This window comes from Lepidochelys olivacea (genome assembly GCF_965140295.1).
Source record: "Lepidochelys olivacea isolate rLepOli2 genome assembly, chromosome: 5".
NCBI lineage: Eukaryota > Metazoa > Chordata > Testudines > Cheloniidae > Lepidochelys > Lepidochelys olivacea.
The window spans coordinates 121,629,469-121,701,557 of NC_140415.1; the positions used below are offsets into that span (position 1 = coordinate 121,629,469).

The 72,089-nt window shown below is 47.2% G+C and overlaps 1 protein-coding gene across 1 annotated transcript; it reads left to right on the plus strand.

Annotated features, from left to right (window-relative positions):
• The first annotated feature begins 11,980 nt into the window (after nucleotides 1-11,980).
• UGCG (UDP-glucose ceramide glucosyltransferase) lies at nucleotides 11,981-51,567 on the plus strand. The gene is made up of 9 exons (XM_084629113.1): nucleotides 11,981-12,268; nucleotides 34,230-34,371; nucleotides 36,201-36,303; nucleotides 37,514-37,615; nucleotides 38,753-38,865; nucleotides 43,094-43,272; nucleotides 44,238-44,324; nucleotides 46,298-46,487; nucleotides 49,135-51,567. The coding sequence occupies exons 1-9, from the start codon at nucleotides 12,171-12,173 to the stop codon at nucleotides 49,303-49,305; spliced, it is 1,185 nt and encodes a 394-aa protein (XP_084485239.1). The 5' UTR covers nucleotides 11,981-12,170; the 3' UTR covers nucleotides 49,306-51,567.
• Nucleotides 51,568-72,089: the final 20,522 nt, after the last annotated feature.

Below are 72,089 nucleotides of genomic sequence, written 5' to 3' on the forward strand. Positions count from 1 at the left end.
TTTAGATTACTACGTGGAACTACCCGGCCCAACCTCTGTTTCACCTCTTTTCTCATTGTGCTGACTAATGAACAAGTTATGCTGGCAATAAAGTGAGGCTGCAGAAAGGTGTTCTGTTTTCTCCCAGGCTGGGTTTTGTGTGGGGCTCGTCATTTGCTGCAGAGGATGATGAAATGATTTAATAAGAACATTTGTTCCTTACATTGAGCTTAAGAGCAAAATGAAACTCATTTTATTTAGTCTATATCTTTGAGATGATAGTGAAGTAATTAATGCATCTGTCTGGGAAGGAAAACACTGATTTCTTTTCAGCTGTTCTTGGAAATGGGGAATAAAGTATGGTGATGTGTAGGTACAGCAGCTATTTATGGATGCTAACCTTCAGAGGGCAGTGTTTTAACAAAGGTCCTGCCTATCATGGAAAAATGACTCATAGGGCTGCTATTGTTCCCCCATCAACAGAGGTTGGAAGTAGCTTGACTGCTGTTGACAGAACTAAACCTTATAAGACCCTTTAATAACAGTAATAATAAATAATAATATACATGTTTGAAGTGCAAAAATGGTAGTGCTTCACATAAGTTTAAAAAGAAGCCATGGTCCCTGCCCTGAAGACCTTACAGATTTTATAAAAGCAAAGCAAAAGGAGTAGGGAAAGGTGAGATGAAGGTTAAATAGATGTGTACACACATCACCTTACATAGAACGCAAACCATAAACTTTGTGATGATTTTTTAAAGCAGAAACCTAGGGGCAAGAAGGGAGAAGACAGTACAAGAGGAGTAGTCAGCAGTGGGCAGCAAGCAAGGTGGAATTAGACTGTTTGGAGGAACGATTTCAAGAATGAGCATGCTTGGTACACAAGCCAAGGAATGTAGTACCAGGTATTGGGAGCACCATGATAACAGGCAGGGAGGGGAGAGTGGAAGGAAATACAGGGACCGAGACGATGTAAAGATTGGGCAAGCTGGAGAGTAATGGCAAGGGAGTTATAGGCAGGACCAAGCCATACAAAGCCTTACAAAAAACCCCCCCAACATTTAATTTCAAAGCAAAGACAAAGTTAATTCTGATGGATGTGTGGTATCTATATAACAAGATACAATACAGAGCAGCTTGAGAGTATAGTTTTGGGACTGGGGCAAGCACCAGTTATATTTAGGACAAAATTCTGCCTCTCTTTGCTTCCCCCTATCCCCTTCAAAAGGTAGAAATCAACATGACACAGTGCTAATTTATGTCTGTATTCTGGCTACCCACAACCCTATGCACAACTCCTACTGCACATTATTCCCACCACAAGAAGTAGTAATATATGGAAGCAGTTGTGGAAACACAAGGACTATGGTATGTTCCAACATGGCTGAATAGCACCCTGGAATGACCTTCTACAACCAGAGGTATGGAGAAGCTGTGGAGTGGTATTTCCCCAAGTGTGGAAGGGAGCCAAAATGGGGCAGGGGAATGTGGGGACCATTCTGCCCCACCCACAGTTCCTCGTGTGGCTGCAGATTTACAGACATATGTGAAACAGGAATATGATTCATTGTGATAGGTAAAGAGGAACCTGGAAGGACCAAGATTCTGAGCATCCCACAGAAAAGTTAGCCAGGGATGTCAGTCACCCAAGTCATTTAATATATGTGTATATTCATCTACACATACACGATCTTTTTGCAGTGTTCTAAGAATAGTTTTCTTATGAATTCAAAGTCCTACAAGCTTGTTCAGGGTCTATAATTTGCTTGCTCCCATATATGCACAATCCACCATTAGGGTGGCTGCATGGGGGACTTCCATCGGATTTAATATTTCTTTAGGCCCCAACAAAGCTATATTCTAACATTTCTGTATTTAATTAGGAATAGTTCACCTAAACAATATACAGGAGGGACAAGGTGGGGAGGTAATATATTTTATTGGCTCAACATCCGTTGGGGAGAGAGAGAGAGAAGCTTTTGTGCTTTCACAGACCTCTTCTTCAACAAAGATACAAGCCAGGAGTGGCAGCTGTGTCCAGAGAGCTGCTAACAAAATGGAATTAACATTCCATCACAAAGAACGAGGAGTATTTGTGGCACCTTAGAGACTAACAAATTTATTTGAGCATAAGCTTTCGTGAGCTAAAGCCCACTTCATTAGATGCATGCAGTGTAAAATACAGTAGGAAGATATATATATATATACAGAGAACATGAAAAAATGGGGGTTGCCATACCAACTCTAATGAGAGTAATCGATTAAGATGGGCTATTATCAGCAGGAGAAGAAAAAAACACATTTGTAGTGATAATCAGGATGGCCCATTTCAAACAGTTGACAAGAAGGTGTGAGTAACAGTATGGGGAAAATTAGCACGGGGAAATAGTTTTTAGTTTGTGTAATGACTCATACACTCCCAGTCTTTATTCAAGCTTAATTCCAGTTCTGCAGTTTCTTGTTGGAGTCTGTTTTTGAAGATTTTTGTTGAATAATTGCGACTTTTAGGTCTGCAATTGAGTGTCCAGGGAGGTTGAAGTGTTCTCTGACTGGTTTTTGAATGTTATAATTCTTGACATCTGATTTGTGTCCATTTATTCTTTTACGTAGAGACTGTCCGGTTTGGCCAATGTACATGGCAGAGGGGCATTGCTGGCACACGATGGCATATATCACATTGGTAGATGTGCAGGTGAACGAGCCTCTGATAGTGTGGCTGATGTGATTAGGCCCTTTGCTGGTGTCTCCTGAATAGATATGTGGACACAGCTGACAAAAGGCTTTGTTGCAAGGATAGGTTCCTAGGTTAGTGTTTTTGTTGAGTGGTGTGTGGTTGCTGGTGAGTATTTGCTTCAGGTTGGGGGGCTGTCTGTAAGTAAGTCCTTGCTGGGTTTCTGTAAGTAAGTCCTCGCTGGGTTTCTGAACATTAAACTGCCACCTTGACATGAGATACAATTACAGGATACTCTCAGTCATCCAAAACCCTATAATCCAAACCTCTGCATTATCCAAGTCCCTTCCTTGTCCCCCACCATGAGATACATGCCCTCTGCAGCATATATTTCATGCTGGAGGATAAGCAAGGGATTTGGATAATGCAGAGAATCGGATAATAGAGCAGAGAGCTCCAGCCAGGACGATAAGCAGAAGGGAAATGCTGCACCACTGCTGAATGGCTCCTGCTCCTTCAATTATCTGAACTCCCAATTATGCAAATAAAATCCCCCATTCTATTCAGATAATTGGAAGTATACTGTAGTGCTGTTGGCTCCATGAAGAACTGATTCTTCACCCATTCTTATGTCTGGAGTGAACAGCTTTTAATTCTTTTAAAAATAAATTCATCTAACCAACCTTTCTCCTGTCAACACCACATGAGATCCCTTTTTTATATATATATAATAACTGTGAAATCTCTGCTTCCTAGTTCTCATTAATTATGAGAACATCTTTAAGTTTCATTCGTGCTAAATTTCAAAGTGTTATGGTGCCTAGCTTGAAAAAAAACCCCTTTGAAATCAATATACTATATTCTTAAACCTAGCTGAGCTCTTATGCAGTATTTATAGGTACTCTTTAATCTAAATTAATAATTGAGGTCCCCAAGATGACAAAGGAAAAATATTCCTAGAGAAATGGAAGTAAAAAAAAAACTCATAACTTTTAGTTTGTGGTTCTGGGCCTGAGTGTATATTTTGTAAATACAACTCTCCTCGGGCTCAGATTGTAGAAATTTCAAACCTAAAGTTCTAATGGGTGGTTCTACTCTGACAAGTATCTCTGTACAAACAAGAGAAACAAGGTGGGTGAGGTAATAGCTTTTATTGGACCAACTCCTGTTGGTGAAAGAAACAAGCGATTGAGCTATGCAGAGCTCTTCTTCAGGTCACAAATAGGGTTGCCAACTTCCTAATTCCAGAAAACTGAACACCCTTGCCTGGTCCACTGCCTTCTCTGAGGCCCCGCCCCTTCCTGAGGCTCCACCCCTGCTCACTCCATCCCCCTTCCCTCTGTCGCTTGCTCGCCCCCACCCTCGCTCATGTGCTCATTTTCACTGCAAGGCCCAAACAGGCATATATATTGTTTTGACAGATGTATTATACTAAGTTCAGGTTTAATTTGTTACAGGACGTTAGAGCTGGCAGCAAAATAGTCAAAAAGGGTAATTTTAAAAAAAATGAAATTTCACAACGTTTTTCATGATTCTTTCCCTCCCCTCTTCCCATTTTTCGTAACCAGCTCCATGTTTTTTGTTCACTAAAGTTACTGTAATTTTGTGTGTGGAATTAGGAGCACACATTATCACAGCTACAATGGGTCCATTAAAGGCCCTCTCCTGAAGCCCAAATCCAAATCCATAGAGCACAACCACAGAAATGCACACCTGTCCAGATACCTATATAATTAAATCTGTAGAAACTGACTCTCACACCTACATGCAGATACACACGTGTATCTAACATGCACTAACACATGTACTTCCACATTATTTATTAATTACAATGGTTGTTTAGAGCCTAGAGACCCCAACTAAGCTCAGGGCTCCAGGGTGGTAGGTGCCGGACATACACATAAAAAGAAAGAGTTTATAACGTAGCTAGACAAAGCTGGGGAGAAATGTAGGATACATTGGCTCTTCTGCAATTACTAGTCAACAACATTCACTTTTTAAGAAATAATACATTTCTTTTGGAGTTCCCTTCTCTTTTAAAAACTTGTTATGAAATGAATACACACACATTTTATGTCATCAATTTTTTTTTTGCGCAAGCCAGCAAAAGGAATAAAAGTCAAAGAGGTAGGCTGCAAATTTTATTCACACAGGTATACACACATGTGGCAATACACGCACCTCCCGACACAAAGATACAGTCTCTTACACACATACAGTGCACACACTTGCCTACACTTTTCCAAGGGCTGCCTAAATCACCCAGCCAGGAAGGGAGGAGGGTGGGCTGGAGGGGAAAAGATGGGGGCTGGAGGTGGGGTGGAGGGAAGAGGCTGGGGAAGGAAAGAGGCCAAAGATGAGAGCAGGGTGGGGGGTGAGAGGGAGCAGTGAAGGAGAGAGGAGGGGCTGTGGGGGGGTATGTGGGGTGGATCGGGATGCAGGGGGAGGCAGAAGGCTATAGGTGCATGAGGATGTGGAGGGCACAGGAGTGTATAGGGACATAATGGGAGTGCAGCGGTGTATGGAGGTGAATGGGGTGCAGGGCTGTAGGGGGTGAGGGACATGGGGGTGGTGGCTCTGGGAGGTGGAGAGGATGGTGGGAGAGCGCTGTAAGGGGTACAGGGCTGGGATGTGGAGGATGGGACGGGACGCAGTGAGGGAGATGGGAGTGCAGGGGGGTTGGGATGGGAAGGGATGCAGTGACGGAGGATGGGGGTGTAGGGCGTGACAGGGAGGGATAGAATGACAGGGGATGGGAGTGGGGGGGTTGGGACAGGGAGGGATGCAGTGAGGGGGACGGGAGTGCGGTGGGGTTGGGGCGGGGAGGGATGCAGTGATGGGGGCGGGAGTGGGGGGGGTTGCGGCATGGAGAGATGCAGTGAGGGGGTGGGTTGGGACGGGGAGGGATGCAGTGAGGGGGATGGGCGTGCAGGGAAGTTGGGCGGGGATGGATGCAGTGAAGGAGGATGGGGGGTTGGGGTGGGGAGGGATGCAGTGACGGAGGGATGGAGGGGTGGGGAGGGGGGAACAGGGAGGGATGCAGTGACGAGGGTGAGGGGGTTGGGGCAGAAAGGGATGTAGTGAGGGGGATGGGGGCGCAGCCCCATTCTCAGCACTTGGAGATGGGTATGCACATACCTCGAACTCCTGGGTGCCGGCACTGGGGTGACAGACAGACTGTGGTTCGCCGCAGGGCACACGCCGCAGCTCGAGCCCAGCCGCGCGAGGAGAAGAGGGCTGGACAGCAGTGGGAGAGGCGCATGCCACACAACCTCTCAACATCCACCTGCTGCACACTTGTGAGTCGCGCTTATTCTTCCCCTACCCTGAGCCAGCCAAGGGGAGCTGTGCCTGTGGCCGCCCCTAAGGCTAGGAGCTGGACATCCTGGCTGCTTCCCAACCTGGGTGCCACACGGCACGGCAGCTAGCAGGGAGCCTGCCAGCCCTGCTGTGCGGTGCCGCCAATTGGACAGTCAACGGCCCTGGCTGCCAGGACCCCTTTTTGACTGGGTGTTCTGGTCACAAACCGGACACCTGATCACCGTAGTCACAAACGACGTAACAAACGATACCTTCTTAGTCAACGAACCTGTTCCCTTTATGTATCGCAGTCATTGATCAAGCATAGTGACAAAAATAAATATTTACTGCTTTTTACTTCTGTGAACCCTTTAGTACTAACACAGGTAAAGGAATGCAAACTGAAGTCTATTCCTATGTGTGCATCACGTTGATTTCATTTGAATCAGTTTGAAGACAATGAGGGTGAGATTCTGTGCTGCATCTCCAAAAAATGCTTGCAGACCCAGAGAAGGAAGTGTACCCTCCTGGTTCCAGACCGCTCTGGCAGCTGCAAAGGCCCCCTGTGTAAATTATGGCAGCCTGTATTGGATTGTAAATAAGCAGCACGGCTGGTACCACCCACAATCCTCATAGTGCTACTCACAACATGTCTCTGGGCCAGGGTTTGCAATGGAGCCTGTGAAGGACTGATAAGCCTGTGTCAGGAGAATTATTTCTGTTGACTGCAGGGCTTTTACAGCCCCTGTCTAATCCAGCACTAGTGTTCATGGGCTGTCACAGGACTCACAATCTCACCCTGGGATTCTACAGGTGCATGTGAATGCTTAGTTCAGCCTTAACTGTTATTACTGGTGATGATGTGTGGAAGGAAAGAATCCATCCTGAATCATTCTGAGTTTCCAGGGCTGGTAGGTAGAAAAAAAAGTTACTTTTAAATTGAGTATGTTTGATGTAGAAATAATTGAGAAACAATAACCAGGGAACCCAACACTAACGTTTTTACATTATTACTTTGCCGAGTAATACCACCTATTCATCTATATGGTCCTTACCACGATGGTAGCTGAGTGTCTCACCAAAATGAATTAATTTATCTTCACAATACTGTATCCATGTGACGCTGGGTTGTACTATTATCCCCATTTCATAGATAGATGGGGAACTGAGACAAAGGGAGACTCAGTGACTTGCCAAAAGTCAGAGAGGAAGTCTATGCCAGAACCAGAAATTAAACCCTAATTTCCTAACTCACAGTTCAAAAGACCATCCTTCCCCCTTTTGCATTTTCTAAGGTTTCAAGTTGCCGAAATTATACCAAATAGGGCTGTAGCTCTGCACCTGCTCATTCAGTGTGCCACGTTCAGTTTATCTCCAAAGGGCACTCTCCGACCTCAGGACCAGGAAGCGAATAAAGCTTCCATTGTCAAAAATAACATTCACTGTATCAATCATGTATAAATGTAAGTATATGATATAGATACTGATTAGCTGTTGGGTGCAGAATAAAGACCCCTTGAAAAAGATATAAATTACAACAAAAGAGGGAGCAAATATAAATACTGTCTAACAGGATGGGATGGGATGGAATGGATGGCCCCGAGGACCAGTATTGTGCTAAAGTGCCTTTTACCTACAGGGTACCAGTTCAAATCTAGCCTAGGCTGGTAACAGCCATATGTTGTGACTAGGCCTGCCAATTAATTGCAGTTAACACCTGCAATTAACTGAAAAGATAATTAACATGTTAATTTCATACCTCTGGGTGGAGAGGGAGGCATTGGTGGCAATGGGGTTGAAGAAGCCCAAGTCCACAGCTCTGCAGGGTGGGGGAGAAGGGGCCCAAACCTGCAGCTCAGCGGGTGGGGCTGGAGCCGTGTGGCCCAATGGAAACTGGAGTCCCGAGGGAGACTGGAGCCCCAGAGCGGCTGGAGCCCAGCCCCTTGGGCCCCAAGCCGTGTACCCTGAGGGGGGCTGGAGCCCCGAGCCCCACAGCGCACACCCCGGGGGGGCTGAAGCGCGGCGCCCTGAGCCTATATTTGAAACAATAGAAAATGTCCAAAAATATTTAAATAAATGGTATTCTGTTATTAACAGTGCGATTAAAACTGTGATTTTTAATCGCTTCACAACCTTAGTTGTGACTCTATAAATTAATAGTGTAAATAAAGTTCTTATTTGTCCACATTATAACTGACATCTATTTTCACCCTTGTTAGAAAAACCAGCATATCTGAAGACTTAAGTTACCCTTCAGAACCAGGATGAGACATACTGACAGGATGGCATAGGTTAGCGAATGTCTGGTTATTTCCAGGGGTATTTTGTTTGAATAATCTCATAAGCAGAGTTTAAAATTTGCTTTCAAATAAAAATCTGTCATGTGATCTGATGACATCAGCGATCATCCCATTCACTGAACAAACTCAAAACCCTGGTGCTTGCATAGCACCTGTTCTATGCGTACAAGCCTTTGCTCTCCCAGTTGCCAAGGCAGCACCTTCCGCTTGCAATAAATGTTGTTTTAGAACCTCCTATAAAGATTTTTAAAAGGTCACTTTACAAATGAGTAACATGCCGTAACTACCTGCTTGAATATCCTTCACAGTCACACCTACCCAGCTCTCTCTCTTTCTTTCTCTCCTTTCTCAATCTCTAGCTTCCCACAGCCTGTGTCCCCTGCCTCCCCCTTCCATTCCTCTATTTAATACTGGTTTGTTCACAGGTTTTGCCATCCCTGTCCCTCCCCATATTAGAGCACCAGTCTAGGGCCTCAGCTATACACCCCTCCCTCCCTCCAACCATCCCTTCCCAGCTCCCCCTTCTTTGCTTCCTCTGGCCCGCTCTCTTCCCAGCTTCCCCTACCCCTGCCTTCCCACGTCCACCTCCTCCGCTCACTCTGCTCCTTGCCTCTACCCCTCTTCCCAGTTCCCGTTCCTCTGTCCCTCCCTTCCCAGCTCTCCCTCTCTCAACTAGGGTTGCCAACTTTCTACTTGCACAAAACCGAACACCCTTGCTCTGCTCCCTGCCCTGGCCCTTCTCCAAGGCCCCACCATCTGCTTACTCCATCCCCCTTCCCCCCCCACCATCACTCACTCTCCCCACCCTCACTCACTTGCTCATTTTTACCAGGCTGTCTCAGGGGGTTGGGGTGTGTGTGTGTGTGGGGGGGGGGCGCGAGGGCTCCAGCTGGGGGTGTGGGCTCTGGGGTAGGGCTGGGGATGAGGGGTTTGGGATGCAGGAAGGTGCTCCGGTTCAGAGCGTAGGAGGGGGATCAGGTCTGGGGAAGGCAGTTGGGGCATGGGGGTGAGGGCTGCAGATGGGGGTGCAGGCTCTGGGGTGGAGCTGGGGATGAGGGATTTGGGGTGCAGGAGGGTGCTTTGGGCTGGGATCAAGGGGTTTGGAGCGTGGGAGGGGAATCAGGGCTGCAGGATGTTACAAGATTTGCCTGTTACTTTGGGGTACACTCATTTATTAGGGTTACTCTTCTGGGGGGGTCTGTAATTCTATCAATGTACTACTTGTGTCACTTGTGTTTTCATATGGAGCTCTACTTCTCCCTTCTGCAAGTCCCCTCCCAATGGAGCTATCCTGCAGGACCTAGGTTCCCCAGGACTGGGTTCCTCCCACCCCAGAATCAGAGGAACACAAACACACACATACACACACTAACAGAGCAAGCACTCTCAAGCTGACCCCTTATATGTCCCTGGACTCAACAGGCTGGGCCAAGCAGCACTTTCAAGCTGCCACCCTTATATGCCACAGGTACCACACTGGAATAGAGAAAGCCTGAGCAGACTGGGTCAAACAGCACTTCCAGGCTGCCACCCTTATATGTCCCAGGTTCAGCATGTCCCTATCCCCACTTCCACGTTATGATTGTTCTGGTAGTAACCCACTTGATGAGCAAACCCCACAGTATTTTGGGGCGCTATAGGGATCTTTAGCTTAGGTAAGAGGAGTGTTGCTGCAGAGTAAATGGAGAAGCCAAAAACACAAAAGACTAAAGTTCAGAGAGAGAGAGAAGGAAGGAAGCAACCAGCTTAACCATAAAAGTTATTTATTGAATAACAGTAATAACCACACAAGGGGAGCCAAACAAACATAACAGTTACATTATTACAGATTACAAAAGTCAGATATAGAAAACTATACCTGATCACACAAGTCAGGGTTAAAAAAAAAGTTATACCTGAGGTAGAAAAGAAAACAGAGAGAGAGAGAGAGCTGGGGTCTCACCACTCCACGAAGATTGAACTGGTCGGGGTTCCGGTGGTAGCTGAGGGCCCTGAGTGCTGGAGCCAGGCTGAGCCCCCAGCATGATCAGTCAGAAGATGAAGTCCCAGTGCAACTCATACAGAGTTTGGATCCAGGCATCAGAACACTTACTTGAGCGTGGGTAGGGGTTTTTGTAGGGAACAATGGTTCAAGGGAGAACACTAGATTTGTTTATGGATAAACGGATGACTCAAGGGTTTTCCTTAGGCTAGACAATAGGAATTGATCATTACTGGCTATGGGTAGTATTCCTTCAAGGGAGCTCACAATGTAATTAGGTAGCTTCCGTATTTGGATATCAACCAAGGATTCATTACTAGAATTGGTCTGATAACTGCTGAGCTGAGTTGGCGTAGGTTCACTAACATCTGGAGCAGAGATGCCCCATCATTCAATGCTTCCCTGCTTTTCTGGTCTCAGAGTTCAGCGAGGTTCTTGCCTTGGAATCTCTGTTCTCCATTCTGTATGCTAATAGAGATGCCTCCCTGTCCCATCTTTGATGCAGATGAAGCTAGGGGAGTTGCCTTAATCCTGTCACCCTTGTCAGGAGGCATTTAGGTGTGTCTCCCACCGCCTTTTCATTGCTTTCTGTAAATCTTTCTTCTGATCAGTTTTGGTTCAAGCAGAGGCTGGGGGCGTCCTTCAGGAGTCAGACAGGCTGGACACTGCACCTTGGTTCCCCAAGAACACAGAGCTGACTGCTATCAGGGAGGGGGTCAGGGCTGCAGGCCCTGTGCGCGCTTACCTCCGGCAGCTCCACGATTCCTGGCCAATAGGAGCAGTGAAGTTGGCACTTGGGGTGGTGGCAGCGCACAGAGCCTCCTGGCTGCCCCTGTGCATAGGAGCCAGAGGGGGGACATGCTGCTGCTTCCAGGAGCTGCAGCAGGCAGGGAGCCTGCCCTAGCCCCGTTGCGCTGCCGACTGGACTTTTAACAGCCCGGTCAGCAGCGCTGACCAGAGTCGCAAGGGTTCCTTTTCGACCAGGCGTTCTGGTCGAAAACCAAACACCTGGCAGCCTGACTCTCAACCTCTCCCTTCCCAGGTCCCCCTCCCAACTCTTCCTTCCCCAGTTCCCCCTCCTCTCCTTCCTCTGTCCCCTCCCAGCTCCCCCTGACCAAACCCTCCTCCCCCAGCTCCCCCCCTTCCTCTGTCCCCTCTCCCTTCCCAGCTCCCCCCTCCCAACCCTCCCCCAGCTCCCTCTCCTTCCTCTGTCCCCTCTCCCTTCCCAGCTCCCCTCTCCCAACCCTCCCCCAGCTCCCCCTCCTTCCTGTCCCCTCTCCCTTCCCAGCTCCCCTCTCCCAACCCTCCCCCAGCTCCCCCTCCTTCCTGTCCCCTCTCCCTTCCCAGCTCCCCCTCTCCCAACCCTCCCCCAGCTCCCTCTCCTTCCTGTCCCCTCTCCCTTCCCAGCTCCCCCCTCTCCCAACCTTCCTCTGTCGCCTCCCGTCCCAGCTCCCCTGCCCCCCTTCAGGGCTCCCAGCAGGGAGGAGCTTCTGCGAGCCAGTGCTCCTCGCGGGGCCGTGACATCACCGCCGCCCTCGCCGTGACGCCCGCCTCCCCCGCGGGGATCCTCGCCCCTCATTCCCGCCCCGCCCTCCTCAGACCAGACACCCCGCGGCAGCCTGCAGACAGGGAGAGGGGCAGGGCGGTGCGGGGCTGCCAAGCGGATGGCGTCACTGCGGGGGAGGGCGGGGCGACGAGCGGGGGCGTGGCCTTGGCGGGTGACAGAGGGGCGGGGCGGGGCGGCGCGGCGCGGCCCAGGGGTGCCCGCGGGAGGCGAGCCGTTTCGCTCAGTGCGCGAGCAGTGGCCGGGTGGAGCGCGGCGCGGCGCGGCCTGTCAGGCGGGCGCGGACCGAGGAGGGGACTGCGGAGAGTAGGCGCCGGCGGCGGTCGCAGCGGCCCGGCCAGCGCTTCTCGCGGCGTGCGCGGCCCCCGGGGGGGGATGGCGCTACTGGCCCTGGCCTTGGACGGACTCGCCATCTTCGGGCTCATCCTCTTCGTCGTGCTGTGGCTCATGCATTTCATGTCCATCATCTACACGTAAGTGCGGCCGCGGGGCTGGGCCGGGGTCCTCGCCGCTTCCCCCGGGGCGGCGCCGCCCAGCAGCGAGGGGGGCTCGGCCCGACCGCCTGCCCCTGGGCGCTGAGGTGGACTCGCCGCAGCTCGCTCCCCGCTCCCCGGCCCGGGAGCGAACGGGCGGGGGCATTGCTGATTGATTCACTTCCCTCTGGGGAGCGTCGTTTGCCTCTCGCCTGGGCAGCCTCCCTTTCCTGGTTCGCGGGGAACCGCTCTGCCCTGCCCCGCCCCCCCCGCCCCCACCTAACCTCCCCCACCGGCACATCCACCCCCCCACACACTGGCTCCCCTGAGCCCCCCCCCCCGATACTGGCTCCCCTGAGCCGGACCCGCCCCCCACTTGGCCCCCCCCCCCGACACCTGGCTCCCGTGAGCCGGACCCGCCCCCCCCCCCAGGCCGCCCCCGACACTGGCTCCCCTGAGCCGGAGCCGCCCCCCCCCCCGACACTGGCTCCCCTGAGCCGCCCCCCACCTAGCCCGCCCCCGACACCTGGCTCCCCTGAGCCGCCCCCCCCCCCCGACACCTGGCTCCCCTGAGCCGGACCCGCCCCCCACCTGGCTCCCCCCCCCCGACACCTGGCTCCCGTGAGCCGGGCCCGCCCCCGACACCTGGCTCCCCTGAGCCGGACCCGCCCCCCCCCCCCCCGACACTGGCTCCCCTGAGCCGGACCCGCCCCCCCCCCCCCCCGACACTGGCTCCCCTGAGCCGGACCCGCCCCCCCCCGACACCCGGCTCCCCTGAGCCGCCCCCCACCTAGCCCCCCCCCCGACACCCGGCTCCCCTGAGCCGCCCCCCACTTAGCCCCCCCCCCCGACACCCGGCTCCCCTGAGCCGCCCCCCACCTAGCCCCCCCCCCCGACACCCGGCTCCCCTGAGCCGCCCCCCACCTAGCCCCCCCCCCCGACACCCGGCTCCCCTGAGCCGCCCCCCACCTAGCCCCCCCCCCGACACCCGGCTCCCCTGAGCCGCCCCCCACCTAGCCCCCCCCCCGACACCCGGCTCCCCTGAGCCGCCCCCCACCTAGCCCCCCCCCCCGACACCCGGCTCCCCTGAGCCGCCCCCCACCTAGCCCCCCCCCCCGACACCCGGCTCCCCTGAGCCGCCCCCCACCTAGCCCCCCCCCCCGACACCCGGCTCCCCTGAGCCGCCCCCCACCTAGCCCCCCCCCCCGACACCCGGCTCCCCTGAGCCGCCCCCCACCTAGCCCCCCCCCCCGACACTCGGCTCCCCTGAGCCGCCCCCCACCTAGCCCCCCCCCCCCGACACCCGGCTCCCCTGAGCCGCCCCCCACCTAGCCCCCCCCCCGACACCCGGCTCCCCTGAGCCGCCCCCCACCTAGCCCCCCCCCCCCGACACCCGGCTCCCCTGAGCCGCCCCCCACCTAGCCCCCCCCCCCCGACACCCGGCTCCCCTGAGCCGCCCCCCACCTAGCCCCCCCCCCCGACACCCGGCTCCCCTGAGCCGCCCCCCACCTAGCCCCCCCCCCCGACACCCGGCTCCCCTGAGCCGCCCCCCACCTAGCCCCCCCCCCGACACCCGGCTCCCCTGAGCCGGACCCGCCCCCCACCTGGCTCCCCCCCCCGACACTGGCTCCCCTGAGCCGGACCCGCCCCCCACCTAACCCCCCCCCAACACCTGGCTCCCGTAAGCCGGACCCGCCCCCCACCTAACCCCCCTCCCCCCGACACCTGGCTCCCCTGAGCCGGACCCGCCCCCCCGACACCTGGCTCCCCTGAGCCGGACCCGCCCCCCCGACACCTGGCTCCCCTGAGCCGGACCCGCCCCCCCGACACCTGGCTCCCCTGAGCCGGACCCGCCCCCCCGACACCTGGCTCCCCTGAGCCGGACCCGCCCCCCACCTAGCCCCCCCCCGACACCTGGCTCCCCTGAGCCGGACCCGCCCCCGACACCTGGCTCCCCTGAGCCGCCCCCCCCAACACTGGCTCCCCTGAGCCGGACCCGCCCCCCACCTGGCTCCCCCCCCCGACACCTGGCTCCCGTGAGCCGCCCCCCCCCCCCCAACACCTGGCTCCCCTGAGCCGGACCCGCCCCCCCCCCCCCCCGACACTGGCTCCCCTGAGCCGGACCCGCCCCCCCCCCCCCCACACTGGCTCCCCTGAGCCGCCCCCCCCCCCGACACCCGGCTCCCCTGAGCCGCCCCCCACCTAGCCCCCCCCCCCGACACCCGGCTCCCCTGAGCCGCCCCCCCCAACACTGGTTCCCCTGAGCCGGACCCGCCCCCCACCTGGCTCCCCCCCCTGACACTGGCTCCCCTGAGCCGGACCCGCCCCCCACCTGGCCCCCCCCCCGACACTGGCTCCCCTGAGCCGGACCCGCCCCCCACCTAACCCCCCCCCAACACCTGGCTCCCGTAAGCCGGACCCGCCCCCCACCTAACCCCCCTCCCCCCGACACCTGGCTCCCCTGAGCCGGAGCCGCCCCCCCGACACCTGGCTCCCCTGAGCCGGAGCCGCCCCCCACCTGGCCCCCCCCCGACACCTGGCTCCCCTGAGCCGCCCCCCACCTAGCCCCCCCCCGACACCTGGCTCCCCTGAGCCGCCCCCCACCTAGCCCCCCCCCGACACCTGGCTCCCCTGAGCCGCCCCCCCCCGATACTGACTCCCCTGAGCCGCCCCCCCCCAACACTGGTTCCCCTGAGCCGGACCCGCCCCCCACCTGGCCCCCCCCCCCCGACACCTGGCTCCCCTGAGCCGGAGCCGCCCCCCACCTGGCCCGCCCCCCCGACACCTGGCTCCCTTGAGCCGGAGCCGCCCCCCACCTGGCCCCCCCCCCGACACCTGGCTCCCCTGAGCCGGAGCCGCCCCCCACCTGGCCCCCCCCCCGACACTGGCTCCCCTGAGCCGGACCCGCCCCCCACCTGGGCCCCCCCCCCCGACACTGGCTCCCCTGAGCCGGACCCACCCCCCACCTAACCCCCCCCCGACACCTGGCTCCCGTAAGCCGGAGCCGCCCCCCACCTAGCCCCCCCCCGACACCTGCCTCCCCTGAGCCGGAGCCGCCCCCCACCTAGCCCGCCCCCCCGACACCTGGCTCCCCTGAGCCGGAGCCGCCCCCCACCTAGCCCGCCCCCCGACACCTGGCTCCCCTGAGCCGGACCCGCCCCCCACCTGGCCCCCCCCGACACCTGGCTCCCCTGAGCCGGACCCGCCCCCCACCTGGCCCCCCCCGACACCTGGCTCCCCTGAGCCGGACCCGCCCCCCACCTGGCCCCCCCCGACACCTGGCTCCCCTGAGCCGGACCCGCCCCCCACCTGGCCCCCCCCGACACTGGCTCCCCTGAGCCGGACCCGCCCCCCCCCCCCCGACACTGGCTCCCCTGAGCCGGACCCGCCCCCCCCCGACACCCGGCTCCCCTGAGCCGCCCCCCACCTAGCCCCCCCCCCGACACCCGGCTCCCCTGAGCCGCCCCCCACTTAGCCCCCCCCCCCGACACCCGGCTCCCCTGAGCCGCCCCCCACCTAGCCCCCCCCCCGACACCCGGCTCCCCTGAGCCGCCCCCCACCTAGCCCCCCCCCCCGACACCCGGCTCCCCTGAGCCGCCCCCCACCTAGCCCCCCCCCCCGACACCCGGCTCCCCTGAGCCGCCCCCCACCTAGCCCCCCCCCCCGACACCCGGCTCCCCTGAGCCGCCCCCCACCTAGCCCCCCCCCCCGACACCCGGCTCCCCTGAGCCGCCCCCCACCTAGCCCCCCCCCCCGACACCCGGCTCCCCTGAGCCGCCCCCCACCTAGCCCCCCCCCCCGACACCCGGCTCCCCTGAGCCGCCCCCCACCTAGCCCCCCCCCCCGACACCCGGCTCCCCTGAGCCGCCCCCCACCTAGCCCCCCCCCCCGACACTCGGCTCCCCTGAGCCGCCCCCCACCTAGCCCCCCCCCCCGACACCCGGCTCCCCTGAGCCGCCCCCCACCTAGCCCCCCCCCCGACACCCGGCTCCCCTGAGCCGCCCCCCACCTAGCCCCCCCCCCCGACACCCGGCTCCCCTGAGCCGCCCCCCACCTAGCCCCCCCCCCCCGACACCCGGCTCCCCTGAGCCGCCCCCCACCTAGCCCCCCCCCCCCGACACCCGGCTCCCCTGAGCCGCCCCCCACCTAGCCCCCCCCCCCGACACCCGGCTCCCCTGAGCCGCCCCCCACCTAGCCCCCCCCCCCGACACCCGGCTCCCCTGAGCCGCCCCCCACCTAGCCCCCCCCCGACACCCGGCTCCCCTGAGCCGGACCCGCCCCCCACCTGGCTCCCCCCCCCGACACTGGCTCCCCTGAGCCGGACCCGCCCCCCACCTAACCCCCCCCCAACACCTGGCTCCCGTAAGCCGGACCCGCCCCCCACCTAACCCCCCTCCCCCCGACACCTGGCTCCCCTGAGCCGGACCCGCCCCCCCGACACCTGGCTCCCCTGAGCCGGACCCGCCCCCCCGACACCTGGCTCCCCTGAGCCGGACCCGCCCCCCCGACACCTGGCTCCCCTGAGCCGGACCCGCCCCCCCGACACCTGGCTCCCCTGAGCCGGACCCGCCCCCCACCTAGCCCCCCCCCGACACCTGGCTCCCCTGAGCCGGACCCGCCCCCGACACCTGGCTCCCCTGAGCCGCCCCCCCCAACACTGGCTCCCCTGAGCCGGACCCGCCCCCCACCTGGCTCCCCCCCCCGACACCTGGCTCCCGTGAGCCGCCCCCCCCCCCAACACCTGGCTCCCCTGAGCCGGACCCGCCCCCCCCCCCCCCCGACACTGGCTCCCCTGAGCCGGACCCGCCCCCCCCCCCCCCCACACTGGCTCCCCTGAGCCGCCCCCCCCCCCGACACCCGGCTCCCCTGAGCCGCCCCCCACCTAGCCCCCCCCCCGACACCCGGCTCCCCTGAGCCGCCCCCCCCAACACTGGTTCCCCTGAGCCGGACCCGCCCCCCACCTGGCTCCCCCCCCTGACACTGGCTCCCCTGAGCCGGACCCGCCCCCCACCTGGCCCCCCCCCCGACACTGGCTCCCCTGAGCCGGACCCGCCCCCCACCTAACCCCCCCCCAACACCTGGCTCCCGTAAGCCGGACCCGCCCCCCACCTAACCCCCCTCCCCCCGACACCTGGCTCCCCTGAGCCGGAGCCGCCCCCCCGACACCTGGCTCCCCTGAGCCGGAGCCGCCCCCCACCTGGCCCCCCCCCGACACCTGGCTCCCCTGAGCCGCCCCCCACCTAGCCCCCCCCCGACACCTGGCTCCCCTGAGCCGCCCCCCACCTAGCCCCCCCCCGACACCTGGCTCCCCTGAGCCGCCCCCCCCCGATACTGACTCCCCTGAGCCGCCCCCCCCCAACACTGGTTCCCCTGAGCCGGACCCGCCCCCCACCTGGCCCCCCCCCCCCGACACCTGGCTCCCCTGAGCCGGAGCCGCCCCCCACCTGGCCCGCCCCCCCGACACCTGGCTCCCTTGAGCCGGAGCCGCCCCCCACCTGGCCCCCCCCCCGACACCTGGCTCCCCTGAGCCGGAGCCGCCCCCCACCTGGCCCCCCCCCCCGACACTGGCTCCCCTGAGCCGGACCCGCCCCCCACCTGGGCCCCCCCCCCCCGACACTGGCTCCCCTGAGCCGGACCCACCCCCCACCTAACCCCCCCCGACACCTGGCTCCCGTAAGCCGGAGCCGCCCCCCCACCTAGCCCCCCCCCGACACCTGCCTCCCCTGAGCCGGAGCCGCCCCCCACCTAGCCCGCCCCCCCGACACCTGGCTCCCCCTGAGCCGGAGCCGCCCCCCACCTAGCCCGCCCCCCCCGACACCTGGCTCCCCTGGGACCCGCCCCCCACCTGGCCCCCCCCGACACCTGGCTCCCCTGAGCCGGACCCGCCCCCCACCTGGCCCCCCCCGACACCTGGCTCCCCTGAGCCGGACCCGCCCCCCACCTGGCCCCCCCCGACACCTGGCTCCCCTGAGCCGGACCCGCCCCCCACCTAGCCCTCTCCCCGCACATCAAACCCCCCCCCCCCCCCGACAACTGGCTCCCTGAGTTGGACCCGCCCCCCCACCCAGCCCTCCGGCACATCCACCCCACCCGACACCTGGATCCCCTGAGCCGGACCTGCCCCCAACCTAGCCCCCACCCGACACCTGGATCCCCTGAGCCGGACCTGCCCCCAACCTAGCCCGCCCGCGACACCTGGATCCCCTGAGCCGGACCTGCCCCCAACCTAGCCCCCACCCGACACCTGGATCCCCTGAGCCAGATCCGCCCCCCACCTAGTCCCCCTCCCGCACATCGACCCCCCCTCGACACTTGGCTCCCCTGAATCGGACCCACCCCCCACCCTGCCCTCCGACAAATCGATCCCTCTTGACACCTGGATCCCCTGAGCCGGACCCGCCCCCCACTTAGCCCCCCCGACACATGGAGCCCCCTGAGCCGGCCCCGGCCCCCTCACTTAGCCTCCCCTACATGAACCCCCGAGCTGGCCTCCCGATGTTTGGATCTCACAAGTCAGACCCGCCTTCCCACCTAGCCCCCCACTCCAACCCATGGATTCCCCATAAGCCGGACCCCTCTCCCTGCACACATGTGACTTGGATCCCCCGAGCTGCATCACCCCCAGCCTGCCCCCTCCTGACACCTGAACCCCCTTGAACCTGACAGCCCCCTTTACATGCCTTCCCCGAGCTGTCTGCCTATTGACACCTAACACATGCACACCCATGATACGTGCACACGCGTAACCCTGCTGCTACGCCTGCCCTTTCATAAGATATACACACACACCAGTGAGTCTGCTCTCATTGTTTACACACACTTTAGCCTACACCTGCAGAATACACACTCACCCACCCACACACACCCATGAGCCTGCCTCTTCTTGCCCTAACACATCTCAATTGTTAAATATGTGAGTTTGCCTTTTGTTTGGGGCTCTATTCCATGCAACTCTTGGCCTTCGCCACCGTACTTTCCTTTCTTATGTACTGACCTTACAGTGATAGGTATGTGATTTTTCATTCTCTTTTTTTGTTGTTGTTACATTTAAAATTTTTGTTTGGTGGCATAGCCTTGTGGCAGGAACCTTTGGTTTCTTGTGTGGGTCTCTTGGGGACAGCAGTCATAAAATGTTATGTTGAGTATTCTTTAGAAGGATGCAAATAGCAGCTCAGTCTTAAATAGCACACAACATTGAACAGTCTTAATTTTAGTGGTATGTACACTGACAAGGTTTCTCAAGATAACTTATAATGGCAGGTGGAATGAATACTGGTCTGGATCTGCCTAGATAACTAGCTCTGAAGAGAAGAGGTGCTTAAAAAGAGCTGCCTGCTACTGTTTATTTCCTTTTTATTATTATTATTATTTATTATTATGATTGACCAAGCATTTTTGCTGGGGCTTTGTGCAGAAGTTGATGTGTGTATGTAAAACAGGGGAGAGAAAATTAAGAGATCGGTTCCTTTTGAATGCAATCAAATTATTGTTCAAATAAAAGTCCAAATTTACCTTATAATGACTGCAGCAATGTATTGGTTACTGCAGTTAGATTTTCCTATAGCTGTTGTAAAATATACTGTAAGAGAGTATCAAAGGTTCTGATGGTAGTAAATGATGCAAGTGTTCTTTTCTTGTTTTTGTTTCATGTTTTGTGATGTTTGTGCCATCAAGGACTCCTATTTTGCTCACTCAGCCACACCACAGTTAGTTGTCTGGGGTAAAATCCTGGCCTCAGTGAAATCAGTGGCAAAATTCCCATTGACTGCAGTGTGGCCAGGATTTCATTTCTGGCTGACTGAATTATGAAAACCCTCATAGAATATCAGGGTTGGAAGGGACCTCAGGATGGGTCATCTAGTCCAACCCCCTGCTCAAAGCAGGACCAATCCCAAATTTTTGCCCCAGATCCCTTCAAGGCCCCTTCAAGGATTGAACTCACAACCCTGGGTTTAGCAGGCCAATGCTCAAACCACTGAGCTATTCCTCCACGCTATGAGCATTAATAATTTTATTGTAATTCAATTGCCTTTAGCTTCCATATTCACTCAAGAAACCATACCTTTTTTCCTTGAAAGTTAACTGTACAGAAATGGTGTGGCTGTTCTCTGAAGTTCCTGCAGGAGCCAGATACTTTCCTGCAAGACTCCCATCAAAGTCAGTGAGAGTTCTGAAAGCAAGGGATTGTAGGATTGCAGCCTTAAACATCAAACACCAAATGGTTTCAATCTGTGGAACTGAAAGTTACTTAAATTGAACCTGGGAGGTTGGGGAATGTTCATAGTCTTGTTTGGACAGAGTTAAATTTCTGTTAAATGTATCTTTGATTGAAGCACTCTACTGTGTTTCTCTCCTCTTTCCCCCTTCCAAAAAACAACAACAAAACCCAACCAACCCACAACAGCCCTTCATCCTGTAATTCTGTAGTTGTAGTCAATTGGACAGTCTTTCACTCTGATTCAACAAGATACTTAAGTACATGCCTAATTTACAGCATGTGAATACTCCCATTCCCATGCTTAAAGTTGCATACGTGCTTAAGTACCTTGCTGAATTGGGGCCTCTTCTCCTAGTGCCTTCAGGAATTGCCTGTGTAAAAGTCCTGTCAGCAGGTTTCCATTACAGGGGTTTTTGATGTGGCTTCTTTATAAACATGTACGTGTGTGTGTGTGTGTGAGATATCCACAGGGATGAATTTTGGCATACAGGATTTGAGTCAGGGAACAGTTCTAATACACAATATTTGGTGAAGAGAAACTAGAACAATTTTCTCAAATTTGAGTGGCTTTCTTTCTTTCTTTCTTTTTTTTTTTAAATCAATTGGGTCACACTGTGGCCTTATAGCTCTTGAAATTAAATAAACCATCAAAGATGAAAATCTTAAGTAGCCACTGCTGTTGTCATGGCAAATGGCCATTTTTATAAAACTACTTAATACATGTGATTATAAAATAATAATGGTTTGTTAGGACCATTGAGGTAAGCCCAGTCCTCAGGAAGACTCCCAAGGTTTGGCCCCCAAGGGTTGAATATAGTCTGCATGTATTATTTTTAGGCAGGTTTAAAGATGTGAGCCATTTCAGTCAAGCCCCATGCAGAGTTATCTGCCATGAATCCCTTGTGCCTACCTGGAGACTATTTGAAGTCAGTAAAGACTGCACATACAGGCAGGGGTCCAGCTGCTGATCCAGTAGCAGGATTGTGGTCTACCATTGTAGACTACCTAAATATGTTAATTTGAGAGACTAAAACATGTTGCTTTTGAAATAACTTTAAATTATGAAGCTATGTGATGCTATGTGTAGATAAGGTAGACATATTTAACAGAAAATGAATGCATAGCAAAGGAGAAGTTAGCTTCTGCAGTGTGTATGATGTAACGATGAAAAATGTGAGTCTGAGTAACACTGGATTTATAGTTGTACTATTTTAATGCTAATTACTTACATTGATCGTGATTGAAATTGTGTATGCATAAATAATGTTCTTTTAACATAGATTTATTTATTTATAAGCATATGGTTAAGAAATGCTTGAATTAAGATTGCCAGTGTATCCTTAATTTGCCCCCCCCTTTGTCCCTGTGTATTTGCATGATGATAGTCTTTAATTACATGATGACATACTATTTTTTAAAATTCATTCCTTCTGTCACTGTTGTTGGTAAGACGCCTGCCTCATTTGCTGCAGAAGTTGGAAGATGTGTGGTGAATGAGGCAGGGGATTGCAGGAAGAGATTGGATGGTCTTGTGGGTAAGGAAATTGAATGCTACCCTGGAGAATTGGATCTTATCCTTGCCTGAGCCATAGAGTACCTGTGTGGTGCTGGGCAAAATCACTTAAATGAAAATGTTCACAATAGCTGCTCATTTTTTGTATACCCAACTTGAGAGACCTGCATTTGCAGTTTTGAGTTCTCAGTGCTCCGGCAACTGAGTGCAGTAGGAGCTCTGATCTGAACATACATTGTGCCATAATATGCTACATATTCTGAAAAATTGGGTCCTAGTCTTCTAAAATTGGGCACCCAAAATAAATTGGCACGTTCAGCTTTAAACTGTGTCTCAGTTCCCCATGTGGGAAATAGGGATAACAATACCTCCTCACCTCACAGCGATGTGAAGATAAATGTATTAATCTTTGTAAAGAACTGAGGTCCGACAATAAGAGCACCATGAGGAAATGAATAATAATTCTATATTCAGTGTAGTGCAATAAATAATCCATGAGCCCCTGCAACTGCATGTCTGTGTATGTAATTGAGTAGCTATCCAGTCAGTGAGCACTGTCCAGCCTGTGCATTGAATAAGTTAGGGGTCCTTTGGAAAAAATAGTATGTGATCATGTAATTAAATTTGGCCCCTTATGTATATGCATGATGCAGTCTTTAAGGTTGCATGGGTTCTTCCAAACTTCTGAGTGCTTGACTTTACAACCTTAATGTTATTTTTAAAGTAGTGTTTTATTTAATGTAAAAGCTTAAAAATCGAAAATAAATTCCATCACATGGAACCATATTGACTCCGCATGTTTCATTAGTGAGGCTGGAATCTTTAACTGCATGGCACAGTCCTCAAGCATGTGAGCTACAGAGTAACTGGTACAGCTGTTATCTTCTGTGTGGACCTGCCTCTAGAGGGAGATGGAGACACACACTTTGCCTTTGGCTTTCACAGCAGTTTGGTAGGCACCAAAGGAATGTTGAAATTCAAGAATAATGGTTTTGATTCCAGATTATGTAGGGGAGTGATCTCTAGTGGTCACAGCCCTTCAGTTCCTGGCTTCCTCCACTCCTGCCTGATTCATGCCCCTGTTCCTGACTGCCCCAGCTCCTGCCCCTTCTCATCTTGATCTGTTCTTGACCCTCTCCCCTCCCTGCCTTGCATCTCTTCCCCCTCACCCTTCTGAATCTGAGTCAGGCCACTTATTCCTTCTCCATGTTGCCTGGGCACCAGCAAGGAAATCATTGGCAGCACAGGAGAGACAGTCTTTCAGCTCAGTTCTGGTGCCACAGCAGCTGGCAGGGAAAATCCAGCTCATCCTCTCATACTCTGGGGTGGAGCACACTCTTTTGCTCTGCGTGGATGGTGCGTGTGCAAGTTGGTTGCAGATAGAAGCTGTGAGGGGGTGGAACATTCTCAAAGGAGATGGAATCTTTGGATAATTTCACTGCCAGATCCAAAGTCTCTATGAAGCATGCATAAGATAAGGAGTACTTGTGGCACCTTAGAGACTAAGCTCAAATAAATTGGTTAGTCTCTAAGGTGTCACAAGTACTCCTTTTCTTTTTGCAAATACAGACTAACATGCATGTTACTCTGAAACATGCATAAGATGAGATTCTCCCCCCCCCCCCCCAGTTTTATAATTTGTTGAAATCTGGACAGATTTTCTTGGGGAAGGAAAAAGGCTTATCTCTGTCACCCAGGTGACCCCCTGCCAAATTTCAGGCCCTTGCATCAAAGTAGGAAGGCAATTGAGCGTTTCAGGGAAATGGTTGAATTTTGGGGCTTATCTTTTTAAGGACTGAAACAGTGTATCCTTCTCTAACCTCATTCTTGGATACAGCTGAATTTTTTCCAAATTTAGGCTCAAATTTTCCATGCTTGTTTGCCTCAGACTGAGTTTTTCGGCAGTTATATGTAACTGAAAGCAGGGTTTTATAAAGTGTCAGGCAGCCTTTACTATAGGTGTTGTCACCTGTAGTATTTTCTTTCATTCTTCAGTGCTTTGCTGCAGAAATTTTGAGAGAAGTGAAAGCAAGGTAGGAAGGATAGACTTATGGTTAAGGCACTGGACCAGGACTTTAAAGACTTGCATTCAGTTCCCAGCCTTTCTACAGACTCCTTGTGTGATCTTGGGCAAGTTGTTTAATATCTGCGCCTCAATTTCCCATCTATAAAATGAGGCTGATACTAAATAGAGGTATTGCAAAGATAAATTCAATAATGTTTATAAGGTGCTCAGATAACAGTATTGTGGCTGTAGAAACTGTGACTATTGTTGGTGTGTATGCCTAAAATAACTTAAGGGGGAAGATTTCCCTACCACTGAAATTTGATTGAAGTAGTTATCCTACTCTTAGACTAGTTAGTATAGGTATGAAACCTGGTTTATTAGTTCTCCAGGCTCCATGCAACATTAAAATATAATGGAAATACATTTAGGGCCAAATCCTGCTCCAATTGACTTCTGTAGGAGTTTTTTGCCCCTGATTTCAATGGAAACAGGATTTGTCCCACTGTATCTAACTCTGTGTATGCACTAGAGCTTAAGTCGGTGTAAGTTTATGTCACTCAGGGATGTGAATAAGCCACCCCCCTAACGTAAGTTACATGGGCCTAAGTGTTGGTGTGGATAGCGTTATGTCAGTGAAAGGACTTCTCCCGCTGACATAGCTGCCACTACTCACGGATGCTGGAGTAAAAGTGATATGTTCTAAACACGTACAGTCTGCAATTTACAGTGGAGCTTCCTGGAATCTAGAAATTGCTATAAGAAAAAGAGCATGGTAGACTTTCAAAGTGGCATGACGCAGCATTGCTATGCCAACAGAATTTGTTGGAAAGCACGTTATAGCAAAATGAAAATTAGTGACGTTTAAAAGGAAATAGCTGGTCGTGTTAGTATATCATTGCAAATAGTCTTTCTCTGCTTGGGGAAAGCAAAGCTAGATTATCATTATTAGCACTAGTGCCACTACATAAGGCATTGATGCAAATATTGCCAACCTTTTCTTCCCTTCCCCCTCTCAATGAAAACCAGCCAACTAAACAAACCCTTTGTAGTGCAGCTACGAAGTGTACTGAGCGATTGATTACTGTATTTTGAATCCTGGTTGAATCCAATGTACTTCAAATACAATTAGATATAAAGACCATTGATCAATTTACTACAAAACAGTCGCATGTATAGATTATTAAAGCAGAGTTAATGTGGGATATTGAAACTTAGAATTAGTAGCCATCTACATTCCCAAGCGCAGAACTATTTTGCATAATCAGTTCATTGGTGAAATTCTGAATTCTTTACAAAGAAGTCTTATAATATCCCCACTTTTGCTGTGAAAAGCAGCTATTGCAATTATTACTGCAAGGGATTCTACAGAAAAGCCATCCTTAAGCAAAATCCGAAGTTAATTTCAAGTTATGGCATCAGGGTGGATTTGATTTAAATCTTAGTTTAAATCACTAGTCAGGAAGACTCGATTTAATCATGGATTTCTACATAAGTGCGTTCTTGTTGGTTGTTATAACCTTAGTACGTATTCATTACAACTCAGAGATAGATGTAGAAGGTACACACATTCCAAATAAATCACATTTTTAGAAGGTACACACTATAAATTCTTAATGTGATTTATTTGGAAAACTTTTCAGATTAGTTTTTTAGTTATATCAGAAAATGAATGATTGTTTCGTTATTTCATTTACCAAAGGTAATTGAAGCAGATATTTATGAAGTCATTGGGAGGTGAGCTATCTCCGATTCAACAGGTTAATCATCATTAATATTTGGAAGATTTTCTTGCCCTGCTGTGTTAGGAGGAGAACATCACCAGACAGACATTTAAATTTGTTTTAACTAAAACAACAACGTTATGTATTCTGGATTTTTTTCTTCAAAGCAAACATAATATTTTAATAAAACAAGCATATGAATGTTTGAATTTAATTAAACATTCAAGTTTTTTAAAATCAGGTTTGTTTTTATTCAAATTGTTTAACTAAAATAGTTAAATGAAATATTTAAAAAAACAAAACAAAAATCAAATCAACTATGTCAGCCCGGTCAACATGAGAAACTTAAAATATTGGCTTCTGCAACTAACTCAGTTGTTTTCACCTTCATTTTCCTGCTTGTTCATAATCTTGAAAAGAAAAACAAGCTTTCCTGCTTTTTCAGGTCCCAAACGATTTCTCAGTTTGGAGTGAAATAGTCTTTCTACACCAGCAGAAGAAGCTACTGCTGTTAAAAGTGAGATTATCACTTCAATAGTCTCTGAATCCAAGTGCTTAAGTGACTTCCACCAGTTCACTGTTGTGACTTTCTTTAAAACATCATCAGCAAACATATATTTCTTGAATGGTTCTTATTCCCAAACTGGGTCTCTTTTAAGGCCTGCTGCCATAATAGATTTTCCCTTCTAATGAGAGAATGGAATGGTAAATCTCAAATCAACGAAGGCTAGACTCAGAAAGACCTCAAGGCTTCTGGAATATACTGCTCAAACAGTTTCACTTTTGTTTCTACTGCCGTCCCTCCCTTCTCACATATATCTCCAGACTTCTCCTTGTCGAGATCTATTCTGCCCCAAAAATCTTCTATTCACTGAACTTTTTGAAACTTTGCACTTTTAGAAAGAGGTAGGGGATTGACCCTGTGTACACAAATTTGCAGAGGGACAATAGGATTGAGGTCTGTTATTTCTCACCTCTCTCTCTCTATTTATTTATTCATTCATTCATTTATTTATTTATTTTAAAACATTTTTGCTGTTAACAAGCATGTTATCTCTGAAGACACAAATCCATAGTTTGAGAACTGCAAAACTAAACATCTCTGATGGTATCTTCTAGACTGAGCACTGAGTCCCATTGGGCAGATAGAAAGATTAACCTAAATAATCTCTACAGAAGCCCCTGGAACCCCATAAGATTGGGTCCTAATCAATGAACTAGTGGAACTCATTTACAAAACTTTTCTTAAACATTACATGACTACATTCTTTCATACTATAGAATTAGAATTTATAATCCCTATTCCATCATGCGATATCTTTGAGCTATAATGTATCTTAATTAAAACTATCTTTAGAGAGGTTTTTTCCCCTCAAAAAGCATTTTATTATAAATCCAATTTAAATAAAAAAAAAATTTTTAAGTCATTTATTTTTGTCCACCCTGTATGGTATTGAATGTACATTCCCAATTCAGTGCTCTTTATTCCCTGGCCCGGTAACATAGTGCATTTTATGAGTGAGGCATGTTAGAAGTACTACACATGTAACTCTGGAAATACTTCACTTTGTTGTTGGGTACCTTAGCGATTGAAAATAAATTCCATCACATGGAACCATATTGACTCCCCACATGTGAGCTACAGAGTAACTGGTAAAGCTGTTATCTTTTGTGTGGACCTGCCCTAATCCTAACCCTAAAACTTCCAGACCTTATGCTAGTAGTGTTATTGATATCTTGACATTAGTCGACAGATGCTTGTAACTGTTCTTTAAAGATTATTTGCCAAGCATGATAAAACCATCTGTATTTGGGTAATTTCTGAAGGAATAGTATAATTCTGTAATGAAAATTCTCAAACATTTAAAAAGTATCCTTATTAAGGACATGTAGGTTACTACTTCAGCTGAAAGACCTAGCAGCCATTGTGCTATGGCAAGTTTCTAACATTTGCCCCAACAATTTTTTCCATTTTTATGGACAAGCATGTTCTGTTAGACTTAAAATGGGGATGTTAATTCTAGACTTTTTTTGTTGGGATGGCTTGAGTAACATTTAGAAAGAGAGAATTCATTGTGTCTTAGACTGGACAGTGATATCTTATTACCCAGGCATCTGCCCTCAAAAGCATTTGTCCTTTTTCACTCTCAGAAAAGGAAAGCTACTTTAGAGTCAGCAAGATGAGTAGTGGTTCCTTCCATAGGCTAAGACAGGGGTTAGGATAAATGTTGCAGATGTCGTTACAATAACATGCCCAATAGTAGTGTTTCAGGCATCTCAATGTTTCAAATCTTCTGGCTCTTAATCAGAAAATCTCATAAACCAAGAGGAATTTCAGTACTCAGTGCAAATGAATATAAAGTGATAGGTACACTATGCAAGCTTCATGAGAGGATTGGTTTCCATTATTCCAACTGTTTTTGAACTGTACTTGTCAAAAACTTGTTGTCATGAGAACTGCTGCTAAAGTGATAAAGAATGAATTTTTTTAAGTTGGAGAAAAAAACAATTACAGAAGATCTGTTCTTGTTTTCTTGGATGGATTAAAAAGTCTTTCCCATCCCTTGGTTTTTCTTTCTGAACTAAGTTACCCATTGAGAAAGGGATAACATGCTTGTTTGAAACACTGTCTGCTCATGTGAAAGTAATTAGAAAGCAACAAATTAAGGAATAGTTGCTTTATGTGCAAAGATGCTATGGGAAACAGCAGATGTCCTCAGATTCAATTCTGTGGTCACCTGATTGACTCGGACATTTGTACACCTTCTGTGACTGAAATTCAGATAACCTCAAATAGGTCAGGCCATTGCTGCAGCTTGGTAGGAGTTACTTGACCACCCTCTTCCACCCCCACCCCCCACCCCGTCCCCGAAGCAATGAATAGTATTGGGAGGATGGGTTTACTGGACACCTGTTGGCAGCCAATGCTGCTGCAGTAAATTGCCACTTCATGGGATTGACAGTGTGATTTTACACAAAAAATGAGACACTTAAAAACTAGAAAAGATTTGTCTTTCAAACACTGTGAAACTGAGATTTGAGGGCTTGGGTTTTTGTTGTTGAGCAGTCAGCAAAAGGAAATGAAGTTCACCATGTGTGCTGTCTGGTATACAGAGCAAACAGTGTATTAAATTTTGGACTGTGGCTTTTTTTAATATGGAGAATCATGCCGAGTATTTGGCTTTGTGAATAAGATGTCCAGGAGAATTTGTAGATGTGGTATAGACTTGTCAAAGACCTGTGGCATCTATTTCAATGGAATGCTTTAGAGATTGATTATACAGGTATTAGTAAAATACTGTATATTGGCTTGGGAGAAAAGAAAAACAGAATTACCTTTGGCGGAGGGGAAGACTATTTGTTGACAAGGAAAAATGATGAAAAGCCAGCCTGTTCTTCCAAAGCATTCACTTCACACCGAGGAAAGTATCTAATCCATAAAAAGAAAACTAGTAACCACTGAAGTAAAAGCTTAAATCCAAAATTCTCAGAGAATTACAGTAATATGTGCACACAGTGTCCTTGGAATTAAGTAATTTTTTATTCCCAGATAATATTCCACAATAGGCACCTAGGAAATACTGCATTACGGAAGGAGAGCAAACTTGGTACAGCCCTTGGTATAGGCACTGAGAGTTGAGGAAGGTAGAAGAAGGTAAATACTTACTTTAGGTATCCTATCTAAGGAGAGAAAAATGATAGCTTTGTGAGAGTATTAATTTAAAAAAAAAATAGCAAGCAAGCTTAAAGAAGTTTGTCAACTTTTACCCTTACAACAGCAGTTCACCACTATATATCACAAGGAAAAGTTAGCACCTTTAAATTTGATTAGAAATAGACTTGATATATAGCTAGATATTCTTGTGGTAGTGCTCAAAATGCAGCAGCCATGTTCTCAAACTGTTAAGAAAAACACCATGCTGGTCTCAAAGAGCTTAAAGTTTTAGACATAGAACTTCATAGCTTTTTACAGTTAGCAGCCGCCTCCCCCACCCCCCGTAAATCTGAGTCTTTCTTTGCAGTCAAAGGCAATGGGTAGCCCTACTATGGCTAACTTAATAGATGTCAGTTCTCATAGTTGTCGCCTAGTGGGTAAAAGTGTCTGTTTCATATTTTAGAGAAAGCATGTTCAAATCCAATTAAGTTTCTACTGGCACTCTTTTCTATAAATGTGACTAAGTTTAAATCTTTTTAACATTCTAAAATGCACAAAACCTGATCCAAAATACTTTTTAAAATGTAAATATTGCCTAATCGCCCCAATTGTCTACACTCTTCTCTTTCAATAGCTAGTCTTTAACAAGCCTGTTCTTATATTTTTTCATATGGCCAGAGTGTTTTTATGCCATATTTTCAATAAAAAATTCAAAAAAATTACTACATTCTGAAAATGACAAGCTTTCCCCAGCATGAGCAGTTCAAATCTATTGTATAAAATATTTCTTGTGCTACATAACTGGGAAAACCTGTGTGTGTGGTTATTGGCATGGAAGTCAACATGGCATTTTAAAATCACTAAGTATTGTAATAGTAGTGCTGTTTGTACGTTCATGACATTAACATGGCACTGACAGTAAGCCATGAGGTTTATACTAGAACAGTGTGCTCCAGACTCTTTATCATCCAGCGTGCATGTGAATGCTTTTTACAGTAGTATTCGCAATCAAGTAATTTTAGCTTCAACAAAAGAAGAAGCTGCCTCTTCAGATGCCTTCTGTCTCTGTTGCTGTCGTGAGGAGCCTGTCAATACTGCAAGCCTCATGCCCCTCATAGATATGGTATCCACAGTACCTCCTGCATCTACTATTATATCAGGAACTTATTTTCATAATCATCACAAGGGTCTGCAGTTTATCATGTACTTTGGACCATCTCGTTTCCACTCTGCTCTAATCCATCCCTCTACTAATTCTAATAGTCCAAAGAACCACCACTTTGTTTTAAATTAACCTGTCCTAGAAAGATTTCCTCCCTCTCCCCAAAATGTGTAATTTTCTCTGAAAGTACTCTCCCCTTTGCCCCCACAAGCCAGGTCACAGAAGATTGAGTCCTGGGCCACTGTTGATTTTTTAGTCCATAAAAATAACTACCTCAAAGCTGAGTGTATCGTGGTCCTATAGGGCTAGAAATTTGAAATTTATCTCAGTGGGGGGGAAAAAAAGAGTAATTTGCAGTTTTAAGAAGGAAATGCAGCACTTTCGTATAGCTGTGGAAGAACATGAGACATAGGAATTCAAACTCATAACAGCTTTATGTACAAAAAGGTGTAACTTAGATCAATTTCCCCCACTCCCTGGTGTAGACCAGGCCTCAGAGTCTTCATCCCAATTTCAGATGGGCACAGCCCCACCTCCTTGAGGGACTGTGTTTCTGTTTCCCAGCATCTTCTGCCTTTAGTTTGTCCTTCTCCCCTGGCCTTTCCAGTTTCACCCTTGCTTGCACAGGGTGGCTCTCAGGCCTCCCTGCCTGGAGAACTGTCATCACTCTCTCCTGCTTCTTAAGCTTTTTCCCCTACTGACTGAGGGCTCTGCTGAAGCCTTCTTGCTCCCTGCAATGTCTACAGACATAACTCTAATTTCCTGGATTTCCCTACTTCACTGCAATTTCCTACTCCTTTTGTAAGGGAATTACATAATTCCTCTCAGTTGGGGCTCATCCTGTAATCAGTGTTGGCTTAGCCCCAGGCTCTCCAGCCCACTGGGCAAGCCATCCTATTACACTGTATGTAGTCCAATGTACTCCATAGCAATGTTTTCCCCCCTTCGTTATTTGGGATTTCTTCTTTCCTTCTTTTCCATCTTTCTCCCACTTCACAAAATCTCTCTTCCTTTTCATGACCCTTCCTTCTTTTATTAAAACTATTTCCCACTCAATCTTCTCTGCCCCCTTCTCCTTCCCTGGGTCTCCTGTCCTCACTTGTCCTTGCCTCCTTCCTCCAAATGTGCTGTCCCTGCACCATTTTCTTTCCTCATCTACCTTGTTCTCCACCTTCTAATTTCTTTGAGTCTGCCCAGGTGCCCTTATTCTTGTGTTGCTAAGCATCTTCCACTCTGTTCTGTCCTGGATGCTCATTGTTCTCTCGCTCCTTACTTTCCCTCAATACTTTCTCCAGTTCTCCCAGGTTCTCTTTTTTTCCCAGTCAAATTGTCCCTTCCTACTCCTACTTGGGCCCCAAATCCTGTCCTTCAGACTCGCTAAATCCTGAGTGCTGTTTCCCTGAAACTCCTTATGGAATCCTTGTCCCCTCACTCCCCTTCTCTCCCAAGTTGTATGAGCTACTGCTTTCCTACTCCTAGTCCTTCTGTCTCATCCTTGCATAGTTGGTGTAGAATGGCATAAGGTAGCTTTGTATATATAGCTGGCCCTTAGCCCAGGAGCCTTTGACCCCTCACCAGGACCAATTGGGTACTGAACTGCCTATGGAATGTCTACAGTACAATAAAATGCATGCAGCTGGCTCATGGGGCTTGGGCTGTGGGCCTATAAAATTCCAGTATAGATGCTCAGGCTGGATCCTGGGCTCTGTGACCTTCCCCGTCCCCGCCCTTGTGGGGTCTCAGAGCCTGGGCTGCAGCCTGAGCCTGAACATATACAATGCAGTTTTATAGCCCTATAGCCTGAGCATGAATCAGCTGGCATGGGCCAACTGTGGGTGTTTTCTTGCAGTGTTGACATTACCCATAGTGGCTTCAAGAGATGAGCCTCCTGATCATACTAGAGATTGACATCTGCAGTTTCTGCAGTAAATGAAGCAAGTGATGACAGCCTTGCTTATTACACAAATCTGATTTGTCCCCTGAGCACCATCCATTTTGTGCACTGAATAAGGAGGCACGGGCACTGGGGCAGAGGGTGGGGGAATACTATGTGATCGAGTACCCAAAGAGTGTGTCGTCATGCATGCACACAAAGCGGCACAGTAGCACTATGAAGTCAGCCACTTCCTTTTAAAACTGTCTGAAGATGGGACTCTGGTTTTTGAATACCCACTTGAAGTGGATTACTTTACCACTTTTGACATCTACACAGCAGCTGACTATCTTTGTCAACACTTCCTTGCTTATCCTGTAGCTATTAAAAAAAAAAAAAAAAAAAGGCAGGGGGAGCAGGTTTGGGAGTGGGTCATACACCTCGGCTTTGTCTATACTGGCACTTCATTGTCAAAACTTTTGTCATTCAGGGGTGTTAAAAACACCCCCCCCCCGAACGACAAAAGCTTTACCGATTAAAAGTGCTGGTGTTAACAGCATCTTTTAGCGACATAGCTGTGTCGCTAAAAAGCTCTGTAATGTAGCCATAACCCTAGTTTCTGAAGGGTAGGTGGCCCCAAGGGCACCAAACCCTATAGTGCAATCTTGTGCCGTTTTCTGAAACAATTCTATGTTTTGGATTATTACTATTCTTAACATAATGTGCTAGTAGGTTTCTGGAAGGTCTCATTTAAACAGCTTTTCAAAGGAATTGGGTCGAGCTAAATGTATACAGTAAAACTACAGTATTGTTATCTGATGAAATAAAACTCTACTTAAAAATCTTTGCCCCTACCCCACTGTGCTGTTTACTTTCTGTATTTTTTGCTCAGCTTGGACAGTGAAGTAAACAAGTCATTTTCACACTTGTTTGTAGTCAGTTTCCCTTTCTGATTCTTCTGCTGAAATACTGGTGGTCTCAACGCTTTAAGGGAAGATATACTGGTAGATCTCAAAAGCCATTTTTCTTACAATTAAAAGGCTGTGTTACTATTCTAACTATCTTCTAGTAAGAAGTGTAACTTGTGGAAAATTAGGTTTAGCTCTCCTGTAAAATTTCTGTGGTAATTTTTCATGGTGTTTGCTGCCTTTTTATTTAAAACATTAACTGGTAAGTTACACTATTACAGCTTTCAGGCTGTGAAATTTAGACATAGTGTGTTTTGATATAATTATTTCCCCTAGAATATGCCTACCCTTATGAAGGTGTGTTAGCTTGGCAGCCATGTGTTGTAAAACTTCATAGAAATATGGTTCAAATTATAACATTTTAACTCTCATTAATAGTTCAGTCTCACATGCTTTGATCCTCATTTCACTCTGTTGCTTTAAAGGGACAGTGACTAGATTGTGATGACAATTTTTTTAAAAAAGAACTAGTTTCAAGTGCACATCTGCTGTAGAGTCCCCTGCCTTTTTTTAATTCTTACATTTATATAAGTAGCTCTCTTTCTCTCACCTCTCTTGCTGTGTGAAAGACCCAAACAGGGGAAACTGACGACACAAAAGAACAGAGAAACTGATTAGATAAAATCAAATGCACAAAATAAACAGAAAAATATGGACACTAATGTGACTTTTATAAGCTGATTTTGTGAACTACGTGGTGTTGAGACTGATAGTTTCAATGCTTCCTTGAATCAAACTAGATCAAAGATATGAGGTTTGGTGTGTAGTTCACCTGTAAGACCAGAAATACTTTCAAAGGTGGCTATACATGTATATAATATATTATTATTAATTTTTTTGCAGACGTCTCCACCTCAACAAGAAAGCAACAGACAAACAACCCTATAGTAAGCTTCCTGGTGTCTCACTTCTAAAGCCATTAAAAGGTGTAGATCCTAATCTCATCAACAATTTAGAGACCTTCTTTGAACTGGATTATCCAAAGGTATGTCTGAGTTTACTTTTTTCACAAGTTGAATTGGTGGTCTTTGCTAGAGTTATCAGAGTATACTGTGAATTTTTATTTTTACACTGGCAGGTTTCAGAGTAACAGCCGTGTTAGTCTGTATTCACAAAAAGAAAAGGAGTACTTGTGGCACCTTAGAGACTAACCAATTTATTTGAGCATGAGCTACAGCTCACTTCATCGGATGCATACCGTGGAAACTGCAGAAGACATTATATACACACAGAGACCATGAAACAATACCTCCTCCCGTATTGTTTCATGGTCTCTGTGTGTATATAATGTCTTCTGCAGTTTCCACGGTATGCATCCGATGAAGTGAGCTGTAGCTCACGAAAGCTCATGCTCAAATAAATTGGTTAGTCTCTAAGGTGCCACAAGTACTCCTTTTATTTTTACACTATAGATGGAGGCAAACAACTTATGTACACCTTATGTATTTCATGACCTCTGTTTGTTACCTCGGCTTGTTCCTGATATCTCGGACACAACATCCCTACTCATTATTCTGTCAAACCATCTTATCTTGTACTAGATTGGGGTGTATTTGTACTAGCCTTCTGCAATATATTTATGTAACTATTTAGTGCACACTAAACTAGCAACAACTTTGCTAAGTTTATGTACCGAACAGTGTACTTGTAAGCATTTACTTTAATACATGGCTTGACTTTGATTTACAGACTGTTTCAGGGCTCAAATCTTGCACCATGCCCAGTGCTTCAGGCTCTCTCTCTACTACAGTCCCTGCCCCCCCCCCCTTTTTTTTTAAATGCAGAGGATGTTTACCCATCATTTTGGTAAAGCATAATGCATGAACTGAAAATGATCCAGTGGGCTAAACACTCTTTCGTGGCCATGTTACCATTTTTGTCCCATTTGTACTTTGGTTTGCACATTTTTACATACAACCAATAGACATACTGTATCTTAGTTTTTAATTGTTTTTATTTTTATATAGTGGGCCTGGGAATGTTAGGTTTGGGCCTTGAATTGAGAGGTGTAGTCTTAGAGTTGTTCTGAAATACTGGGATAGGCATTATTACAGTGTGTTTTACAATGCTATGTATATAAGAAGTAAAACACAAATTTTATAGTGACATTACAAATGAGGCCTTGCCGGGACTCCCAGTGGGCATAAAAGGCTGTCTGAGGATTCCTTTCCAGGATCAGGCAGGCCTTCAAACACTTTCCTCCACAAGTACTTGGCAAAGTGTTCTAAGTCCTTCAGGAAAGGGACCAAATACAACATTGCTCCTGCAAGCTGCGTTGTCAGGAACTCGAGTTTTTGGTGAAAGGCAATGTAAACACTTAAGCACAATAGCTGGTTTCAGTCCTATTGTAGTAATAATTGAAAAAAATATTTGATAACTTGCAGGTTTAAAAATATCCTTAATATTTTGGGTTCTTAAAATGTAATTGCAAAATAAATTTGTTTTTTGTGTGTGTGAGGGGGAGAGGGAGAGAGAGAGTCGAACATTTAACTTTTCCTGTACAATAATGTTTGTTTCCTGCATAAAAATACCTTTCCAGTAACACAAAAGAAAATTATTTAACGTTTTACAAGTACAAAAATGTTCTTTGGGGCTGAAGGCTAGATGTCTTTTCAGAAGTGCTGATAGTATACTCTGACTACAGCATTCTTTACTGATAATACAGTACTTGTAGCTATCTATCTGTAAAAGCAAATCCTTTAGTTCTGTAACACTGCTTCCTCTGTCAAGTTTTGGTAAAGTTTTTTGGACTGTAACTATTTCCTCCATTTTAATAAGTTGTACACCAATTTGCATGAAATCTTTTTTTACTAGTATGAAGTGCTCCTGTGTGTACAAGATCACGATGATCCAGCTATTGACGTGTGTAAAAAGCTCCTTGGCAAATACCCAAATGTTGATGCTAGGTTGTTTATCGGTAAGTAATGCAACTGCATGGCACAATTCATGCCTTTATAAATGGATCGTAAAGAAGCTAACAGCAAAAAAATGTGTGGAGTCTTCCAAACTGGGAAATGTGTGTTTGTCTGTGGATGCTGGTTCTGTAGTAGGACAGCCTACTCAAAGGGAATATAAGTTTCTCATCGACATCCTGACACCAATTAAACAAAACAAACTCCAGGGAGGATAATTCGTGCAAATTAATATTTGCTACTCTCTTCTACCCCAGAATCACTCCTCACAGCGCTAGGGCTGTGCAGCTTATCAATTACTTCAGCCTTAAGGGGGCAAAAAAACAGTTGTGTGTTGGGCCTCGATGCCAGTTGGCTAGGCCTGAATACCCAGAAATGATTTTAGTGTCTTACCACGTACCTTCATGATAGTAAGTCTGCTGTTAAGAAATTTTCCTACTCCACACCCTTGTAGGACAGGGCCACCTCCTCTCCTCTATGTGCCTTGTGTTTAAAGGAGGGGAAAGGATCTTTGGTGCTCAAAATCTTTAGTGCTCTCCCTGCCTAACTTTGAACAAAGCTGAATGATGTCTGGTACTGGGCTAGGGACAAAAATGCCGAGTTTGTTGTTGTTTTTATTTGTATTACCATAGTGCCTAGGAGCCCCAGTCATGGCCCAGGGCACCTTTGCGCTGTCTGCTGTACAAACACAGAACAACAAATTGGTCCCTGCACCAAGGATCTTTTAATTCTATTCTCCCACCCAGTCAAAAAAATCCTACCCAAGAGAGTCATTGCCATATATAATATAAATTGAGTTGGCAAAATCAGGAGAAGGGGACACTAACCCCTTAGAATGCAGTTTCTAAACCCCAGCAGATAGCTGAGCTCCTTTTGTACGTACAGGGCCCTTAGTGCGATAAATAGTAATTTAGTGAGCTTATAATAGTCTCTTCAATACAAAATTTAATAAAACTGTTTTTTGGAAAAACTACAATATCTGTTAATGGGAGGAATATATGTCACATGTAGGCTTCAACTGTCTTCTTTGTTTGGCTAAGAAGACCTGAATAGATTTTCAGAGGTGTAGGTTAGCATTTACCGTTATCACCCTGATTTGGGGGTGGGGAGAAGGGGTATGGAGTCTGTATTCTATTACATATTTGTAAAATAGCTTCTGGATTTTGGAAACATGCATGATGTATATAACTGTTGTTTTTTATTTTTAATGTTAAGGTGGAAAAAAGGTTGGCATCAACCCAAAAATTAACAATTTAATGCCAGGGTATGAAGTTGCCAAGTATGATCTCATATGGATCTGTGACAGTGGAATCAGAGGTAGGTGTATGGCAGTGGTTCTCAAACTTTTGTACTGGTGACCCCTTTCCCATAGCAAGCCTTTGAGTGCGACCCCCCCCCCCCAGTAAATTAAAAACAGTTTTTTATATATTTAACACCATTATAAATGCTGGAGGCAAAGTGGGGTTTGGGGTGGAGGCTGACAGCTTGTGACCCCCCTCCCCCCCAGGTAATAACCTCATGAGCCCCTGAGGGGTCCTGACCCCCAGTTTGAGAACCCCTGGTGTATGGTGTAATGGTGGTGTTCGAAATATTCTCTTGAAATCATTTACTTTAAAAATACAGTACTACTTACTGATTGCTTGCTTCTTGGCTGTACCTCTAGGCAGACAATTTAAATTCTTATAAGACTATACATTAAGATTGACTTCCAGTTGACTTACAACTTGTAAAGGACACTGTCTGTTTTAATTTGGGATCTTAAATGATATGGCTTCTGAATTCAAATATATGAAATATAGTCTTTACTCCAATTTAGTGGATTTTTGTTTGATCACGCCAAACCTAAATTACGCTGCACCTGTGTGATTAATGCTCAGTGTGTAACTCTGCACAGACACAGGTAGTAAATGTCATAGCATTGGTCTTGCCAATTGAATAATTGATTGGTGGTTTTGTACACACACATTCTAAGATGAATAAGTTAAAAAATAAGAGACTTCAATCCTAAGTAATGTCTTTCAGTTAAAGTAGCAAGTCCAGTTTTTAGATTTAGAGGACGTTTGCACTTCTAAAAATGAAACAAATATTTTGATACTTCTAGTGATTGAGTTACTAGTACTCTGATGTCAGGTCTCAATCATAACTATTTCTGCCTTTGTAGAAAATCCAATTTTAAAAAATTGGTGTCAGTTTTTATTGTCCCACTGCTGCCAGTCTGCAAATTGTTAGAAACTTATGCTAGACTGTAAATGTTGACAGCTCCAGTCTTAGTGGAATTTTTTGTTACACAAAAATATAGTTCACCAAATTTGTGGCCAACCTTTTCTGCACTTTTAGTAGTAGAATAGGAGTTTGAATATATCTTTATAGAGTGAACTTCACGACCAATAATGAACAAATGGTTTCATAGAGTGCAATGTTTGCATACTAATAATCTATTTATCATTTATTTAGTAACACCAGATACCCTAACTGATATGGCCAATCAAATGACAGAGAAAGTTGGTTTGGTCCATGGCTTGCCCTATGTAGCAGACAGACAGGGCTTTGCTGCCACTCTAGAACAGGTGAGTGCAATATTGCTTTCTTTTGTTGTGGTTTCTTTCCAACAATATGTTTTACCTTTAATGAGCTTTTAAAAAATTTATTTATTTATAATTTTTTAAAAATTATTTTGACATTCGCATGCGTATTAAGCCTAGTTTACAGGAAAATGTAACAGTGTTGACAGCCTGTGGTTCAGTGTCTAAGGGTATGTCTACATTACAAAATGAGGTCAAATTTATAGAAGTCGATTTTTAGGAAGCGATTTTATACAGTCGATTGTATGTGTCCCCACTAAGAGCATTAAGTTGGCGGAGTGCGTCCATGGTACCATGGCTAGCGTTGACTTTTGGAGCGTTGCACTGTGGGTAGCTATCCCACAGTTCCCGCGGTCTCCGCTGCCCATTGGAATTCTGGGTTGAGCTCCCAATGCCTGATGGGGCAAAAACATTGTCATGGGTGGTTTTGGGTACATGTCGTCAGTCGCCCCTCCCTCTGTGACAGCAACGGCAGACAATCGTTTCGCGACTTTTTTCCACGCGGGCGCCATACTGCTTTCCGCAGACGGTGCAGTAGGGCTGCAAACTGTTGTCATTGAGTGCTATGAATCCACCTTGCAGGTCCTCTATATCAGTGGTCTCCAGACTTTTTTGATTGCTCACTCCTATCAGTAAAAATTTTTTGAGCACACACCCCCAATATATGTATATTTATTTATGTATAAATTATATACATGTACTACTGTGCTAATATATTGTGTAAATTATAAAACATTCACAAATTTTAGAAATTAAAAAACAATAAGATAAAGATGAAATGATATTTTTAATTTTTTTTATTACGGCACATAAAACCTTTACATTTTTAAAAAAATGTATTTTTTAGTGAGAGCAATGTGATTAAATATGCTTTATTATTTTTGAAAATCTTAGTTTAACACTTTGTGATACAGCAGGCGCTCAGGGTGGGAGTGCGGTGTCTGGGAGGGAGTTAGGGTGTGAGAGGGAGCTCAGGGTGGGGGTGCGGGAGGAGGCTCAGGGCTGGAGCAGGTAGGAGGTGCAGAGCACTTACCTGGGGCAGCTCCTGTTTGGTGCAGGGGGTGTGCAGATGGCTCTGTGCAGCACAGTACCACCCCCATGCCCACGATTCTGGGAGCTGCGATTCTGGGAGCTGCTGCCTCGCCACCTTCCTCCCCCCCCCCCCCCCCCGGGCAGGAAGGACCACCCGGAACACAGGGGCTTCAGGGCCCTGGGCTAAGGGGGCCCCGGGGCCCTGGCCTGCAGCTCTAAAGCTCCTTTTGGAATGCAGCCCCGCGAGCATGGGCCGGAGGAGCAGGGGCAGCCACACAGCCAGTGGCCAGAGAGAAGCGGTGCTTTCCCCTTCAAAGAGCTGCTTCTCTCCAGCCGGCTTTGAAGAGGAAAGTGCTGCTTCTTTCTGGCGGCTGGCTGTGCGGCTGCCCCTGCTACTCCACGGGCCGGAGGACTCGGCCACCCTTCCTCCCCCCCTTTTTTTTCCTCCTCCGGCGGTGCTCCTCCTGCTGCGCCCCCCACCCCTAATCAATCATCTTGCACGCACCCCACTTTGGAGACCACTGCTCAATATGACTGTTGTCATCCGCCGCTTCCGCTGCAACTCTGCTCTTGTCTCGCCATACCACGGCAAGCGTGCAGCCCGCTCAGCTGTTGTGTCCTGGCAGCAGACAGTGCAGCAGGTTTGCAAAACTGGCCATCCAACCACCGCTTCCCCTGCAACTCCGCTCTCCTGCAGATGCCATACTACTGCAAGCATAGAGCCTGCTCAGATCTCCGCAGCAGTTATGAGCATTGTAAACACCTCGTGAATTATCGTGTAGTATATGGAGAACCAGAACCTGCAAAAGCAGACGAGGAGGCGATGGCAGCACAGTGGCGAGAGTGATGAGGACAGACTTCTCTCAAAGCACGGGCCCTAGCAATTTGGCCATCCTGGTGGCAATGGGGCAGGCTCATGCCATGGAATGCCGATTCTGGGCCCGGGAAACAAGCACAGACTGGTGGAACCACATAGTGTTGCAGATCTGAGATGATTCCCAGTGGCTGCAAAACTTTCGCATGCATAAGGGCGCTTTCATGGAACTTTGTGACTTGCTTTCCCCTACCCTGAAGTGCAAGAATACCAAGATGAGAGCAGCCCTCATAGTTCACAAGCGAGTGGCAATAGCCCTCCGGATGCTTGCAATGCCAGACAGCTATCGGTCAGTCGGGAATCAATTTGGAGTGGGCAAATCTACTGTGGGGGCTTCCAAAGCACCACATAACTGAGAGATGCCTCTATGTAGTCCAGAAACGCTGCCCTGAATTCTCCATCACATAGTGAAATGTGTAGTCCTATGACTCAGTCCACCTTTCACACTATACATATATTGACTTGGATATCTACCTTTCCCCCTTTTCCTTACCCTCCTAATACAATATTACTAGTGATACTGTGCATTGGAGATAAACAAAGATCTAGCTTAACTCGTGTATGCTCACTCTTCTAAAATCTGAATTTGTACTCAACAACTTTGTGTATTTTTAAATTTACATGACCCTATAGGTTCATTATTGCTAGGATATGGGTACCAAAGGCCAAATATCCTGATTCTCAAACATTTTTGCTTGCTTTTACAGAATCCAGGGAATAGGTTTTTAGGATAGATTTCAGCTTTAGTGCTATCTGATAACATGCTTTAATTTTGTAACTTCCGCAACTTAGTGTTTTGGTTTTGAAGAACTATAATCGCAATATTAATATTTTGTCAAGTAACTTTAATGATGCTGTTTTTTTTTTTACATTTTAATTGATGCTGGCAGTTGGAAGAGCAAAGTTCAGTTTACAAACTGAAACTTAATTGCTTAGTCTCTGACACGCTATTGATAAGCTTAGCAGAACTGTTTTTTGTTGTTTTTTTAATAATTTCAACAGATAATATAGATTTTGTTTGTTTTTAAGCATTTTCTATTTTTATTGATTTTGATTTTCACAGTTACGGAAAATTTTTGTGGGGATCAGACAATAATTATTTCATTACAGACATTGAGATGCTAAAAATTAAAGCTTTATAACCGTTTAAGCACAAATGGTCAACATCATATGTCAAAGTATACAGCATAAATATCCTTAAATCAAACTAAGTTCTCAAGCAACATTTTTCTTAATTGAAATTTACAGATAGGCAAGTGTTATTGACAAATATTTTTGTTGGTTGTGTACAGTGTGTGTACAGTGAAATTGATATTTGGGAGTGTACAGTGAAATTGACATTTACGACCTAAAAACCTAATCCTTCCAAGCCTAACTGTTGACTACTGCGTGTGTGCCTGTCTGTCTGCAGATGAGCACAAATGGTGGATAGGGCTGGTGACGCGAGCTCTGCTGGATTCCTTATAGGCCCTTGGAAGTTCTTCTAAGATGATTATGATGTTTATAAGTGAAACCTCAGCTTAATATTTTTATAATAAATAACTCCAAAATTCTCCATCTACCCTTATTAATATCAATACTGTACACCATTCTGATTTGAGGACTCATGGGACCACAGATTAATTTTATTCTAGATCAAGTAGTTTTTAAGACAGTTCTTCAAAATTGCTTGTTCTGTGTTCTGCACTAGTGTTATAGATTCAAATGGATAGTTGCAGAATTCTAGAAGGGGTAATATGTTGTATATGTTCTGGTCTCCTGTGTCGTAAAACCTTGTTTTATCTAAGTCTGAGTTCTTGGACTATGTACTCATAATAGGGCAGTGAAACACAATAAATACTTTAAGTGGGAATGAGACAATTTAAAGCAGTAAGAATTGATAACAAATATAATACATTAACAAGTAAACTGCTTTGTGCCTAATATAAGATGGGAGATTGACATTTGCATTTTTAAAGTGAATAACTTTTGAAACAAAGCTGCTTTCTTCAGTTTAGGACAAGAAGTGAAAGTGTAGTTTTTGATTCTTTCTATGCTGTTCTGTACTGTGCAGGCAGAGGAGTTTCAAAGCAAATAGATAGCACAGTACAAAAACGATAGCTGCTTGAAAGGTTTCTGCAAAGTTTCTTTTAGTGAAGTCAGCCACCTCTAGCTAGCCATTGTCTTGTCAAAATCTTTTAGAGAAATAAATCTGATCGTAAAAATGCCATAAGTGAAGTAGAAAATCATTTGACTAGAAAAATAACTTGCACAAATTGTCTGCATAGTTTTAATGCCCAATTTATTACTACTTTTATCTTTTTGTAGGTATATTTTGGCACTTCACATCCCAGGTCATATATTTCTGCCAATGTAACTGGCTTCAAATGTGTAACAGGAATGTCTTGCCTGATGAGAAAGGATGTATTAGACCAAGCTGGAGGACTGATAGCTTTTGCACAGTACATTGCTGAAGATTACTTTATGGCCAAAGCAATAGCTGACCGGTAAGATAACTTCCAGTGAGTCTCCTTTAGACAGTATTAAGTTTACAGTGTGTTCTATACTTACATTCTTTGTTTTTGTAAGATAAAATTAATGCCTCTTGGTTAAGTATTTGATTTGAGGCACATTCACTGTGTATGTTTAAAACTATGGTAGGGGTTCCCATGTGGCGTATAAGTAGCAGCATAAGCCCCCTACTCTTCTGTCCCCTGTGCATGAAATGTCCTCTCTGAATTAATCTGTAGGGCTACTACCCTCTACTCCTGCAAGTACCTCCTGAAGAGCCACTTCTTCTGGGACCTCTGCAAGGAGTTAGCAAACAGGTGATGGCCAGGTTGTGCAGCATTGAGGATATATGGTTTTATTGTTTTAAAAAAACCCTTTCAGTTGATTTGGAACCCCCAAGCTATGCACATACTCTCCTGTGGAAACTTATTTTCATTACCGTGCTCATCCCTTTTCTCCTACTGTTAGTCACATTCTTTGCATCTTGTTTCAAATAAGAGTGCAAGGTCTTTTTTGGGAAGGTACGTGCCTACCTAGTGCCGTGTCGGCCCCAAAGAGATTGTGATTGATTCTAGGCACTGCCACAGTGCAAATAAGTAAGCATAATGGTGGAAATGTATGTCCATCTATCCTATATGAATAGATCCTTTGAGATATAATTAAACTCGCATCTCAATTTCAGAAGTCTACAAGGGATCAGTTTTTCTGTGAACACAGCACAAACATAATCTGTGGTGTTGCTGTTGGCTCAAGTTTTCTGAAGTAGTAATATGTGACTCCTTTTTCAATTATCAGTCTCTCTTGTGTGTGGAGAGAAATTATTGCTTATATTCAACATGGTAGTTTAACTGTTTTTATTACAGCATATATGACCGTGATAACATGTCCTTCAGCAGTTATACTTGAGTTGTTCTTTACATATGTTGTTTGGAAGTTACTTATGACGTGCATTCATTTTCAGAGGTTGGAAATTTGCAATGGCCACACAAGTTGCAATGCAAAACTCTGGTTCATATTCCATTTCACAGTTTCAATCCAGAATGATCAGGTAAAAATTCCAACTATATAGATTTTTCTCCTGTCTTTCTGTGTCATTGCCTCCAATCAGTTCTCAATTATAAGGTATAATGCACTTTTCTGAACCAGTCATTTGACCTAATAGCCCAAACAGAACTACTAAAGTACAGTAACTCCTCTCTTAACGTTGTCCCGGTTAATGTTTCGTTGTTATGTTGCTGATCTATTAGGGAACAAGTTAGTTTAAAGTTGTGCAACGCTCCTTTATAATGTTTGGCAGCTGTCTGCTTTGTCCACTGCTTGTGGGATTCTTGGGAAGAGCAGCCCTTCCTTGTGGGGATTAGAACCGGGGGAGGGGGGCAAAAGCCCCCCCATCAGCTCCCCTAAATTCCCTGTAAGGTATGTGGCTTGGTAGCTGCCCAGCAGCTGTTCAGATGGCCTTCCCCTCTGCCTTAAAGCTGCTCCTGGGAGCTTCCAGCTTGCTGGTGAATAGGGGTGCTGATGTCAGGATGTCCCCCTGCTCCTCTCTCCCCGACCCTCTCTCCACAAAGCAGAGGTGGGGGACAGGGCTCGGGGACAGAAAGGAGGGAGCTTCCTGGAAGCTGCTGTTTCCAGTCTGAACTGGCTGATCTGCTTAAAAGGGCAACATACTTAAAGGGACAATGCACATCTCTCTCTCTCTCAGCCCTGGTGAGGATGGCGGTGAGTCGTCTGCTGCTGCTCCCCTGTCGACTCCGCTTCCGCCTCTTGCGAGCTGGAGTTCCGGAGTCGATGGGGAACGCGTTTGGGGATCGATCACTACCCGCTGGATCAGAATTCTAACTATGTATTATGCAGGAAAGCTTGTCTGGTATTAAAAATAGACTTTATATTTTTAATTTTAGGTGGGCCAAGACTTGCCCTCACTCATGCATGCACCCCCCAGCATTTTGGAAAGTCAGCACCTGTGCAGCCGTGCACATGCTGTTAGGAGGAGGGAGTGGCGCGCTCCAGCTGCGTAGCGTGGGCTCATCATCGTGTTCAGTTTTTGCAGGGTAGTGTTTTCAGCTACTGCCCGGCATCTATTGTGTTGCCTCCCTCCTGCCTCTGTCCATGGGGGAGGGATAGCTCAGTGGTTTGAGCATTGGCCTGCTAAACCCAGGGTTGTGAGTTCAATCCTTGAGGGGGCCGTTTAGGTGTCTGGGCCAAAAATTGGGGATTGGTCCTGCTTTCAGCAGGTGTTTGGACTCTTCCAACCCTGATATTCTATGATTCATGCTGCCTTGTAGAGCGTGAGGCTACATTAACAGCAGCATATTAACCCTTGAGGGCTCAGCCCAGTGCTAGTTCATCATTAGCAGCAACGCATTCCCTGGGAAATATCCCACTCTCTCTTTCTTACTCCACCATCTCAACCAAGCTTCACAATCATTCATTGCTGTGTACAGTATTAAACTGTTTAAAATTGTTTAAAACTTATACTGTATTTGTGTATAATGTCTTTTGTCTGGGAAAAAAAATTTCCCTGGAACCTCTCTCCTCCCCATTTACATTAATTTTTATGGGGAAATTGGATTCGCTTAAAATCGTTTTGCATAAAGTTGCATTTTTCAGGAACATAAATAACTACAACGTTAAGTGAGGAGTTACTGTATCAGTTTACATTTTTATGCAGCTTTCATGCGGGAGATCTTTCTAATGTATTCTTGAGGGAGAAATAAACACTGAAGAGCAGATAGAACAAATATATAAAAACGTAAGCAAGCATTTTTTTAAATACTTCAGTACACTCCAGTAGAGAAGTTTTGGACTTTATGTGCAATAACCATATAACAGGTATTGTTTATGCCAGTATTTGCTCGAGTGGGTATTGAGCAAAAGATTAGAAGAGTGTTTTATTGAAAAGCAACTTAAAGCACAACTTATTGGGGGGAAATGGAGGGAAATGGAAACAGAATTTTAACTGTGTATTATGCAGCAAAGTTTGTCTGGTATTAAAAATAGACTTTATATTTTTAATTTTAGGTGGGCCAAGCTGCGAATTAACATGCTGCCTGCTACGATAATTTGTGAGCCAATCTCTGAATGTTTCGTTGCTAGTTTAATTATTGGATGGGCAGCTCATCACGTTTTCAGATGGGATATAATGGTATTTTTCATGTGTCATTGTTTGGCATGGTTTATATTTGACTACATTCAGCTAAGGGGTGTCCAGGTATGTAGTTGGAGTCCATATTGTTCTGTGTCTTATACTGAAAGATATTGCTAATTCCATTATTTCTGTTAAAACTGACTTCACTTGAGAATCTTGTATAAAACACCATCCTGGGAGACAGGATAGAATTTGGCCTCCTGCATTTGCTGCTATCTTACATTCATGCAACCCCAGTTTAAATCGGAGTGTAAGGCAGGACAGAATTTGGCTCTCTGCTCTAGCTTTGTTCTTTGTAAACACTGCCTCTCTGCAAACTTAGGGAATTTTGAAATATGATATTTGAAAGACAAGCATCTTCTTGACATTTGCTTACGTTTGCCTGCCCTTTTCCCTTCATGTTGTTATGCACTCAAATGCCCAGGGAGGGAAAAGGTATGAAATACTTGTGGCCTAAAACCTAGCTTATTCATGGTGATAAAAGAGGAGATTAGTGGTGGTGTGTTTTTTTGGGTTTTTTTTTAACCTGCTTTAGCTGCAAAGCCTGTGGGTATGTCTCTGGGGTGAGCTGTGGTGGTGATTCCTAGCTTGAGGAGACACGAGCTCTGATTGAGCCAGCACTCTAAAAATAGAGTGTAGCTGCTGCGGCATGAGCTGGGGGAGGGACTAGCTACCCAGAGTACAATCCTGTCTAAGACCATAGGCATGAAATTAGGATGGCCAGCCCCTGCCACCTCTTGCATGGCCACGGCTGCACTCTATTTTAACATGCTAGTTTGATCAGAGCTAGTGCCATCAGAGCCCGTGAGCTGGGAATCACACCCTTAGCTCTAAGTGTAGGCATATCCTGTGACTTAAGAAAGTTGAGCTGTTTATACATTCACCCTGACCTGAAAATGGAACAGAAAAATATAAAATCAGCAGTAGAGTTGCAATGAGGGGACTTAATATTGGGGGAAGGGGGTGGCAAGAGGACTTCAACAGAATTTCAAATGTGGGAAACCACTACATGGATCATAGTGTTCTGTTCTCAAGATGGCACTGCAGGAATCTTTCAAATTGCTCCTTTCTTTCTGCACCACCACCACTCTCCCTCCCTCTTTTTTTCTTAAAAAATAAAAAAAAAATAAAAAAAAATCTTAGAATGGAATAGCAGTGAAATCTTGCTTTTGGTCTTGTGCCTTGTCCTTCTTGCAGCACACTTAGTGGTGTGAAATTGATTCAAAATCAGTTTAGTTTTACTACTGGAGGCAAAAAACCAACAACAGTACCACTCCTTCAGAGCAGAGGCAGAATTGGAGATTCTGGACATTTTTACCTTTCTTCAGCTTGCCATCTGACCTTTGTTTTGGTGATGCCCGTCCAAATCCTCAGGGGCATTTCACCCTCCTTGCACCACACTGTCAGTGTACTATGGCCCAGGGAGGAACATCTGGTATAAGGATGATCCTGCAGTGGCCTTAGGGGCTCATTCTCTACACACCTTCTTTGCTGCTGTTCTAGTGGGGAAGGGAGAGGCAGAACCACATGCCCCACTGCGCTTCATAGACCCTGGTGTAGGTGCCTTGGTTCCATGTGGCCCTTATAGGCTGATGGGACTTAGAAACATCTCTCTGGCTGCTCTCACACGGCGTCTGGTGGAATGCATGCACCATGAGCAAGGCTAGCATTGGGTAGTGCCAGTGGGAGCTCTGTGCCAGTTTTGCACTCCCCTCTCCCTCTCCCCCCTCCTCATCTTATGTGCTTTTCGTTTGGAATGAAATACACCCCGTGCAGAGGGACCAACAGGGTCTGGGCATCATTTTACATCCTCCTTAGACCCGGTTCTGCAGGCTTAAATGGTGCATAGGTCTTGTGCCATGCTCTCTGTATAGGGTGGATTTCACTCTTTGGGAGTACCCAATTATCTGGCCCACTAACTACTACGTTAGTGTGTGAGAGAGGTTTTTCCAACTCCTCCATTGCCTAAATTGGAATGTCTTATTTGAAGGCATCTTCAAATGAAGACTATAAAGAGACGGCTAACTGGCTCAAGTTTCTCATTAATCTCCTTTCCCCGCGCGACCCCCCCCCCCATCTCCCCCTTCTGTACACAAGTGATTTCTCAAATCCTGCTAATCATGCTGTGATCCTATCATTTAATGTGTAGCATTCATCCCGGCAGGTGAATAGTTAACTTTGTTCAACAAGTACAACAATTTTCAGACTCTGCATGTGAAAATAATAAAAGCTTTCTTTTGACCAAGAGTACTTTTGAAATTGTATCTTCTTGTTTCAGAGTAGCAGCCGTGTTAGTCTGTATTTGCAAAAAGAAAAGGAGGACTTGTGGCACCTTAGAGACTAACCAATTTATTTGAGCGTAAGCTTTCGTGAGCTACAGCTCACTTCATCACTGTTAGTGTGTTTCTAAGTGTCAGAGCCATCTCCTTGTAAAGTTAATGAACTTCACTGGGTGTTGAATCAAGCCCCAAATCATTCCACTGGCTGAAACACAGTACAGTATTGAAAATACTTACTAAATGGGTTGCTTTGAAATTGGGCAGGCTACAGAATGTTCGCAACATGGATGCTGTTGTATATTTAGAGGATAATTGCTTAACCAAACACAATTTAATTGATAAGACTGTACACATGTGATAATACACTTACTTCTCTTTAGCCAAGATGTGCCCATCAAATAAATATTTATTAATGTCTGCTTTATTCCCAGGGTGGTGGTCTGTGTTTTTCAAAACTTGATTATGCAGTAGCTTGGTTCATCAGAGAATCCATGACGATATACATTTTCCTATCTGCCTTATGGGACCCCACTATTAGCTGGAGGACAGGACGCTACAGATTACGCTGTGGAGGCACTGCAGAGGAAATCCTTGATGTATAGCCCCAGCTTTGTGACTGTATTTCAAAAAAAGAAAAAAAAGGAGGGAAAAAAAAGTATTATAAATTATGTTTATATAAATGCTTTTAAAAAAATCTACCTTCAATAGTTTTATTACTTGTATGTTTTGGTATTTGTTCTTTAATTTATTTTGCATGGCACTTGCATCTGTGAAAAATACATCTGTAGTTTTGGCCAAATGGTACCTTCTTTTTTTATGTATAAAAGGAAATCAAGAGAATTGGTCCCAGAATCCATTTTCTTTATGAACGTTCTGCAGTAAACTCTAAAGACCGTACCCTTCAGTACAGGAAAAGCTGCTTGCTCTGTGGTACGCTATCTTAATAAATTGAGAGGTAAAATGGCCTTTGTCCATTGGGTTGCGGCAGATTGGAGGGTAGCATCGCTACAGAAGTAGAGCAGGCTTCTGCGGCATTTGAAAGATGGAGCTAGTAGCGGAAGACTAGGGGAGAAGTCCTTAGATGCTTTATGCCTACCTCTTGGAGCTGCTGCAGAGCAAATATAAACTAATAGATAACTAGGCCTTGCAAAAAACAAAAGCTGGAGTCTTGTATTTATATGTATATATTAAAACTATTTTTTTGTCTCATTGCAGTGAACCAAAAGTGGACTGAGTTTGTTGGGGTGCGTGGGTGGAATTATTAGTTAGCCATGTGTTGAGGGCATCTTTTGGCCAGCTCTGATTGGTTCTGTCTTGAACCATTGTTATCACTGTGCTGTAATTAGCCTAGCTAATCCCCTGCATCATTCCTGTCCTCTTTAAGGAGTTTTTTTGTTTCTGTGAGTTTTGATAATTGTATGTGGGGGGGGGGGGATGCATTTCAAAAACATTTCACACATGAGCTATTTTCTTACACAATGTCTTATTGTTAATAAGAATGTAATTTCATGATGCAGGTATTTAATATCTTTTTTAATTGAGCATATAATATACCTATACTAGTCATGAATAAATATTAAATTGCAGTAGATATTGTGAGTATATCAACGGGCAGGATGAATTTGCTGTTACTGATTACATTATAACCTTAATTTAACTGAGTCTACACTCTTGGCTTTTTGCCTTCTACTTTTAGTCTAGTCTTTTAAATTGGATTTTTTTGTATTCCAATGGTATGATTAAGGACTAGATTATAATCAAGCTGTAAATGCATGCTGTACTCTTTCCCTCTCTGCTCCTATGAGCTTGTTTTCCTCCCCCATTGTGAGACTGGTCTTAACTTGTGGTGAACTGGACTTGTTTGGTTTTTTGTTTAAATATTTAAAAAAATTAAAACCGTACAAAGCAAAATTGGAGAGGGAGATTGCATAAGCCTTATGGTTTTTTATAACTGTATACTGCTTCTTCTTGAGAATGGGATGAATGCTGCTAAATGCAGGGCTAGCATTGTCACTATGGCAGCTTTAAATCCTAATTTATACGCCACGCCACTCCTACGTCAAAGCATAATGTGTAGCATATTAGCAATAATTATATGTATTTATAAAAAATGGACATTTTTTCACCTTACTGAGCCAATCCATTACTTGTCTATCTGATATACACACGTGTGTGTACATATCCTGGGGCAAAATGCTTCACCCAGCTTCATATTCTTTTGCCTTATGACATCACTGAATTTGTTTTTGAAGGGCATTTTTTCTACATGAAAACAAAGGCTTTTTGATGCATGTTCCATTCTTTACATGTGAATCAGGGAGAAACTCTTCCTGAGGAAAGGTGCACACTGAAAACCAGTCTAGTTGTGACCCACGAAAAGGTTGCTTTTTTTAATCACTACTATACAGCTGAATTTTGCTGACTGTGTATATTTTATTTGTTTCATGAAGTTTGGTTGATGCCATTCGTTGCACTGCTAAAGTGAAGCCAAGCTTGTTACTTAGCTTTATGCTGTTCTCCATGCGGGCAGCGTAAAAGAAAAACCAAAAAGGGTGAACAGACTTCATTTTTTAAACGTTTGTAGGTATGAAGAATAACTGTTCTGATGTGCTTTTTTGCATCGGTGGAGCCTTCGTCACTAAAAAAAGACGAGACTTCACTTAAGCAAACAGCTTGATTTCTTGTATTGTTAGAAAGTTGAGTTGACGAAATGGAAACCAATACTTTTGACTATTGCAGAGGGCACTGCAACAGAACTGCATAAAAGTTATGGTTAAATATGGTTAGTTTTAAGTCTTGATCAACAGATGTCTAGAATATACCATGTTTATTATTTAAAATCATTGTCTTGTTGTTTTTGTTTAAAAAAATAAATTTTGAATAAATCAAATGTTTGGAATATAAATCTGTTTTTACTTTATTCAACTGAACTAATGTTGCCTTAAACACACACACACACACACACACACACACACACAAAACTTGTGTTACGTACCAGTAGTTGTCTTGGCAGTAAAATAAAAATGTAACCTTAATTCATAGCATTTCTCTGGTGCTATTCTCTGTAATAACTGAATCCAGATTCCTACAACAAATATGATCCAGTTACTTTTGGTAACTGTGCATGGCAGATCATTTGTAGAAATCTGTCCATACTACAACTTTGAACTACTTTAAGGAACTCCACATGGCTTCTAATTAACAAAAGACAAAATTTAGAAAAACCAATCTTCTGAACACATTTCAACCTAACAGTTCATTTGTGGAGGGTTTGCTGCAGAAACATGGTAGGTTTCTTACAAGCCACTCAATTCTTCAACATGGTGTGAAAAAGGTACAGGGTTGCAAAGTGCTTACTTCCCAACCAGAAGGTAAACAGAGATTTAATATGATCATGCATTAAAATAAGCACGCCTTCAATTGCTAAAATTAGATGTTGACTTCAGAGATACGGACCTGTGGTTTTGTGCTGTTGGACATTTTGAAGCTTACATACCTGTGGGGTCTGTTTATGATGGCACATTTAATTAAAGTGCTTGTTTATTTGAACGTGATCATTTTAATACACTTCTTAAAACATCATTGTCTTCCTCTAGGGGGTTTAGGACAAAGGTCACAAGTTATGGGACTGAATAATACCCATTATTTGTCCCATAACTCCATGTGGACATCTGTGTTGGTTCCTGGAGTAGTTTTGTGATTAGTCCTGCTATTTTCATACATGTAATTGAACTTGCTATAGTCTGATTGCTGTACAGTAACTCCTCACTTAACGTTGTAGTTATGTTCCTGAAAAATGCAACTTTAAGTGAAACGATGTTAAACGAATCCAATTTTCCCAGAAGAAAATTGCGGGGGGTTAGGTTCCAAGGAAATTTTTTGGGGGGGGGCAGACAAAAGGCATTATATACTGTACAGTACTGGGAGTTGGGAAGTGCCCCTGGCTTACCTCACACAGGCACAGCCCTCTGCAGGCAAGGATGCTTGGAAGCTCCTTTGTAGTAGCTGTGGCAGCTTACCCGGAGAAGAACAGGCACCAACTTTGCTGGGCGATGCTCCAGGCCCACCTCTTCCTGTCCCCACTCCACTCCAGGCCCACCTCTTTCCACTCCCACTCCTCTCCGGAGCACGCCGCATCCCCGCTCCTTCCCTGCCCTGAGAAAGCCCTAAGTGCTGCCAAACAGCTGTTTGGTGGCGCTTAGGACTTTCAGGGAGGAGTGGAGACGCAGCACTTCCCTACTCCTCCTCCTCCCTCCCAGAAAGTCCTAAGCGCTGCCAAACAGCTGTTTGGCAGTGGGGGAAGTGCTGGGAGGGAGGGGGAGGAGGCGGAGAAGAGGAACTTGTGCAATGCTCCCTTGTAAAGTCGCTGCTCTTCCACAAACTCTTACATGCAGTGTACAGAGCAGGCAGCCAAAAGACATTATAAGGGAGCATTGCACAACTTTAAACGAGCATGTTCCCTAATTGAGCAGCGACGTAACTTTGAAACAACGTTAAGTGGGAGGATGTTAAGTGAGGAGTTACTGTATTGTACCAAGGTGGGTATCATCCCAATAGAACACGTGGAAATCGAAGCAGAAAATGCTCCTCTTCCCCCCCACCCCCATTAGTACTTTAACACACAAGTATGTCTACTCTGCAGTTGGGAGTGAGCCTTCTATCCCAGGGAGGCAGAGTTGTGTTGGTGGGGTGGCTGCTAGCATGCTAAAAATAGCTGTGAAGATTGTGGCACTGGCAGAGGCTCAGGCTAACCACCCAAGCTCAGTCTTGGGGGTAGGGTAGGCTTGAGCTAGACATTATCCCAAGCATCTGCTGGTGCACACGGCTATTTTAGTGAGCGCAAGAGCTGTTAGCAGAACTCTGTCTGCCAGGGCTGGGAGGCTCACTCTCCGCTGCAGTGTAGACATAACTCTATAATATTGTGCAAATGTGGTCAAGGGCCTATGTGTAAATAGAGTGGAGCTAGCTATTGCCCACTACTGTAAGTATAAATAGCTCTTTCGTTGTCCTGTATTTTGAGGCAGGCTTCCCCAGGCCCCCTGCCAACTTTTGTTTTCTTTTTCCCCTCAACCCTCCTTTTTGTCCATGGAGTTGGCTTTATAGTTGGAAGTCCCTCCTATCCTTTCTGGGGGCCCTAATTATGATGTTTGGACATGTGCATTTTTAGTGCAGTCTGCCATTTTGAAAAAACATTGTTTTTAGGGTATTTAAACTATGTAAGTGGATACAATACAAATAAATGACTATAAATGTCACACCTCTTCCTAATTTTAGAGGGATTTGTGCAATTTGTACAGTTATTTAGGCCTGGTCTACACTAAGGGGGGGGAATAGATCAAGTTATGCAACTTCAGCTATGTGAATAATGTAGCTGAAGTTGACGTACTTAGATGGACTCACCAAGGTATCTTCACTGCGGTGAGTCGACTGCTGCCGCTCCCCTGTCGACTCCACCTGCGCCTCTCGTGGTGCTGGAGTACAGGAGTCGACGGGAGAGTGCTTGGGGGTCGATTTATCACATCTAGTCTAGACACGATAGATCGACCCCCACGCTGAATCGATCGCCGCCTGCCAATCCAGCGGGTAGTATAGACATACCCTTAATAACTTCATTTAGAAATTTTTTGTTTTGAATTACAATGAAATAAAGAGATGTTAATACATATAGTTCATGCATATGTAGAGAAATATGCTTTTTATGCAGTTAGTACATTTCTAAATCAAGTCTGTTAAACAACTGCACAAAGGCTGCAAAGTATTAGTGATAAAGAAATACATCCTAGGAGTTAGTTACATTGTATGGGGCCCAGTTGTTTTGTGTTCCACCCTATATCCAGAGAGTTTGTGATTCACTCTGTTTAGTCTGGTTTCATTTAATTTTGGCTGTGAGCAAATAGATCATTCTGGAGATATATTGTATACTCTGCTTAGGCCTGATGGTCCCTTCAGGCTGCTGAGAGCTCTTCGTGCACCCGGACTTCAACGGCTCTTCAGCAGGAGTGGAGGGAATTATCCACTGATCGAATAATGGGAACATTTCGCATTAAACTTTCTGCCAAAAAAAAAAAAAAGTGTCCCTTATTTTTAAATATATATTTTCTTTTTCATTTTCAACCAAACCTATTCAGTCCCTTCAGGCACATTCATCACCTCACAGGATCAGATCCTGGAAGTAAGGAGGTAAAGTGTTTCCTTCATTTCAGAAGTGGAAGGAATGCCCACCCATCCGCTACTGTATTGCAGCACATGGATCAAAGCAGCGATGTTACACTTTTAAGCCAGTTAGGTGTTTTAAAACACCTATCTCTGACAGTTTAGTACTGTTAGGAGCTTTTAAAGGATTCAGCCAGCCCCTCACAACCAGGCGATGGCCAGTTTTAGCAGTGGCATGAATACTGCAATGTTGCCTGCAAAATACGTTACCACAATTTAAGGGTTGGTTTTGTGTTTGTGGGAAATTGCATCTTCTGAGAAGATGATACAGGTTGTCAGCCTCATGACCACAGGGTAAAGTGTCACAATACGGGGAGGGGGAGGAAATTACAACCACCTCCTATATTGTGTGCTCACTGTGACGCAAATCCTTCCAGCTGCTCAAAGGTCCAGTAAACAGGTGTTGCACATGAGAAGGGGAGAGAGAGAGACAGACAGACTTTGTCCCCAAGCTCATGAACAGCGTTGGAGCTTCTCCATAGCCATTACTGCAACCCAGGGGTGCTGAAACTAGGGATGCGGCAGAACCCCCAGCTTGCAGTGGTTTCCATCGAATGCAGGGTTTATAGTTTTGTTCAATGGCTTTCTGCACCCCCCACTATAAAAATTATTCCAGTGTCACTGCTGCAATCCAAGGGCTACAGCACCCTCCGTGGCCACTGTAACCTGCCTTTTCCACTAGCGTCCTTATGTCTGTGGAGAAGCAACAATGGGAGCCTTGCCCATGATCCACAAGGATTATGGGTAGACATAACAGCAGCCACCAGAGCCATTGACTATTGGTAGTTCACAGCGTTGACTTGTGTCATGTGACCGGGGCCAGAAGGAAATGGAGGCCAGTTTTTTTACTAGCACTTCCTGTGTTCAACAGCTTTATTAGGTGGTGTTGGAGGAAAACTGAATCACTGGGACAGTGGAGCAAATGAATCTGCCTGAATCTCTCAGTCTGGCCGTGATCCTAGCAGAAAACTGCTGGAGGTGGTTGCTTCCAAATTTTCCTGGAAGTAAGCAGTACTGAAAAACCACCAAGGACAGCATCATCCACATTCAATGATAATCCTGAGCCAAGCCAGAATTTTAGTCAGGAATACCACATTTTCTTTAAAAAACAAAACCAAAACCACCAGCTGCCAGATGAGAGCATTGACCATCATATTATAGAGTTGCTCCATGAGAACAGTTGAGGAGGTCATATTTAGACTTCAGAATGCAAGAGTGTTTCCCATTGTGATGCAATGAAAAATGCGGTCAGGTCTGATGTGATACCGAAGTTTCAAAATTCTGCACATTCAAATGCCCTTCTAGTAGATATATCTTTAAGCAACTTCCTTGTGAGATTGCCTCAAATCTGGAATATCCTGTCCCAGGTGAAAATCTGAACCCAGGTCAAAAGTTTGCAAATACTCCCTATCTTTGCCTGCTGTGTATAGCTCTGATTCTTTTTCTGTGTGTTTATCTTTCCCTGCAAGAAGACTGCCCATCTGTCTTTGAAGTGTCCCTAATCTCTGTTTGCCAGAAGCTGGGAATGGGTGACAGGGGATGGATCACTTGATGATAACCTGTTCTGTTCATTTTCTCTGAAGCACCTGGCATTGGCCACTGTTGGAAGACAGGATACTGGGCTAGGTGGACCATTGGTCTGACCCAATATAGCTGTTCTTATGTTTGTAGTAAACTACCATCCACTTAACAGCTTAAAGATTCTAAGGTGGTGTGATCAGCATAGTTCCTTTGAAGTCAATAGTGCTATGATGATTTGAAGATTTGGCCCTTAGATTTGTAAGCAGTCTGCAAAGAAGGGATAGAACTCAGGTTCTTTGGCTCCAAAAAACACAGGATCCAACCACTTGAGTTAAGACGCTCACTTTTAGGTATGCCAGTATTAAGACTTATAGTAACACTGACATCCCATAATAGTAGATGATAACTGTACACATGTATCCCCACACACACCATTACAAGTTGCATCAGTGACTAGAGGTGTTTAGGAATCTATTCTGCTCTGCACAGTGGAATTTAGCCACCTACTCAACTTTCAGTTTCCATAAATCTGCGTTGCAACTCATCCTGGGCACAGCAAAAAATGGAAGAATTTGACCCAGATTGGATTCATTCAAGTACCTGTATCTTTTTGAGGTTGTTTCCTCTGCTCAAGTTGCATCAGTGAACACAAATATGACCTCAAGCAATGGAATATTTGCTACCTGCAGTGAATGGTCCTCATTACTCTGTTATACATAAACAAAAAATGATCTAGCACATCCACTAGCTTATGCAGGCTAGCTGCCCAACTTTCAACTTTGTCCAACTTTCCCCCTTTCCCACTGGACCCCATAGGTAGGTAATCAGGGTAGCTTGTCCATGCTGCCACTCACCACTGCCATGGTTACACTACTGTAAGCAGTGTCAGGATGAGCTCCACCCTGACATCTGGTGGTGAGGTGTGGCAAGTTGTGGAAAAGAACTTCAGGGGCCGATCTCATTTGCATAGGCACACCCACCCCGCCTAGAATGAGACCATAGCTGCCCAAATGGTCACTTTGGCTGCTGTGGGATCCCCAGTGTCTCTGTTATTGGGGCAGGAAGAATAAATTGTTATTACCCTGATTATGGGAACTGTGCTTGGAACTGTACGTGGCCTTTTGTTATGATGGAGGGATTCACCATCAACTAAGTAGCACTCGCTAGGCAAGGGTCATGGGTTCCAAAACTGTGTGAATGGAGAGAGGCTGGGGACAAGTATTAATACTTGGTGGCATGGGCCTCCTGGTGAGGGCCTTACATGCTAATTGCACTTCCTCCTCTCTCCACTGTGGAATATCAGAGCTAATTTTGATTTCATTAGAAGTCTAGTTATAGGCTGCTGAGCTCACTTTGGGCTGACAGTGCACCAGCACTGGGGCTCCCCTATTATAAGCTGAATTCACCTAAGAGCTGAAATCACTGAGTGTTGTGTTAAGTAGTGGGGGAGCCTGAAGATATATTGTGGAGCAGTTTGCAGGACGGCTGGTGAAGCAGTTCGATGCGGCGCAGTGTGTGGATGGCAGGAGCTGCTTGTGGGCCGTGGAGCTGAGCGAAGGAGTTCGTGGGGCGGCTGGCGGAGCGGAGCGCAGCTGAGCGAAGGAGTTCGTGGGGCGGCTGGCGGAGCGGAGCGCAGCTGAGCGAAGGAGTTTGTGGGGCGGCTGGCGGAGTGGAGCGCCACTATGGAGCTATGGGGCGGTCAGCTTCAGATCACGTAAGGTGCCTCTTACCCCTGCCCCATTTCCACCCAGGTTGGGAGGTAAAGCTCCGCAGATAAACTTTCGAACTCTGGGGCTGCCCTGACCAGGGACAGAGACTTTGGGGGCATTGGACTTTTGGGACTTTGGGTGATTTGGGGTTGCTGGACTCAAGAACCAAAGGGAAAAGGGCATGCCCCCAATTTGCCTGGGATGGGTTTTTTGCTCATGGGTTGTGTTATGAATCCTGTTGGTGGTGTTTCCCCAACATAATGCCACATTGTTTCTCTCTGTTATTAAAAGACTTTTGCTACACTCAGACTATGTGCTTGCGAGAGGGGAAGTATTGCCTCTTGGAGGCGCCCAGCGGGGGTGGTATATATTGGTCCCAGGTCACTGGGTGGGGGCTCGAGCCGGTTTGCATTGTGTTATTGGAATGGAACCCCTAGATATTGAACCCGGCCCTTGTTGCTGCCAACTCTGACGGGCAGAAGGGTTACACTACTATTTGTTGTGTGTTAGCTCAATGAGAGTGAGCACAAGTATGATGACAAGCTTGGAATCACACTCCAGCTCCAAGGGTAGATGTAGCCACCATGTGGCTTAACTTCTCCCTTTCCCCATGTGGGATAACCCTTGCCTACCTCACAAGGATGTGGTGAGGATTAAATGGTTACAACATAAAGACCTTAGATATACATCTCTTCCCCTTAAAACCCCACACTGGGAAGAAACATAATAATGGATGGGAAAGAAGAACAAACTTCCACATAGAACAACTCCAGCAGGTGCTCTTCACTTCTGTATAACTGTGTACTTCTGCCTCAGAAGAGCACAGCTTAGCAGGGCCATTTTCTAAGGCTGTCAAGCAATCAAAAAAATTAATAGTGCAATTAAAAAAATTAATCGTGATTAATCGTGCTGTTAATAGAATACCATTTATTTAAATATTTTTTATGTTTTCTACATTTTCAAATATATTGATTTCAATTACAACACAGAATACAAAGTGTACAGTGCTCACTTTATTTTTTATTACAAATATTTGCACTGTAAATAACAAAGAAACAGTATTTTTCAGTTCACCTAATACAAGTACTGTAGTGAAATCTCTATCATGGAAGTTGAACTTACAAATGTAGAATTGTGTACAAAAAATAACTGCATTCAAAATAAAACAATGTAAAACCTACAAAAAACTCAGTCCTACTTCAGCCAGTTGCTCAGACTAACAAGTTTGGTTACAATTTGCAGGAGATAATGCTGCCCGCTTCTTGTTTACAATGTCACCTGAAAGCGAGAACAGGCGTTCTCATGGCACTTTTGTAGCGGGCATTGCAAGGTATTTACATGTCAGATATGCTAAACATTCGTATGTCCCTTCATGCTTCGGCCGCCATTCCAGAGGACATGCTTCCATGCTGATGATACGCATTAAAAAATAACATGTTAATTAAATTTGCAACTGAACAATTAGGGGGAGAATTGTATGTCTCCTGTTCTGTTTTACCTGCATTCTGCCATATATTTCATGTTATAGCAGACTCAGATGATGACCCAGCACATGTTCGTTTTAAGAACACTTTCACAGCAGATTTGACAACACACAAAGAAGGTACCAACGTGAGATTTCTAAAAATAGCTACATCATTCGACCTAAGGTTTAAGAATCTGAAGTGCCGTCCAAAATCCGAGAGGGACGAGGTGTGGAGCATGCTTTCAGAAGTCTTAAAAGAGCAACACTCTGATGCAGAAACTACAGAACCCGAACCACCAAAAAAGAAAATCAAACTTCTGACTCAGATGATGAAAACGAACATGCATCGGTCGGCTCTGCTTTGGATCATTATTGAGCAGAAACTGTCATCAGCATGGACGCATGTTCTCTGGAATGGTGGTTGAAGCATCAAGGGACATATTGAATCTTCAGCAGATCCAGCATGTAAATTTCTTGCAACAGTGCCATGCAAACGTCTGTTCTAACTTTCAGGTGACATTGTAAATAAGAAGCAGCCCGTAAATGTAAACAAACTTGTTTCTCTTAGCGATTGGCTGAACAAGAAGTAGGACTGAGTGGATTTGTAGGCTCTAAAGTTTTACATTGTTTTGTTTTTGAGTGCAGTTAATGTTACAAAAAATCTACACTTTTAAGTTGGACTTTCATGATAAAGAGACTGTACTATAGTACTTGTATGAGGTGAATTGAAAAATACTATTTCTTTTGTTTATCATTTTTAAAGTGCAAATATTTGTAATCACTTTGTATTCTGTGTTGTAATCAAAATCAATATATTTTAAATTGTAGAAAAACATCAACAAATATTTAATACATTTTAATCAGTATTCTACTGTTTAAGAGTGCGATTAATCGTAATTTTTTTTATTGTGATTAATTTTTCTGAGTTAAGGGTGTGAGTTAACTGCGATTAATCAACAGCCCAACTATTTTCACTTTCATTTTTACCCTGGGCTGGGAAATGGCACCAGTTCATTTATGGACATAAAGATAATCAGGAATGCTCCCTCTCTCTCCCCAGTGCCCCTGTCTGACTTCTCCATAAAACCCTGCCGCAACCACCTCATTAGCACAACACTGATGGCTGTGGATGGTACTTCCCTGAGTTAATAGGGCACTTATAGTTTGAGGCATATAGAGAATTGGTGGCCTGGGTGGCACACACACAAAAAGGGCCTGAATATTTGCAATGCCAGCAAGTGAAGAATTTATTTTCCTAAACAGGGAGGTCTGATCCCAACTCCAGGTCAAGTCTTTCCATTGACATCAATGGGAGATGGATCAGGCCCTGAGATTCTCTCTTTCTCAAGTGACAGAAGATTAATAACTTATTAAAACATCCTGTGTCACACGTCCACTCTATGCACATTGCCAGGTGACTTTGCCAGCTGGCTTCTATGATTTGTAATCCCATGTGCAATTCTAATCTTACACCATGGTTGAAATAGTCTTGCACAAAAATTGCTCAGGACATTTCATTTCAACCTTCCACTGAGAATTCGCTAAAACAGTCCATTGTGCCATTTGTTCAGCAGAACTCTGGATCGCTATCAGCTTGGAGGGCATCAGCACGCTTCAGATGGGCAGTGCTAATCTGATTTGGCCTTTGCCAAATTGAATTAAATTCCCTGTTTAGTAATACAAACGAAATGGTCAACAGTGCGGCTACATTCTCTGGTACGGCAGCTGAACGTTAAAGGGCGGTGACACCAATATCTTATAGCTGAATTCCAATTATGATTTAAATTTATATTACATACACAGAGACAGCATTTTTGTTGTTGTCAGCTTGTTTCTGGTGCCAAGACTGGGGAATGGCAGAGGACTAACTCACTAACACACACATTTGCCTGCAGCAGATCCTCAGCTGGCATAAATTTGTGATAGCTTCATTGAAGACAATGGAGCTAAAATAGCCTCATCTTGTGCAAATTCTGCGCAAATTATTTATCCCCTTAGAAATCTAAACTCATCTCTCCATGTTCCTTTCTGCTTCTCCTATCTCTGTTGTATCCTCCTCTTGTCTCTCTCATCATATGTGTAGATTGTAGGCTTCTTGGGGCAGGAAATCATCTTTTCATATAGCGCCTAGCACAATGGGGCCTCAGGCACCACCTCAGTGCAAATAGGTGGTTAGTATGGGAGGGGATCATCTAGACCACTCTGTGGGTGGTATTTTTCTGGTAAATGCTTTTTAATGGCAACCAAGTCCTTCCACGTGGGGCAGAAGAAATCAAGAATTCTCATGGCAAAACCCACTCGTTGGATGGAGCTACCCGACCTGATAGTTGCCAAACAAAGAGCTGACTATAACAAGGGAATTTGATGGTTAAGGATTAGAAGACATAAAATACACTTCTACCAAAATAACCCTTAATTAGGGGGTTGTCTTCCTGGTCCCTCAAATATGTTTTAGTAACATTTTTTCAGGTAGTTGGGTAGGACCCCTTCCCTTAATGTTTCTTAGATTTCAAAATAGACAACACCAAGTGAGGGTAAAAAGAAGAACAACAAAGTTATTCATACATTTAATTAAAATGATTGGGTAAGTTTTTGTATGGGATAATCAGAAAGGGACCCAAACTATACTCTAAAGACGGAATCAAACCGTATCTTGGGTAGGAACAATACTCAGAGTTTCAATCCAGATATGAGCTTCCCAGTTTCAGAATGTCTCTGCTACAGTCAAGGCCTTGAGTCCTTTGAGGCACATTAGACCATAGTTATGGAGTGTGAATCACAGTATTATGCAGCAGTGACTCTGAAGTAATGTGTCACAGCCCCTACAGGTCCTTGTGTGTTTGTGGAACAAAAGGGCCTGAGTTGTCTTTCCTTTGCCAAATCGTGAAGTCCAGTCAGGTACTCAGTCATTACCAGCAACGTGTCCTGAGTTCTATCCCCCCACGCCACTTGGTACAGTGACCAGGTGTCTGGTTTTCGACTGGAACACCCGGTCAGAAAGGGATCCTGATCCAGTCAGCACCACTGAGAGGGCCGTTGACTATCCAGCTGGCAGTGCCGCGCCGCAGAACTGGCAGGTTCCCTTCTAGCCTCCGTGTGGTGCGGCTCCAGGGAAGCAGCTGGCATGTCCCCCCCTTGGGTTCCTATGCATAGGGGCAGCCAGGGGGCTCTGCATGCTGCCCCTGCCCCAGTGCCAACCGCGCAGCTCCCATTGGCCGGGAATCTGCGGACAGGGCAGCGTGCTGAGCTGCCTGGCCACATGTTTGTGTAGGAGACAGAGGGGGGACATGCTGGCTGCTCCCAGGAGCTGCTTCAGGTAAGCACTGCGCGGAGCCTACACCCTTGACCTCCTCCTAGGCCCCAACCCCCTGCCCCAGCCCTGATCCCTCTCCCACCCTCTGAACCCCTCAGTCCCAGCCTTGAGCACCCTCCTGCACCCCAAACCCTTCATCCCCAGCCCCACCCCAGAGTGAGTGAGGGTGGGGAGAGCACACAACAGAGGGAGGGGGGACCGAGTGAGCGGGGGGCAGGGCCTCGGAGAAGGAGCGGGGCAGGGGGTGGGGCATGGCTGTTCGGTTTTGTGTGAGTAGAAAGTTGTCCACCCTACCACCGGGGTGCAACTTAGTTCATGTCTGAATATATACCGCCACATGTGCTTCCAAGGGCCTTCCTGAAGCCAGGTATTCATTCTTTCCTGTGACAATATCCAGAAGGTTCCATCCAAGCTCTTAAGCGTGAACCACCTCTGTGCCCAGAGCCTGAGACTATACAGAGGAAGAGGCATGAAATTTTGCTCTCTCTACTGGGCTGACACTATGGCAAAATCGGTGAGTGCGAGGTACACATAAGCAGAGCTAAATCCAGAGAAGACTCGGGAAAAACATAAAGCCCCGAGGAAATTGAATTTTGATCTTAATGGAGCCATTAGTTAGGAAACAGCAATTAAAACATTACGTGACTAATTTTAGTATTATCTTTAAAACTCGACATAACGGGCCCAACTATCCATTGCCCTGCACGTCACGAAGCCATCTACACCAGTGCAAAGTAGATATAAAATGCAAGCAGATCAAAATGTTAGCATTTTGCACCCACTTTGTGCTAGAATAAATTGAGGCAATGGGGAATCCAGCCCTGTGACTTCCAGAAGAATAATGACCCTACTCGACTTGGAGTGGGACAAGCCACTTTTTGTTTCTTTGAACACATCCCAGAATAAGGTCTCCGTTTGCCTGCAGTTCTAAAATATCTAGCACACTGCTGAAGGAATATTGTGTTTGAACAAAAGGTCTTTATTCTGAGTAGGGTGAATAAGATGTAGGCACTCAAACACCAACACAAGTTTCAGGTTTATAGAAGGTGAACATTTCATGTGTACACACACACTCCTTTACTTTTATTTAAAATGAAGAGCACCTAAAATAAACTTCTGCTATTAAGGAAAACATGGAGCATTTGAAAATTAATAGTAACTACTGTCCATATGAACATAATAGGCTTCTCATTGTGAACTTTGCTTAACTTAAAGCTAAAATTTAGTTGAATATATAACCCAAATTCAACAGCTTAAGTTATTACAGCTAAAATACATTCCCTAATCACAGCAGTGTAGGGCTGGAAGAGACCTCAAGAGGTCATCTAGTTTACCCCTACTCTGCTGAGAATAGCTGTGTGTGGCTCAAAAGTCTGTCTCCCTCACAATAGAAGTTGGTCTAATAAAAGTGCCTCACCCACCTTGCTCTCAGACCATCCCTGACAGATTTATGTCTAACACATTCTTAAACCCCCCCAATGAGGGGGATTCTATAACCTCCTTGAGTAACCTGTTCCAGAACTTAACTATGGGACAAATGTCACAAAAGATGACAGCCCAATATGAGGACTGCAGGGAGGGACTCTCCTAAAGAGTGTTTGAGATTTTGGCGGCCTAACCAAACCAAACCATTTGAGTGCAAATAGCTTGTCAGCTATAGGTACCTTGAATTTTCTCTTGGTTGTTGTGTTTGAGTCTATGGCTCCTATGCAACAAAACATATTTTCTTTCCTGCCCTAAACTGCACTGTCAGGACCTTTTGTTCAAACTAGATATGCCTTGGCTCTAACAAAATGCCCGTAGATGAAACAATGGAGATCAGTGTGCCTGGAGTACCTGCCGTAACAGGCATGCTTTATCTAGCGCCTCTTTCTTCAGCGTGTTTCAGCTAACAGTTATAACTAATGCACAGTCGACAGAGAAAACCAGGGTCACTCTCCTCTCCTCAGTGCAAGCCAGTCCCTATAGTCAAGGAAGTCTTTATGCAATTCTCCATTACAAACCAGTCTCCTCTGTTAAGGTCTGTGCTGCACTAGGTGTTCCCAGTTACCTAAGATCCCCGTTGGGTACACAAGAAAGACAAAACAGAAAGGGACAATTCAGTGCACAAGAGATCAGTTGTTCCTCTACTTACTATTAAAGCTGTCATTCAAAGAGAGAGCAGAGCAGGTGAAAACACCTTCCTGCTCAGGACATTGCACCTGCTCCTTGTGCATAGTAAGCATCCCCACAGTGGTACGGCACCCTGCTCTCCTCTGATGGCTGCTAGCACGGTGGAAGTAACACACACTCACAGGCAAACGCTGGAGGGGCTCCAAGCACTAGACTCTTCAGGCTCTAGCCCTTGGTGGGTTCCCATAAACACTCCCATTCAGAGGCAGCAACCGAGGATTCTTTTATCAGGGTTGGCAGAAATGACAGGTGGAAATGCAATAGGCACAATGGCATTAACGGGTACAAGAGATTAAAACAACAACTCTCAGCCCCCAAGTCTTATAACTTCTCTGCACCATCCTCTTGCCGGCAGCCACCTCCCTATCACAGCTGTCGCTGCCTCCCTGATGATAACAAGATGGGTCTCTGGCCAAATCCTGGGCTGCTGCTCTTACACATGCAGCTTCTGGCTCCCTGATGAGGCTGGCCTCTACTGTTCTCAGGATATCACTTTCCTTTTCCTGTATCATGGGGATTATGAAGCCTGCTACTGGCCATATACTGGACTTGGAGGCAAAGTAGCTAATAATATCGAGAGTGAGCTATTCCACCCCATGATACTTTTTTTAATAAATATACTTTGTGTATTTTAAAGGAAGATTATCCATTTCCATGTAGTCAACCAATTCAAATGGGAAATGCCCCTACTCTATTTAAAATAAACAGGTTCCAGCTGAGAGTACAAAATGGAGCCTAGGATCTAAACACCTCTCTCTAGACCGTACGCCTAGAGGGAATGAAAGGCTGTTTCACTTTGGGATACTGGAATACCATGCTCGCTGCAGTGGTGAGCGTTTCCACCCAGCCTATATATTCCTGCAAACTGCTCCGTGCTCACTTTTTTTTTAAATGCCTTCTGAGATTCTCCATTTCATAACATCTGGAGCATATTTTCTTCAGCAAGAGTATGCCACACATTTGCTGTGTCCAAGACACAATACCTACTTCACGTGCTACAGAGGGATAACATATACCAACCTCAATCTGGGCCAGTCCATAAGTGTTGCTTAGAAATGCTGATTGGACTCCGTACCGCCCATGTCCTTCCCTTATATTAGAGACTGACAAGCTCATTCATTTATCCACAAGTTATAGTATTAAAAACTATTGACATGGGTGCTACACAGAAGTTAAAAGTGGCTGCAGCTTACAGCTCAGGCGAAAGCACGTGAAGGCTCTCAGGGATCAGCATGTGGCAGTGAAGCCATGGCACTGCACAGCAATGAATTCAAACCCTGTGGCCCATAGAGGTTTAACCCCGTGATGCAGGAAGCCTGAATTTCCTAGCAGTATGACAAACCAAGGAAAAATGAATCCAACACATTTCCTGCGAGAACTTCAACTTCCTGGCATGATACATATTTAAATGACTGGGAGAAAACGAAAGGTCAGCTGCCTGAGGCACTGAACTAACAATTCAGGAACTGCCTCTTATATAAAACCACAGTACATTTTTTTGGTTATAAAATATTTTGTCTTAAGATTTAATCAGTGTATGTGCAGGACATCAGCATATCCAGGAAATTGCGTTCACATGGAGTAGGCCTGCCTAATTTTCTGGAGAATCAAGCTGCTTTGGTATGGCTCTGCAGGCACTCCTATAAACATATGGGGCTGTTATGTCGAAAACAATTTGTTTCCTCATGGCAGCTGCAGCATTTTTGATCTGAGCACTCACTATCAAGACTCAGCACTGGAAGGCTGCCTGGGGGATTGCCTGCCAGAGCTCGGTTTCAAATTCCAGTAAAGTCAGCCTCAGACGGATCTTGCATATGTGATAGGCACCTTGTGCTTCAAGACACAAATTCCTTTTCCTGTCAAAGAACTAGCATGCTGTTCGACACTGATAGACAACCTCAAGACAGAAAAGCACAGATTCTTAGATTTTTAGATTCTGAGGCCAGAAGGGACCATTGTGATCAGCGAGTCTGACCTGTATTTTGCCATAGAACTTTGCCCAAATAATTCCTAGAGCAGATCTTTTAGAAATACATCCAAATCTTGATTTAAAAATTGCCAGTAATGGAAAATCCACCATGACCCTTGATAAATTGTACCAATGATTAAATAATTACACTCACCATTTAAAATGTATGCCTCATTTCCAGTCTGAATTTGTCTAGCTTCAGCTTCCAGCCATTGGATATGTTAGACCTTTGTTAGCTCGGCTGAAAACCCCATTATTAAATATCTGTTCCCTGCCATGTTGGTACTTAGACTGTGATCAAGTCACCCTGTCACAGGGTCCACTCACCATTGGTGGCGTCTCCCCCTTGCCATCCTGGGGATTAGCTCTGCCAGGCTTTGCACTCTCCTCTGGAGGTGTTTTCACCTGTTCTGTCTTGCCCTGTGGTCCGTCTCACTCCAGGAACCACAGCCTCCTTTCCATGACTCAGCCCTCTGGCCGAGTCACGTGGTCCTCTCTTCCAGGGTATCAAAGTCCCTTTTGGCAAATGGGCTCAGGCAGTTTTCCTGCTCACTGCTGGTGTCACTTCGCCAGTGGCTGGTAGGGGGACTTGGGCCTGCCCTCTAATCATAGGTGGCTGTGACTCTTGTGTTTGTGGAGGCTGGGCACGCGCACCGGAAGCTCCCTCGAAGTGAGGGGGGGGGCCCACAGGTGCCTGGACAGTGGGCTCCCCTGGCTCCACCCAGAGGCCCCACTCCAGCTTGGCCTCCTCCCCCGAGGCCCTACCCCCATTCCAGCTCCAATTTTCTAATCATACAAATCGGAACACCCCTGCCTCACCCCCTCCACCACGCCCCCTTCTCAGAGGCCCCACACATGCCCCACTCCTTCTCTGAGGCCCCTCCCCTGCTTGCTCCATCCCACCTCCCTCCATCAGTCACTCTTCCCCACCCTCACTCACTTTCACTGGGCAGGGGGTTGGAGTGCGGGAGGAGGTATGGGCTCTGGGATGGGGGTGCAGGCTTTGGGGTAGGGCTGGGCATGAGAGATTTGGAGCGTAGGAGGGGACTCCGGGCTGGGGCAGGGGGTTGGAGTGCGGGAGGAGGTATGCGCTCTGGGATGGGGGTGCAGGCTTTGGGGTAGGGCTGGGCATGAGAGATTTGAAGTGTAGGAGGGGACTCCGGGCTGGGGCAGGGGGTTGGAGTGCGGGAGGAGGTATGGGCTGTGGGATGGGGGTGCAGGCTTTGGGGTAGGGCTGGGCATGAGAGATTTGGAGCGTAGGAGGGGACTCCGGGCTGGGGCAGGGGGTTGGAGTTTGGGAGGAGGTATGGGCTGTGGGATGGGGGTGCAGGCTTTGGGGTAGGGCTGGGCATGAGAGATTTGGAGCGTAGGAGGGGACTCCGGGCTCGGGCAGGGGGTTGGAGTGTGGGACGAGGTATGGGCTGTGGGATGGGGGTGCAGGCTTTGGGGTAGGGCTGGGCATGAGAGATTTGGAGCGTAGGAGGGGACTCCGGGCTCGGGCAGGGGGTTGGAGTGTGGGACGAGGTATGGGCTGTGGGATGGGGGTGCAGGCTTTGGGGTAGGGCTGGGCATGAGAGATTTGGAGCGTAGGAGGGGACTCCGGGCTGGGGCAGGGGGTTGGAGTGCGGGAGGAGGTATGGGCTCTGGGATGGGGGTGCAGGCTTTGGGGTAGGGCTGGGCATGAGAGATTTGGAGCGTAGGAGGGGACTCCGGGCTGGGGCAGGGGGTTGGAGTGCGGGAGGAGGTATGGGCTCTGGGATGGGGGTGCAGGCTTTGGGGTAGGGCTGGGCATGAGAGATTTGGAGCGTAGGAGGGGACTCCGGGCTGGGGCAGGGGGTTGGAGTGCGGGAGGAGGTATGGGCTCTGGGATGGGGGTGCAGGCTTTGGGGTAGGGCTGGGCATGAGAGATTTGGAGCGTAGGAGGGGACTCCGGGCTGGGGCAGGGGGTTGGAGTGCGGGAGGAGGTATGGGCTCTGGGATGGGGGTGCAGGCTTTGGGGTAGGGCTGGGCATGAGAGATTTGGAGCGTAGGAGGGGACTCCGGGCTGGGGCAGGGGGTTGGAGTGCGGGAGGAGGTATGGGCTGTGGGATGGGGGTGCAGGCTTTGGGGTAGGGCTGGGCATGAGAGATTTGGAGCGTAGGAGGGGACTCCGGGCTCGGGCAGGGGGTTGGAGTGTGGGACGAGGTATGGGCTGTGGGATGGGGGTGCAGGCTTTGGGGTAGGGCTGGGCATGAGAGATTTGGAGCGTAGGAGGGGACTCCGGGCTGGGGCAGGGGGTTGGAGTGCGGGAGGAGGTATGGGCTCTGGGATGGGGGTGCAGGCTTTGGGGTAGGGCTGGGCATGAGAGATTTGGAGCGTAGGAGGGGACTCCGGGCTGGGGCAGGGGGTTGGAGTGCGGGAGGAGGTATGGGCTCTGGGATGGGGGTGCAGGCTTTGGGGTAGGGCTGGGCATGAGAGATTTGGAGCGTAGGAGGGGACTCCGGGCTGGGGCAGGGGGTTGGAGTGCGGGAGGAGGTATGGGCTGTGGGATGGGGGTGCAGGCTTTGGGGTAGGGCTGGGCATGAGAGATTTGGAGCGTAGGAGGGGACTCCGGGCTGGGGCAGGGGGTTGGAGTGCGGGAGGAGGTATGGGCTCTGGGATGGGGGTGCAGGCTTTGGGGTAGGGCTGGGCATGAGAGATTTGGAGCGTAGGAGGGGACTCCGGGCTGGAGCAGGGGGTTGGAGCGTGGGAGGGAGTGTGGGGTCCCGGCAGCGCTTACTACGGCTCTGAGGAAGCGGCCGTCAGGTCCCTGAGGCCTCTAAGTGCATAGGCAGCCAGGTGGCTCTGCGCGATGCGTGCTGCCTTCATCCCCACATGACAGTTCCTGGCCAATGGGAGCTGTGGAACCGGCACTGGGGCAGGGGCAGCGCGTGAAGCCTCTCAGTCCCTGCCTGGCCACCCCAGCACCTAGGGGCCACAGGGACCTGGCGGCCACTTCCAGGAGCAGCGCCTTAGCTGCCTGCCACTCGCTCCTCTCTGGTCGCCCCGTCCCCCGAGCCCCCCAGCTGCTGCTCGCTTCCCCCCTCCCCGCCTTAAGGGCGAGCGACGGGGGGTGGGGGGGTGGAGAACAAGAAGTGGTGGGGCCTTGAGGGAAGAGGTGGAGCTAGGGAGGGAAGAGGCGAAGTGAGGGCGGGGCCTTGGGGGGGGGAGAGACTGACCGGGAGCGGGGCCTCGGGGCGAAGCGCGGGTGGGGACGGGGGGAAGAGGCCAAGTGGCCGCATGGGCAGGGCCATGGTCCAGGTGCCAGTGGCCCCCCCACTTCTTGGGAGCTGCTGATGGCAGCACTCCAAAGGTGGCAGGCTGGCACACCTCCAAAAGGGGGTGTACGGCATCCGGCATTTCTTGCCCCAAGCCCCTTATATCTGCCGCTCATGCCGCTACTCTGCGTCCCGGCTCAGGGCCCTCTCAACAGCAGCCCAGACCTCGATGCTTTTCCCACCTTCCTGGCTTCCCCCCTCTCTGGGTTCACCAGCATCCTAACTCCCTCCTACCTCCCTGCAGCCCCCTTCTGCTCTCAGCTCCTCAGCTTTACACAGGCCCCACCTGGTAGGGTTGCCAGCTCTGACTCAAGCTATTCCAGGAGACTTTTTTCCGCAACATGACAATGTCATTTTCTTAAAATATCCTATTAAAATCTCCCGGATTGCATTCAATAGTGACCGGGAGATGGATGCCAATTCCGGGAGGCTCCAAGCCAACCCTACCTGCTGGGCCTCATTTAGTCAACCCCTGCTCCTAGGTCCTCCTCTAGGTGCAGCCTGGGGAGGTAATTGGCCTGCCTGCCCACCATAACCCCTTCCAATCCTGTGTGGGAGGGACATGTCATCATACATCCCTGAACCTTCTCTTTAATAAGCTAAATAAATCGAGTTCCTTGAGTCTATCATCACAAGGAAAGTTTTCTAATCCTTCAGTCATTTATTGTAACGCTTTTCTGAACCCTCTCAAATTTATCAACATCCGTCTTGAACTGTGGGCCCCAGAAATGGGCACAACATTCCAGCAGCAGTCACACTAATGCCAAATCCACTGGTCTGGGCATGGAACTGGGAGCCATGTCACCCAGAGTCCTAATTCCAGTTCTGACACTTACTCAAAGTAGGGAAATCAACGAACCTCTCAGCTATTGGATGAGGTGTTAAAAAACTATCACATGACATACAGAGAAATGCCATGAAGTTGCGTGTAGGCCCTCCCTTTGCTTGGCCAATAAATCCTCCTAACTGTAACCACATAAGAGCCAGATACTAAACAAATGCTGGGTGTAACATATGGCTGTGCACTTCTGTCAGAGTTAAAACCTCATTCTCACCAGCTGTAACATTTTCTTCTGTCCACATAGGCAATGAGATATCTATTTACCTAGGCACATACACACTCCAGCTATGGTCTGGCCACTGCCATGCTATTTGTTCAGCCATGATCATAACTGCAGTGTGGGTGGTGCCTAGGATAACCTTAACATTTCTAGATGATAACGAGAAACTTTCCCTTCTAGTATCAGGACGTAATAAACTTTATACTCCACACAAACAGGATTAGATAGAGTCTGCTTTTAGGACAAAATTCTCACTCACATGCACACAGTGGATCTTCCCTCCCCACACAACTTTATGTACACTCTACGGGTATGGAGTTCATGGAATCTCTGCACATAGAAAGTAGGCTATCAGAGTTAAAAAATTGCGAGTAAGGATTTTAGAGGGAAGTTTTGGCTTTAGTGTCCTTTGGCTGGTGAAAACAATATCTGCTCTATTAAAAATACTTATATTAGTAACAAATGAAAGGATTACTAACGTCACTCTTCACAGAAAGCTACAAGACTAGAACTGCTAATATTTTGCTCTGAGGTAATGTTATTATCCAAACCAAACCCACAAATTCAAACACTCCCAAACTTTGGGAAAAGTCAGAACTGAATCCAGACCCAAGCTGCAGCTCAGGCCTGTATTCTGGGGAAAAGGGTTGAAAGTTCTGGGTGTGAC

Excerpts from the sequence above, each read along its gene's own strand:
- UGCG (XM_084629113.1), top strand. The coding sequence starts at position 12,171 with ATGGCGCTACTGGCCCTGGCCTTGGACGGACTCGCCATCTTCGGGCTC. Across the intron at positions 12,269-34,229 it reads TTCATGTCCATCATCTACAC|ACGTCTCCACCTCAACAAGA; the intron begins GTAAGTGCGGCC and ends ATTTTTTTGCAG. Across the intron at positions 43,273-44,237 it reads GCCAAAGCAATAGCTGACCG|AGGTTGGAAATTTGCAATGG; the intron begins GTAAGATAACTT and ends ATTCATTTTCAG.